Source organism: Musca autumnalis, unplaced genomic scaffold, assembly GCF_047663935.1.
Source record: "Musca autumnalis isolate F117 unplaced genomic scaffold, ASM4766393v1 scaffold_3, whole genome shotgun sequence".
NCBI classification, from domain to species: Eukaryota; Metazoa; Arthropoda; class Insecta; order Diptera; family Muscidae; genus Musca; species Musca autumnalis.
Genome location: NW_027411866.1, coordinates 94,930,371 through 95,002,459, shown reverse-complemented (window position 1 = coordinate 95,002,459; position 72,089 = coordinate 94,930,371). Strand labels below are relative to the sequence as shown.

The window sequence follows — 72,089 nt, the reverse complement described above, 5'->3', positions numbered from 1 at the left end:
ATAATCTGTGCGGGGTTTATTGTAATTTTTAAAAAAGTTCAATTTTGTTGTACAGTGTTATCGATAGCAATTATCGTTGAGTGGAATTATCAGTTGTCAAAATTACTTTATGTATGGCAACCTTCAACTGAAGTTGCGAATCTCAGTTGACGAACCGGCTATTTTCAGCAATCAGTTATTTTCAGTTGCAGTGAATATTTTCGAAGAAACAAGAAGTAAAATTGAAAGGAAAAAATATTTCCTTAACAATTGTTGATTATTTGCATGATTAATTATTTTTTTGTATCAAAAAATATGGTGAATATAACAATAAAACAACAGTTTGAAATATTAATTGATAAATTGAGTGCAAATCCAATGTGCACCAGGGAATTTCGTTTTTGAATAAAAATGATTTCAGAGGACTTTTAGAAACTTTCCTCCGCAAAAAATTTCAACGCAGCGCACACTTTTAAAATATGGGGTATTGCTGTTGATCTGTAACTTACTTTGAAGTCATCCTTTCCACAATGTAAACTACGGCATCCTTTTCAATCAATGATGAACACGAAGAGAGCATTTGTATGGTGAATCGTACGAACACGTAAAGGCGAGTGCTCAATTTGTTCATCTATGTATGTTTTCAATCGAAAATACGCCTTAAACCTAAAATAATTTACTACTGATTATGCAGATCTTTCCAACATGAGCTTCAACTTACAATGCAGATGACAATTCCAATGGATTCGACTTGTCCCTCAAATTTCTTTTAATAGATGTCATGTCCTGTACATTTTCTTTATCATCAAAAAATAATTCCACTGAACTTATCATTTTAAAATAGTTTTTTTTTTGTGTATTGTGCCTTTTGTATTAATACTAGCTGAACCCAGTGCGCTTCGCTACCCCGACTAAGGTATAATATAGTTTGACACATTTGTTTGACACAATTTTCTTCCAAATTTCATTAAAATCGGGTATACATAGCGTGTTTGGTGCATCAAATACATGAAATCGGACGAAAATATATATGGGAGCTATATCCAAATCTAAACCAATTTGGATATAATTTGGCACACTAATTTCTATATCGAATTCCGTCACACACTCCAAATTTCATTGAAATCGAAGATATATAGAGTGTTTCGTGGACCAAATACCTACAATCGGACGAAAATTTATATGGAAGCTATATCCAAATCTGAGCCGATTTCAATATAACTTGGAAAATTTATTTCTAGACCAAATTCATTTACACATCCAAAATTTGGAGATGGCAAAAGATACCATTATATAGATATTTGCATACAAAATCTAAATTTTTGGAGGTATCTCCGATTCTGTTGCTATATCTCCGGATCAACGCGGAATTTCAAAACTTTTTATAGCCTATGTAACTTTCAGACCATGTAGTAATATACTCTGAAAATTTGAGGAAAATCGGTTCAGCGGTTTTTGAGTCCATAAACTTCAAACAAACAAATAAACAAACAAACAAACAAACAAACGTACAAACATTTTTCTACTTTATATATATACATAGATAAAGTTTGAAAAAACACTGATTGTTCAACTCTGTTTCACAAATTGTCTAAGAAAATGAATTCTTTATATGAATTATAAATATTTGAATTTCCGTTAGAATTAGGTTCCAAACATAAATCACTTTCAATCTGGTAACGTTTTACTTATGAATTAAAAAGCTTTCACTCATTCCTTTAAATGCTACCATTTGTATCTAATTCCATTTGTTCCATGTATTACCATTTAAACAAAATGTCTTCGACACCAAACCATAATGTATGATAGCCATTTCACTAGGATAAAAACAGTAGTTGCGTTAAGAACACAAATAAAACCTTATTTTGCTCAACCGCATACACTTAACCTTAAAGAAAAACCTGCCTTTATTTACTTCAATTACATCCATGGGAGTTGCCACCGTTGTCAGAAGAAACTATACAGTCCACTCCACTCTTGGCCAACGTCCACGAATGTTCACTGATCGATAACACGTTTATCGACAACCCAGCTGAGTTGACATCAATAATACAACATTTCATCTCAGTTGTGCTGACAATTGACAACGCAACTCAAGTTTAGTGGCAATGCATAATCGACCCCTAAATTTTTTAAGTTTTGCCTTTTTAGGGCGAAGGCCATTATTTGAAATGTCACATACCAAATAATTGTGCATCATAAAAGTAGAAAATTATAAATATATTGTTTAAATAAATTAGTTGGCGCCATGGCAGAAACACCAGGTAGTGGTATCACACCAGCGGATCGAACATGAAAAGTCAAATCCCTTTATAAAAAAATATTTTTGTTGTAATTTCCCCAACAACATAAAGAAAGTTTTGACATAACATATTCAAAATTTTACGATGCCACTACCTGGGTAATTGTGCCATGGTTGCCGCTATAGTCGGCAACTATTACCCAATTTCCGGCAGGCCACAAATGTACGCACTTCAAACCATGCCTAACATTGCCTAAAAACACTAAAACTCATTATTTTAATCAAGCTATTTTTATTAATTAGACTTTAAAATGTTTATTTAACATTTCTGTACAATTTTGAGCTAAAAATGAGGGACAAATCGCGTGTTTTTCACCCCATGCCGACTTCTGACAAACTTTACATTTTGTTGTCCCTAAAGTCGGCATCGGCAAAAATGCTAGAATTAAAATAATTTTTTAATAATTTATTTTTCTAAAGTGTTCTTTAGAAGCTCAATGAAATTTTACACAGTGTTAGTCTTATGCCAGACTATGAAAATTTTCATGTACGTGAAAATGAGTTTATAGGCAAGAGGTGTGAAGGGGGTGAAACTCTGTACACAAGGTTCTGTAATCTGAAATTATTCTTTGTGTTTAAATTCGTAACTCTCAAACCAATGTAAAGCAAGGGAAATATCAAAATTTTCATTTGATTTCATATACGTGTGTGGATGTCAATGAAACTTTTGAAGAAAATGACAGAGTTTTCAATGAAAATTCAAAATTTCAACAAAAACAATATTGTTGAAACATTTTTAATATCATTTCCATATTTTGTTATAATTATAAGTTATTTGAATTCCAATACGAAAGGTGCCGACTACTGGTACATGCCGAAGTTAGGAGCACTTACCCTAGTAGGATTAAAGAACGCGCGATTACGCACAATTCGTTGTGTATATTGACTATGTAGTCTATACAGCATAATAGTAATCTACTGTCAAACGCCAAACATTTGTGCGATATTTTTTCCAAAAAAAACCTATCTTTTTGGGTACAGTTTATACAGTATCCTTTTGATTGTACTGGGACCCCAAGGTATTTTATTATACCCTCCACCATAGTATGGAGGGTATGTTAAGTTTGTCATTCTGTTTGTAACACATCGAACTAATCATTTGCGACCCTATAAAGTATATATATTCTTGATCAGGATAAAATTCTAAGACGATCTAGCCATGTCCGTCTGTCCGTCTGTCCGTCTGTTGTAATCACTCTAGCGTCCGCAATAATTGAGATAGAGTGCTGAAATTTTGCACCCGAGGGTCTTTTTTCCATAGGCAGGTCAAGTTCGAAGATGGGCTATATCGGTCCACTTTTTGGTATAGCCCCCATATAACGGTACCTCCGGATTTGAGGTATTTTGACGTTCTTCGCCACATTTGCAGACCGAATTAGCTATAATTTGGCACTTAGGGTTCCTAGTGATCAACAAACTTATATCCCAAAGGATATGGGCATAGGTCCATGTTTTGGTATAGTCCCCATATAACGGTACCTCCCGATTTTCGGTATTTTGAGAATTTTAGCCACAATTTTTAACCGAACTATCTGCAATTTGACATTTGAGGTACTCAGTGGTTATGAAACATCTCCACGAAACATCGTCAACATAGGTCTATGTTTTGGTATAGCCCCCATATAACGGTACCTCCCGATTTTCGGTATTTTGAGAATTTTAGCTAAAATTTTTAACCGAACTAGCTGTAATTTGCCATTTGAGGTTCTCAGTGGTCATGAAATATCTCCACCAAGCATCGTCAACATAGGTCCATGTTTTGGTATAGCTCCCATATAACGGTACCTCCCGATTTTCGGTATTTGGAGATTTTTAGCCACAATTTGTAACCGAAATATCTGCAATTTGACATTTGAGGTTCTCAGTGGTCATGAAACATCTCCACCAAACATCGTCAACATAGGTCCATGGTTTGGTATAGCCCCCATATAACGGTATCTCCCGATTTTCGGTATTTTGAGAATTTTAGCTGCAATTTTGGACCGAACTAGCTGTAATGATCGGTATTTTGAGAATTTTAGCTACAACTTTGTCTATTCAAAAATAATCGTCAATATAGGTCCATGTTTTGGTATAGCTCCCATATAACGGTACCTCCCGATTTTCGGTATTTTGAGAATTTTAGCCACAATTTTTAACCGAACTATCTGCAATTTGACATTTGAGGTACTCAGTGGTTATGAAACATCTCCACGAAACATCGTCAACATAGGTCTATGTTTTGGTATAGCCCCCATATAACGGTACCTCCCGATTTTCGGTATTTTGAGAATTTTAGCCACAATTTGTAACCGAAATATCTGCAATTTGACATTTGAGTTTCTCAGTGGTCATGAAACATCTCCACCAAACATCGTCAACATAGGTCCATGTTTTGGTATAGCCCCCATATAACGGTACCTCCCGATTTTCGATATTTTGAGAATTTTAGCTAAAAATTTTAACCGAACTTGCTGTAATTTGCCATTTGAGGTTCTCAGTTGTCATGAAATATCTCCGCAAAGCATCGTCAACATAGGTCCATGTTTTGGTATAGCTCCCATATAACGGTACCTCCCGATTTTCGGTATTTTGAGAATTTTAGCCACAATTTGTAACCGAAATATCTGCAATTTGACATTTGAGGTTCTCAGTGGTCATGAAACATCTCCACCAAACATCGTCAACATAGGTCCATGGTTTGGTATAGCCCCCATATAACGGTATCTCCCGATTTTCGGTATTTTGAGAATTTTAGCTGCAATTTTGGACCGAACTAGCTGTAATGATCGGTATTTTGAGAATTTTAGCTACAACTTTGTCTATTCAAAAATAATCGTCAATATAGGTCCATGTTTTGGTATATCCCCCCATATAACTGTACCTCCCTTTCTTCACTAAAATTCGTCAACATGGGTCTATTTGTGAGGGTCTACATGGTTTTGATGAAACTACCCCCGATTTGACTCTTGATGTTCCCTGCAGCTATAAAACTTTTCCGCCAAAAAATTTAATGATAGGTTGACTCTTTGATATAGCCCCGTAGGTGGTACCTATCACCTAGCTGAACACATTTTTTTAGAGTAGATCAGATAACACTGTGCAACAAAATGGAGGTGAAAGCCTGGGGCACGGAAAATTCCTCTTGGGGAAGAAAGGCCTTGGTGAGTATATTATGAACCCCGAAGGACAGATCCGCCGTGAGTCGAACTTCCGCCTTATGGCTTGATGAAATTTTTGTTCGAGACCCTGTGGGCCATCAGGAATTAGCGTTATATCTTTGTTTACTCTTGCTTAAGTGCTCTACAAAAACAACAAACAAAGATATAATGCTAATTCATGATGGCTTACAGGGTCTCTTGCAATAACTTCATCACGCCATAACGCGGAAGTTCGAATCACGGCGCATCTGTCCTTCGGGGTTTTTAATATACACACACCAAGGGCTTTCATCTCCAAAAGGAATTATCTCTGTCCCAACATTTGTGTTTACAGTGTAATTTAAGCAATAGCGGGAGGCAGTAGAAGTCTAACCATTATCGAAAAGTTGTTCCACCTAAAATTGTAAAAGGACCCTAATTATTCCATTTTAATTAAGACTATTTTATGGTGGAGGGTATAAAAAGTTCGGCCCGGCCGAACTTAACGACTTTTTACTTGTTATCTCTGTTACGATAGAGACAATTTGTGGTATGAGAGGAAACAGTGGTTCTCTACTCAAAACCCATTATACATATATTAGGCAGTAAGTCTGTCATCTAGCAGACAATTTATTGAAATTTGCATCAGGGGAAAGGTCAGTAGTTCTATTTCCATATGTAGGCTACTTTGACGGTATATGCCCTCCAGAAATTAAAATATTGACTAAAAATAAAATGTTTATATTTTTCATACAAAATTAATGGTCCATTTCACCCGCTGAATAATATCAGATTACCATCCATTTTGTAGGCATATTCTTTGACCTAAACTCTTTCCTTGTGCAAAATTTTGTGAATACATATTGAGCTATAAGTGCGACCTCTAACGTGGTTGTGACTACACCGCGACTACATGGGTAATGAAAGAACAGATGAATTAGCTAGACGTGGATCGCAGTCTACAGATCTAGCAATCTCTGACTCCATCAAACCACCCATTTGTCACTTTTTCCAAAGAATTGAAACGTTCTCTGACGAAAGAGCCAGTGAATTATAGCAAAATGAATGAATGGAATTATATTTATACCCTATACCACAATGTGGAAAAGGGTATTATAAGTTTGTTTTGGTAAAAATTCATGTAACACCGCGAAATATGTGGTATACCATTCTTCATATCTCGACGAGATAAAGCGATTTTGAGATGTGTGTCCGTCCGTCCGTCCGTCTGTCCATTATAAATTGTAAACACGCTCCAGGCCGCAATTATGGACCGATCGTCACGAAATTTTGTATGGAGGTCGGGTTCAGATCAGAATAGATCCCTATTCTTATTGGTGATGATCGTATAAATATTAAGCGGGTGAAATGGACCAAAAACATAATATTTATCCAATTTCTAGCAGCTCTGTAGGTCTCAGTAATAGTCCGATCAACGCGTAATTTTAAACAAGGTAAGAGTATATCACAAAGGAGAAGCTTGCAAATTGAGATGGCGATCGGATAATATTTAGAGGTTTAAATGGACCAAAACTTTTGTGTGAAAATTGTGAAAATTTTTAATAAACAGCTTATATCTTAATTCCTGGAAAAGACATTCCGGACAGGTGAGATATACTTGAAAGTGGAACGCTTGACCTTTCAATTGATGAAAATTATGTTGGTGTGCATGATCAGATAACAGAGTTACAGCCTAATATATCCCGTTATTTGTTTGTAGTGTAATAATAAACTCGCTAGAAGTCGCAATTATACATCAATAGTCACGAGTAAGTGTATAGGTCGAAAAATATGCCTACAATTTTGAATGATGATCTGATATTCTTTAGCGGGTGAAATGGACCATTACTTTTGTATGAAAAATATAAAAATTTTATTTTTGGTCGATATTTTAATTCCTTGAGGACATATATATTTCGCAAAGTAGCCTTCATATGGAAAAAAACAACTGACCTTTCCTCTGATGTAAATTGCAATAAAGTGTTTGCTAGATAACGGGCCTACTGCCTGATATATAATGGGTTCTGTGTAGAGAACCACATTTTTATCCCATGCTACATATTGCCTCTCCAAAAGTTTATGTAACACCACGAAATATTCGTCCTAGACCCCTTATTTGGTATGCCTAAATTCATATCTCGACGAGATAAAGCGATTTAGCGATGTGTGTCCGTCCATTAAAAATTGTAAACAGGCTTAAGGCCGCAATTACGGACCGATTGTAACAAATTTTTTAAGGAGGTTGGGTTCGGGCCATATTAGAAATGATTAGTTTTTGGAGATGATCGTGAAATGTTCAGGGGATGAAATGGACCAAAAACAAAATTTTAACCAATTTTGTAGCGGCTCTGTAGGTCAAAATAATAACCCGCAAAACTTTAAACAAAGTTTGAGTTTATGATGAAGAAGAAGCGTACAAACCAACGTGAAGATCAGATAATACTTAGCGGGTTAAATGGACTGAATTTTTGTGTGAAATTGGTAAAAATTTCAATAACGTAGCGGTTGAACAACGGAAGTAGTAGTAGTACTACATAAGTGTGAACTAAATTTTCCTTTCCTGCTACAAAAATGTCTTTGCCATGCTAGATAACTTTTTGGTTTTGGTCATAAGTATTATATATTACATCTCTGATATTTGATAATTTAATTTTCACAATTATTGAAAAGAAGTTCCGTGGAGAGCGATTGTCCAGGGATAGTGGTATAGGGTATCCCATGGTCGGCTCCTTCCGACTATAGACTTTTCGTACTTGTTTTATTTTGTTTATGACTCATTTAATTTAACACAACAACATTTAACACAATCTCTGATTTTATTAACGTTTGACATAAATTGAGTTATGCTTATGAACTGATATTTTTTCATTCTTTCTATTTGAGAGTAGCTGAATTTTTTTTCATAAATTATCATTGTAAATGAATTAATTAAATTATATTTCTAATTATAAATTTTAAAACCAGAGTAGATGTCATTCAAATCAATTTATTTGTATACCCTCATCATTTATGCTAACGAGGGTATATACACTTTCATACGGGCAAAATGTGTCTCATCGAAATAATGGTTTTAGACCCCAAGTATATTTGGACGAAATGTGTTTCCGACTATTTGGAGTCGATTGAGCAATGTCCGTCCGTCTGTCTGGCTGGCTGGGGCGCACGATAACTCTCGAAGGGATAAACCGATTCTGTTTAAATTTTGGCTTTCGTAATATTTTACCCAAACTTTGTTTAAGTTCGAAGATGGGTTATATCGGTCCACTCCTTCCAGTACCTCCTCCACAATAGTTCGAAAATGTTCGGAAAATTTGTGCGCACGATAACTCTTGAAGGGAGTAACCGATTTGGTCCATACTTTGTCCATCGTGAAATGTGTACCAGACTTACATAAGGTTTTAATATTGACCCAATCGCTCCACTCCTTCGGGTACCTCCCACACAAAATTTCGGAAAGGTTCAGTTTAGGGCCATCTCTCGAATCGCTTTGATTTTTGTTTTAGCAACTTGTATTCACTGCCCTCCATACGACGGTACAAGTTTCATCAGGGGCTAGTCCATACTTCCTGAGAAAATAGCCTAATAGTTTCAAAAACCCCCTATGACACCGTGTGAGGTGGTTGGAGCGCAAGATAACTCTCAAACGGATCAGCCGATTCGGTGCAAAATTTGGTTTACTAACACTGTGCAACACTAAAAATGCAAACAACTTCTAGTATGCATTTTTTTAAAGTACATATTTAGACTACAAAAACCCTAGTAGGGTTTTGTCCTGTCAGATCCAGTTCGGATTTTATGGCCTCATCTAAACCGGGCTAAATCTACACTTTTTGCATTTACCAGACCTTTATCTCAGAAACGAATAGGAATTTGGCCTTGGTGTCTTTAGCAATATTATAGCCCTATACTAGTAGAACTTATCTTTTGAAAAAACCACATAAGAAAAACTCCATCTAGGGCATCAATCTATAAAACGTAGAAAATTTTACATAATTGCTGAAATTCTGGTCAGTATCGGCTAAACTATTGAGAGTTGTATCAAGTAAACTTTTTCTTCCAAATAAAGTTCTCAACAATTCTTTAGAATATTCCGAAACTCTAAAATGCTTACTTCATGTTGTTTCAGCGGTATTTTGCATCATATCTTTTACAACACGTATTTCAAACACAGTTCACACGAACAGATTATTCTCGAATTTCGGATTTCAGTACATTATTGACATTTTTATTAAATCGTCGTTGAAAAATGTACTGAAAACAACGGCATAGAGGCATTTAACAACAATGACATGAAGAGTAGTGTATTACATTCCAGGAAATATTTTTCCAAGAGAAAATGTTCAGAAAAAATTAACGGTTTTGGAGATACGGTGCGAAATGTATAAAAATTGTAGAATTTTTGCATATATTTTGAAATTTGAGGCAATAAATGTAGTTTTTGAGTTCATTATTTCTCCAAATATTTTATTCTTGTCCTTATCTACAAATTTGCATCAGAGGCATGGGCGTAGCCAGCCATAGGCGCGGGGGGGCAACTGCCCCCCCCCCCCCCTAGAGCCTTCAAAATTTTTTGAAAAATTATAAAAAACTGCAGTTGTTCTGATATACATTTTTTTATTTTATAAGGGCAAATGGACGACTAATATCTTTGGAATAAGCTATATTTTTTTTAAAGCGGTTAACAAATGGTTGTGTTATAGTCATAGAAGTGTAGAAACTCATTAAAAATAGGAAAATGCTTTTCCTCGTGCTCTAGGCTGCTTAGAAGATACCATACATAATTTATTATTTGTAAGTAAACTTTGAATTCGGTTAAAAAATACATGAGATATGCAATTTTTATACCCTCCACCATAGAATGGAGGGTATATTAAGCTGGTTTTTCCGTTTGTAACGCATTGAAATACTTATTTACAACCCTATAAAGTATACATACAGTGGCACAGAAATGTATACTAACCCCCCACAAAAACGTGGTTTAGGCTAAATCTAAGCTAAATCGTGTTTTTATAGCAATCATTATGAACGGTTTTATTCAAGAAGGCATAGATACAATTCTTTAAAGTATGTTTGGACGATCTATGTCGCGTAGAAATATTACGATGAACGAAATAATTATTAAAGAATAGTATTGAGTCTTCTTTGGGCTTACAAAACTTTCCCCCGGAAATGTGTCAGTGCTGGTTCACGTTTTGTATTACCCATCATATAACGGTACCGCCCAATTTTTCAGGGTTTTCGCTACATTATCATATAGAAACAGAAGTAATTTAATACATATTTAGTCCTCTTTGGGCCTACTAAACTTCTATCTGTCAGTACTGGTCCATGTTTTATGTAGCCAAAATAGAACGGTACCTCCCGATTTTAGGGGTTTTCAGGATTATAGTCGTACTATCCTACAGAAATGGCTGAAATTTAATAATTAGGCTTCTATGGGGCTATAATAACTCTTCCTCCAAATTTGTCCATACATTTCCACGTTTTGATATAGCCACTGACATTTATGACAATTTCGAACAGTCAACTTTGCACATATGTAAAGTCCTGCTTCTGCATCTAAATCATCTTCTTTATATTTTGAGAAACGGTTTTATGTTTTGGCAATAATTCACCATGACTCCTCTTAAAATTTCATGTTTTTTTTAAATTTTTTAAAATTAATTTAAAAAAGTATCCAAAAATATAGACTTATAAAATGCACCCCTACCATTGAGGAGGAGAGGAAGTTTTCAAGGGACGAATTTTTTTTAAATTTGTTTAAAATTTTACCTTTTTCATCCATAATTTTTTTTACTATTCGAAAAATCGAACACCAAGTACGACGAAATGGGTAAAACAGATAAACAGAGACATCACGCATTCTTAGGGTATTCCGATTCAAATCGTCTTTTGGATAACGACATTACGTTATAAACAATGTCGTCTTAAGCGATTTCGTGTGTACGTTAAATTACATATTACTAACATAATCTAGGTATTCTATATGTATCTGTTAAGAAATTACTATGCTCGAACCGCAAGCGGATGTGCATCCAATGTCATGTGAACGAAAACTCTCGAAGGGAGCAATCGATTTGGTCCAAAATGTGCACATCGTATTACAATATTTCATCAAGTCGGATATAGTCCATATAAATCCAGCCCTTCATAATATTTATCCAATTTTCTAGCGGCTCTGTAGGTCTCAATAATAGTCCGATCAACGCGTAATTTTAAATAAGGTAAGAGTATACCACAAAGGAGAAACTTGCAATTTGAGATGGCGATCGGATAATATTTAGAGGGTTAAATGGACCAAAACTTTTGTGTGAAAATTTTTAATATAAAGCTTTATCTTAATTCCTGGAATTGACATTCCGAACAAGTGAGATATACTTGAAAGTGGAACGCTTGACCTTTCAATTGATGCCGGGGAAGAGTATAGGTCGAAAAAGATGCCTACAATTTTGAATGATGATCTGATATTCTTTAGCGGATGAAATGGACCATTACTTTTGTATGAAAAATATAAAAATTTTATTTTTGGTCGATATTTTAATTCCTTGAAGACATATATATTTCGCAAAGTAGCCTACATATGAGTGTTGCTAGATAACGGGCCTACTGCCTAATATATAATGGGTTCTGTGTAGAGAACCACATTTTTATCCCATGCTACATATTGTCTCTCCAAAAGTTTATGTAACACCACGAAATATTCGACCTAGGCTCTTTATTTGGTATGCCAAAATTCATATCTAGACGAGATAAAGCGATTTATGGATGTGTGTCCGTCGATTAAAAATTGTAAACAAGCTTAAGTCCGCAATTATGGACCGATTGTAACGAATTTTTTAAGGAGTTTGGGTTCGGGCCAGAATAGAAATGATTAGTTTTTACTGATGGTCGTGAAATGTTCAGGGAATGAAATGGACCAAAAACAAAATTTTAACCAATTTTGTAGCGGCTCAGTAGGTCAAAATAATAAGCCGCTAAATTTTAAACAAAGTTTGAGTTTATGATGAAGAAGAAGCGTACAAACCAACGTGAAGATTAGATAATACTTAGCGGGTTAAATGGACTGAAACTTTTGTGTGAAATTGGTAAAAATTTCAATAACGTAGCGGTTAAACAACGGAAATAGTAGTACTACATAAGTGGGTTTCATTACATTTTAGTTTGTGTGAACTAAATTTTCCTTTCCTGCTACAAAAATGTCTTTGTCATGCTAGATACCTTCTTGGTTTTGGGCATAATTATTATACATTACATCTCTGATATTTGATAATTAAATTATCACAATCATTGAAAAGAAGTTCCGTGGAGAGCGATTGTCCAGGGATAGAGGTATAGGGTATTCCATGGTCGGCTCCGTCCGACTATAGACTTTTCTTACTTGTTTTTATCATTATTTTCTATCTAAAATTAGCGAAATTCGGGCGGTACCTTTCTATGGGGGCCATATAAAAACGTGAACCTGTGCAGACAATTCTGCGTCGGAATATTTTATACTCCCAGCGTAGACTAAATGCCAAGTTTCAACTATCTGTCATTGTTCTGTTCGGACGTGTTTGAAACTCGCTCTGAAAAGTTCCTAAATAATTCGCTTTTTAAGCAATAATAAAATCAGTAATTGACTCTACAATAATCGCAGCAACCCGTGAAATCGAATAACCATTCGTTTTGTACACATATTGACGGCAAACGCAGTGAATTTGTGAAATTACCTACGACAATTGGCTGTAAATTTGCATTATATTTGTTTTTGTGAGTAAACAAAGCAAACAAAACAAAGTAAGCAAAACTACTCCTATACACATACACGAATAAACGTCACTCTGTCATCTGTTGTTGCTGTGTTATCATCACCGTCATTACTCGATCTGCTTCTTTCACCTGGTTGTTGAATTAGATAAACACTTCTCACCACAACACGACAATAATTACCATCCATTTGTTCACCACAATTTACGGTGGGCAAAAAAAATAATAATAATAAAATAAAACAAAAATAAAAAAAAAATAAAAAAATAAAATAAATAATATAATACATTTTCAACAATTCGAATAATTTTTACCAAGACAAAAAAATACAAATATGTCTTGTTCAAAGCCTAACTGTAAAATTGATCCTGCCAATTTTAAAGAGCCGATGTTGACATGTTGGATCTGCTTTTCCTGCTATCATGCTAGTTGTGTTGAACTTGCTGCTCGAACAGTGGACAACCTAAGAGAAGATAAAGGGCTTCATTGGTGCTGTAGACAATGTAAAATTTATGATGTGGAATTTTATTCATTCTTTAGGAAAACACGTACTGAATTTACTACATTACAAAATGATCTAATATCCATTACTGAAAAGTTTTCCAAGTATAAGGAGTTTTTTGATAAATCATCATGTTTAGAACAATTTCTTCAATCTCCTTCGGATACTCGTAAGAGAAAAAAAACATCTGATGTTTCTATGATTGATCCTGTCTCAACCCCTCAAATTATTATTCAAACTCCTTCAAAAACGCAATTACCAAATGGCACTGAAACCGCAATATCTGAAAAAAATGTATCTCAAACTCCATCGAGACCAAGTGATGCTATACCTTCTGGGTCAAATCAAATACCTGAACCAACTGCAACAAAAACGCCATTGAAACAAAAGCAACACCTCCCGCCATCAACTACTCCATATTTTACTCCCTCAAAATCGTTGAATAACACATTAAAAGTCGTACCTAATATGAAAACTATTTTTGCCGCCCGTTTTGCTTCTGAAACTACTCCTGAGCAAGTAACTGAATATGTTAAGTCCAAATTTAATCATGATATCGACATCCAAGTTTTCAAATTCAATTATGCAACGAAGAGAAGAAAAGTATCATTTAGGGTAATTGTCCCTGAAGAAATATTTGATACCGTTGTGAAGCCTGAATTCTGGCCATCGAAAGCAATAATTCTAGAGTATATCTACAAAGATCGCCCTACTGCTAAGTGGGTTTCATTACATTTTAGTTTGTGTGAACTAAATTTTCCTTTCCTGCTACAAAAATGTCTTTGTCATGCTAGATACCTTCTTGGTTTTGGTCATAATTATTATACATTACATCTCTGATATTTGATAATTAAATTATCACAATCATTGAAAAGAAGTTCCGTGGAGAGCGATTGTCCAGGGATAGTGGAATAGGGTATCCCATGGTCGGCTCCGTCCGACTATAGACTTTTCTTACTTATTTTACATGGTAGAACAAATACAAGGTAAAGTTAATACTACAACAAATACAACTCGAACAACAACCACAAAGGAATTTGTTTTTGTTTGTAAACCTTAGTGTCAACGTAAATGTAAACAAAACAAGGAAATGTCTATAAATTATTGGAATTTAAAAAACTAATATTTTTTCACATTTGATTGAATATTTTGGAAAACATGAATGAAAACTCGTTAGATTTTCAATTTGAATGTTTCCATATCATTCCACTAAATGCATAATTTCTCGCAGAAAGTAGAATACTTGCAAAAATGTTTCGGGTCGCTGGTAATTCATTGAAAAAAGAGAAGATGTTTCAATCATTTGCTTTTGAAAACAAAAAAGCACATGTTTATTAGGGCTTTATTCTTTTCAAGTTTAACAAAATACCACACATATTAACAAATATTGTACCGCCTCTATAAGCGATGTTTTAGTGTGCGGCATGTCGTTCGTACCTGGGGGAGGTTACATGTCAATGATATGAAGCCGTCTTTATGGGAAATAGTTTTTTTTTCTGATGAATAAATTTGTTCTTCAAAAATATATATCCCTAATATACATCGAACATAGAAATAAATACATAAAATGTCGAATGGAATTTGACACTAACACTACAACCCAGTTCAGTCAGCTGGGTATTGCTGCTACCTTTTCTTGTTCTACCATGAGCCCTACTATACACATCACCAAAAAAAAAAAAAAAAAACAAGTTGCCCCCCCCCCCCCCTAGATTTGATCCTGGCTACGCCCTTGATCAGAGGTCAGAAGAAGATTCGCATTGGTTTCAGAGATATAGCCCCGAATTTCTTTAAAAACTCAATATTTAACCATGTTTAGATGGGACCATCAAATCCGAGCTGGATCTTACACAACAAAACCCAACTAGGGTTTCTTGTCGTTTGGGTCTGTACTTTCAAAAAATCCTCAGTTCGAATTGTTTGCACAAGATCACCTTAAAAATGTTGCACAGTGTAATATTTTGTCCAAACATAGTTCAAGTTTGGAGATAAGCCATATCGGTCCACTCCTTTAGGTACCTCCCCCACAAAACTTCAACAATGTTCGAAAAAATTGTTCGTACGGTAACTCTTGAAGAGAGTGGCCGAATTGGTCTATACTTTACACTTCCTAATATACCTACAAGATATAAATCAGGTTCAAATATGGACTATATTTGTCCACTCCATCCGGTACCCCCCACACAAAATTTCGGATAACTTCACTTTAAGACCTTATATCGAATCACTTTGATTTTTGTTGAAGCAACTTGCATTCGCTGCCTCAATTGCGACGGTAAAAGTTTTTTAGGGGCAAGTCCATACTTCTTGAGCATTCAGCCCGAAGAGTTTGAAACCCCCTATGGCTCCATATGTTGTGGCTGGAGATCCACTTCCATAACGGTCAATGTCGATCCATTCCTTTTAGTATCTCCTCCGCAAAACTTTTGATCTTTAATCCTAATCATTTTTGTCGGTTCAAACGCCCAAAAATTTTAAACCCCCTAAATACATGCGTATTTTGGGAAAAAAATTGTTTCAATATACACAGGCTGAGAGTATATCTCTGTCGGCAAAGCCGACTTTTAGTTTTTTACTTGTTAATTTAAAATTATTTTTTAATTGTTAGCATTTAAGAAATGTACATTGTATTTATTGTAGTATACTAGCCACATATGGCCATTTGGCTTGGCTTTGAAATGAATAAATAATAGTAATAAAATTAACCTAGGTGCATTGTGGCAAGATCCATATGGACGTCTCTGTCAGTCAAAAGAACGAACTCTCTGCTGAACCTGAGTAAAGCTGAAGTTAGAGTAACGACGGGAGTCATTACTGGACACTGCTACATCAGGGCCCATACCAACAAATGGGATGAGGATGTTACTACTGCAGACTCTGCGAGGATGAGGAGGAGATGGAGACGATCGAGCACCTCCTGTGTCGATGTCCAACCCTGCTCGTAGGCGGCATAGATTAGTGGGTGTTCACTTTCCACCGTGTCTAACCTTCTATTCAACTGTGGAACCTGCTGTAATCTACAACATCATCAGAAATCTGAAGTGGCTGGGACAGCGCAACCTGAACCGTATTTCAAATATTCTACCAACCATCACCACCCAAACTTTTTCCCCATTAAAACTATTTTTCACTTCTAAAATTTTCTACTCAATTAACTTCATTTACACTTTTTTATTTTGTGCCTCTTTTCTCTATAATTTCTTTCTTTACAGTACATTCCTCGTTTTTCCCCCGGTTGATCACAATGGACCGGAAGGTCTCCGAGTGACGCAGTCACAAATTAGTGGCTGCACAGGTTATAACCACCTCTATCGGTCGTTCCTCCTCTTCAACGTCAGCGGACTATGACTTGTGCATTGCAGGTCACTACCAACATATACACGCGGAAATAATATCGTAATTTCTCTTAATACTACACCGCTTGGTTTTCTTGACTTCACACTTACACTTAAATAAAACAATTAAATAAATTAAGATCTAACAAATAATGGCCTTCAACCTAAATAGGCAAAACTTACAAATAAAACAACTATACGTTTAATTTTTCTAACATATGCAGCACTTGCTTGTTTTATTATTTCGTGAAATGTTTATATTATAATGAAACAATGAATTTTCTTTTCATAGTTCATTAATGTTTGTATTTTTATTTTTCATTATTTAATAAATTTAGTGTGTAAGGAGAGCTTATAAACTAATTTGTAGTTTTGTTTATGTTTTATATTTATATTAGTTATAAATAATTGAATGTATATATGTATGTATTTTGTGACTATAGATTATAATCTGTCGATTTGTAGAAGTAATTTAAAAACACTTTTATTTAGAAGTTACAACAAATATAAATCAAACCAAAACTGACACTTGAAAATAAAACGTGGATGGAGATTGTGATCACTACACGCTTTAAAAAAATAAAATGTATTGATAACAAAATACATCCAATGTGTTGTAAATTCCGGAAAGTGTAAGTTTTGTATTGATATGTATTTGTTATTGTCCAAAGTTAAGCATAAACTACCATATAGGTATACAACATTCAAATTATCCTGTGTGTTGGTGTTTCTACTGACTAAATTATATATAGCTACGTTTATAAAATATACAGAAATTATAGAAAGATACTAATTTTAATAAATTACAAAAGAAAAAAACTATATTCTATAGATATAAGAAAACCAAGTTTTTTTGTTAAACGTTGTTAAAAGGAAAATAAAAGAAAATAGTTTTTCAACAGTTCAACTTGTCAAAGGGAAAAGAACGGATTAAGGTGAAGAAATATAAGCGCATAAACCAACAATATAAAAAAACATAACAAACACATAAATTTGTTTTAAACTAACACAATAAAACCTGGAATTCTTCAATTGAGGATGGACCTACTCATAAAAAATGTATTTATGGCAAAATCATTTAAAACTATTAAAAAAGGTAAATATGTCTTTAATTAACAAAACAGGGATAAATTCAAATTTTATATTTAATGGATATTCGCGTTTCGCATTCCATTTTTAATACATTGCTCAAATTTGCATTTTGCCCCTTTCTTTTAAATACAAATTTTGAATTTCATTCAAAGAAGGTCCCAAACTTCAGTAGATCTTTTGGAATAAACATTTTGAAATTCATCATATCAAATTTTATTATTGGCAAAATTCAATAACATATTCATAATTTGGAATTTTCAAAATTCCTGTGTAATTTCATTGAAATTCATTTGTAAACTTTGTTGACAAAATAGCAATTTAGTAAGTCACGAGAAGCGGATTATCTTTGCATTCTTCTTCTCTTTTTGTTTTGTTATTGTGGCACACATTCAATTAACAAAAAAATAATAATGATAATTCTAAATATTTATATTCTAAATTTACTTAAACATAGCTGTTGTTGTACGATGACGGCGACTCGTATGCTCTATGATGAGGAAACGGCTAAAACATCACTACTACTGCTGCGACTCTTGTTCGAGGAGGAGGATGAAGACTTGGAGGTTTTAATGCCGGTCAACGTCACGGAACCGGGGCCATTGAGAAAATGCATTTTAACATGTTTCTGCAGTTCAGGCTGAGTATCAAAATACACTTGGCAGAGATCACAGGAGTAGCGGGATTTAACAACGGTATTGGCAGCAACATTGTTGGGTTTGCGATTTTCCGTTGATGATGCATCATCATCATCATCGAATTCATCGCTATCATTATCATCGTCATCATCATCGTCGTCCTCATCATCATCTTCATCAACCTCAGAATAATTTGCATTGGTGGGAGGACGTGATAGTTGTGTTTTAGATTGCTGTTGTGATGATTGTTGTCTACTTGGTGGTCCGGATTTTCGTCTTAGCGCTGCATGATCATCCTCATCCACCTCTTCATCGTCCACATCATCATCATCTTCGTCATCATCATCGTCGTCGTCATCATCATCATCCTCATCGTCGTCATCATCATCCTCACCATCGTCTCCATCGACTTCTTCATCTTCTTCACCGCCCACTGTCTGTTGAGCACCCACAGCTAAATCATCAAATTCTCCCTCCAATATTTCTTCTTCTAACTCTTCCTCTTCTTCGTCGTCGTCATCTTCATCATCATCTGCATATACATGTTGTTGGGAATTTTGTTGTGTTTCCGTATTGTTATTTGCCTCTTGATGCTGCTCATTGTCCGCACCCTCATCATCTTCATATTGCTGGTGTTTGGTACTATCACGGGAATCATCTTCCACCATTGGTTTCTGTTGCAGACCAGGTAATTTAATCTTTTTAAATTCATGAATTTCTTGGGCGGATTGTTTATGCTGCGGTTCCGTATGCTGTTCATTGTTTTGCTGATGCTGCTGCTGGGGTTTCTGTTGTCCCGCTTCATTATACTCTACTGGAACTATCACCTGCTCCTTCATATGATTATGCAAATGATTAATAAGTTTCTCTTTGCGTGATACATAGGCACCACATAAATCACAACCCCATTGGAATGGCCCGAATGGTTTCATTACCCTCGCCTCACCCACTTTGTGTTCAATCCATTCGGCTTTCGATTCAAATTTAACATTACATTTACGACACATATTCGGTGGATCACATTCAATTCTCGGTGGTTCGGGTAAATTGCCAATTTCATTTTTGTGCAATTCGAATAGATGGCGCCGCAAATTATTATTACTAATGAAGGTGGACGGACAATACTGGCATTTAAGTTCGCGTTTGCGTTTCTGGGATCGGTTCAGGACATGCGGCGCTGAAGAATTCATCGAGTGACGCGGCATTAAACCCACCGCTTGTAATCCCAGTAGATGTTGATGGTTGCTCGATTTCTGTATGTAGCTCTGGTGGTGTGATTTGCTGTGCGGCAGGCTGTTGTTGTTGTTGTGGACTTGATTCGCTGATAGATGATCGGCATCGTTCTGTTTTTACGAGAATAGAGACAAGGGAAGAAAAGAAGGAAAACTAATATATGAAAACAAGTTCTTATGGGAATGGCTGCAACCACCGTAGTGTTGCATCGAAGATTTCATAATTTTTGTGACTGGTGTGGAGGCAAAACTCTTATCCAGAAAAGTATACTTGTTTGGTTTTTTTTTTCTTTGGCTAGAAAATGTCCATTTAGTTGATGCGTAGAATTCTTTTTGTTTCGGAAGCACAATTTAGACGAATGAAAAACAATAATAAAACAGTATTTATTCTTATCGTTAATAATTTGATTTTGTATCATATTTTCTAAAATTTTGAACAAGCGATTTTTTCAATGATTTATGAGAGTAATTAAAAGATATGTTGGATTTAATTTTGGAGAAAGTGAAAACCTAACTGTTAGGGTTCTACTGTAAACAATCAGAAACTAGGCATCATTGTTATTATACATACACACACACACTTGCTACCCTCATGCTATACTCTTTCTCACTCAGTCAGTCTCTTTCAGTCATTCAGACAACACAGTCATTGTATTACACCACAAGTAGTAACACGCACATCAATTGTAACGTATTTTCAGTTTCCAGAATTAAACAGAATAAATCTTGCTTAAGTTTGTTAATTTATCAATAAGTCTTTTATTTACAACATAAAAGCACAACTAAATCTTTTACTCAAACGTAAGAGTACAACAACTGGCGACGAGGACGGTGAATAAGGAAATAAATTCTTTAATTTCAATTCATCTACGCAAAAATCAACTGCACATAAAATGTCAAGCGAGAACATTGTGAAATTACTAGCTGAACAGCAAGCGGCTATGAATCTTCAAACGCAGTTACTGCAACAATTAACAAATCTACTTCAAGCACAGAGTACTGGAAACACCAAAGATGCTACGAGTCCCAGCACTTCAAAAGCAGCATTGATGGAATCTCTTTCACATTCCATGACAGACTTCGTTTATGAACCGGAAAGCGGATTAATTTTTCAAGCGTGGTACAATCGCTACCAACATGTCTTCGAAAAAGAAGCCCAATCTCTGGACGATCATGACAAAGTTGCGTTACTCTGGAGAAAGATGTCAAACAGTGTTCACGAAAGATTCAGGAACTACGTTCTTCCAAAGAATCCAACAGAAATGAGTCTCAAAGACACCCTGGAGAAACTTAACAAACTATTTGGTAAGGTAGAAACTCAAGTGTCTCAACGCTACAAGTGTTTGCAAATGAAAAAACTTGAAGGAGAAGACTATAAGGAATACGCCGGTAGAGTTAACTTACAGTGCGAACTCTTCAAGCTAAATGAAATGCAAGTGGATCAATTCAAGTGTCTAATCTATGTCTTGGGTTTACAATCAAGCAAAGACAACGACATTCGCTTACGTTTACTCAAATTGCTAGACGAAGCAAAGGACTCCACAACTCTAGACACTCTTGTAGATGAAACTCAACGACTCATGGATTTGAAAACAGACAATACATTGATCGAGCATCAATCGCAATCAATATGCGCAGTCAAGAAATTCGCCAAGAACAACAACAAGCATTCCCATAAAATTCCTAAAACGCCCTGCTGGTTATGCGGAGACATGCATTACTCAAAATACTGTCCATTTAAAAATCATAAATGTTCAAAGTGTCAGCAGACAGGTCACAAGGATAACTTTTGCAAAAGCGCAAAACGAGGCAAGTCCACTACAGACAAAACTGGACAAAACAAAATACAACGCCAACGCTGTATTCTCTTCAAAGCAACTCCAATTTCAACAATTGCGAAAATATACCACCGTGGAAATAAACAAGAAACAAGTCAAATTACAAATCGACACAGCATCCGATATTTCAATCATATCACGATCAACATGGGAATACATAGGTAAGCCTCACGTACACAAAACAAATGATACTGCAACAGACGTTAATTCCAACAGCATCAGCCTAATCGGAAAGTGTCAATGCAACATAACGGTATCAGACAAAACGCTAACTCTACAATGTTACGTCACGGAAATCGATAACTTAAACATAATGGGTATCGACTGGATACAAAGTTTTAACCTTTGGGACAAACCAATTTCAGCTTGGTGTCGCCAAATATCAAACGATGAATACATATCAAACCCGAGAAGCAAGTTCAAACCTGTTTTCGACAACAGTAGTCTTGGCCTTTGTACAAAAACCAAAGTGCATATTAAACTTCTTCCATACGCAAAAGAAACATTCATTGCAAAACGCCCAGTACCATATGCCGTGAGAACAGAAATAGAAACAGAGCTAGATAGACTTGAAAAAGCAAATATCATCACACCAGTCAATTCTTCAAAATTTGCAGCGCCAATAGTCGTGAGTAGAAGGAACGGAAAAAATAGAATTTGTGCAGACTATTCCACGGGTCTCAACAATTCAATTGAACCAAATCAGTATCCTCTGCCCACTCCTGAAGAAATTCTCTCAGATTGTCACGATTGTATGATATTTAGTCATTTGAATCTCTCTGACGCATATCTACATGTAGAAGTCGACGATCAAAGCAAAGACTTGCTAACTATTAATACTCACAAAGGGTTATACAGATTTAATCGCCTCACTCCAGGTATAAAATCAGCACCAGGATCCTTCCAGCGAATCATGGATGAGCTATGCACAGGCATCCAAGGAGCACGAGCGTACATAGACGACATAGTCTTGGCAAGTAGATCTCTTCACGATCACAAAACTAATCTTAATTTGTTATTACAGAAAATTCAAGATTACGGGTTCAAACTCAAATTCGAAAAATGTCAATTTTTCAAACCATCAATAAAGTATCTAGGTCAAATCATAGATAAAAATGGCATACGACCTGATCCAGATAAAATTCTTGCAATACAGAACCTGAAGGTCCCTGAAAACATTTCAGAAGTACGATCTTTACTAGGCTCCATAAACCACTATGGAAAGTATGTCTACAACATGAGAAACATCCGAAAACCACTAGATGATCTCTTAAAAAAAGATCACAAATTCATTTGGACCAAAGAATGTCAACAATCTCTCAACGAATTCAAACGCATTCTAACATCGGATTTACTACTAACTCATTACAATCCAGCATTGCCAATTCACATTGCAGCGGACGCATCATCACATGGCATCGGAGCGGTAATATACCATACTTACCCAGACAACAGTGTCAAAGCCATTCATCACGTCTCCAGATCACTTACTCCAACGGAGCGAAATTACAGTCAAATCGAAAAAGAAGGACTAGCACTAGTTTTCGCCGTACAACGTTTCCACAAAATGATTTTCGGAAGAAAATTCACCCTACATACCGACCATAAGCCATTGCTCACCATATTTGGTTCCAAAAAAGGTATTCCGGTCTACACCGCGAACAGGTTACAACGTTGGGCTCTCATCCTTCTCACCTACGATTTCGATATAAAGTATACCAATACAAAGGATTTTGGACATGCAGACGTTCTGTCAAGATTGATAAGCGCACATGAAAAACCATCAGACGAGTACATCATAGCTTCAATCAACCTAGAAAATGACATAAGATATGACATCACAGACGCCGTATCAACACTGCCAGTTAGCTTCAAAATGATACAGGATGCAACCAAAAAGGATTCAACCTTACAAACAGTTTCAAACTACGTATACAACGGCTGGCCAGAAAACAAAAACAGCATAGATTCTTCAATTCTTCCATATTTCAACAGGCAAGATTCAATATCAATAACAGATGATTGTCTTATGTTCAATACGCGCATAATAGTACCCGAATGCTACAGAAAACAAATTCTCAAATAACTGCATCGCGGACACATAGGAACAGAAAGAAGCAAATCTATCGCACGCAGCTACGTATATTGGCCAAACATAGACAAGGACATAGAGACTTACGTCAAGAAATGCAACAATTGCCAACTCGCAGCAAAAAGTCCCATCAAAACCAACCTTTGTCCTTGGCCCACAACAACACGCGTTCTCGAACGTGTTCACATAGATTACGCAGGTCCTGTAAAAAGCATTTACTACCTCGTAATAGTGGATTCATATTCCAAATATCCCGTCATATATGAAACTTCATCAACCACGACCGCAGCAACATTAAGGTTACTAACAACTTATTGTTCACAGTTTGGAAATCCTGAACAAATCGTATCCGACAATGGAACACAATTTTCCTCAGCGGATTTTGAAAATTGGTGTTCTCAACGAGGAATCAAACATACACGAACAGTTCGATATCACCCAAGTTCCAATGGTTAAGCAGAAAGATTCGTCGATACTCTCAAACGATCTTTAAAAAAATCAGAGGGAAAGGAGACGGCGTCTAATGCACTACAAACATTCTTAGAAGTGTATCGTTCAACACCGAACAAAAACTCACCTAATGAACTCTCTCCAGCGGAATCATTCCTAGGTCGAAAAATGAGAACAGTTTTCGATTTAATAACAAAGCCTCCACCAGCGAGCAGAGAGAGAAACATTCAAATGGAGAAACTATACAACCGGAAACATGGTACAAAACAACGAAATTTCATCACTGGAGATCTTGTCTACGCTAAACACTTCAAAGGTAATAAAAGCTACTGGGTTCCAGGTGAAATTATCAACAAAGTGGGAAATGTTACCTACAACACTCTCATTCAAGTGGATAAGAGACAAATTCTTGTGAGATCTCACGCAGATCAACTCCGAGCAAGAGAAACCGATCAAAATGTACCTGCAGAGCAAAATGATAATCTTCCTCTTCAAATCCTACTAGAAGACTTCAACATTAGTCCACCAATGGAAGAAGATTTCACAACTCCACCATCATCACCGGTTATGCACCCACAACGCATCACTTCTCGAAGAAACCCTGTACAGCCAGTATCCCGGACCCCCGAGAAGTCTCAAAAAGGGAGATGTTAGGGTTCTACTGTAAACAATCAGAAACTAGGCATCATTGTTATTATACATACACACACACACTTGCTACCCTCATGCTATACTCTTTCTCACTCAGTCAGTCTCTTTCAGTCATTCAGACAACACAGTCATTGTATTACACCACAAGTAGTAACACGCACATCAATTGTAACGTATTTTCAGTTTCCAGAATTAAACAGAATAAATCTTGCTTAAGTTTGTTAATTTATCAATAAGTCTTTTATTTACAACATAAAAGCACAACTAAATCTTTTACTCAAACGTAAGAGTACAACACTAACCTTACCCGCTTGGGCGATGGGCTAGTTCGGCATCGGAAACTCGTCGATTCTCAGCGTTACAGTAACTAGTTCCACTTCTGACCCCTCACAGTGCAATCAGCTGTAAACTTTAACATGGGGATGTCATAGGAGGTAACCAATTGACACTCTATGCATTACCTGTAGGTGGTATTGTACTAGTTCCAGGTTTACAGTCATATACCTGTTTATTTATAAAAAAGTGGTGGGAAATAGTCACAACTGACGTTTCGTCGTTTACTTGGGGCTATATAGGTGTCAATTGGTTCCCTTCGCATTACTTATGGGTCAATTGTGAACTAGTACCACTTACCTCTAGTTTAGGACTATTTAAATTGCGACAATTGGAATTGCTAGCGGGTAGAGAGAAGAAGATGGCGATTTGCATATTTCCGTCGTATTCCTTTTTTATACCAGAACAATATGAATAATATGAACGAAGATATTCATTCCATCAACACTAGCTTCTGTTATTGGATGCTTCATTTATATTAAAGTTATGAAGAAAATGTAAATGTGAATTATTTATACAACTCGTCGTTTAACTTAAGTTAATTAAGTCGCAACTGACGCCTCCTCGTTTACTTGGGGATAAAAAGGTGACAATTGGTTCCCTTCGCATTACTTAGGGGCCAATATTTGTACTAGTACTGATTAGAACTAGTTCTGGACTACTTAAATTGCGACAATTGGAATTTTCGTCCCCACAGGGTAATACTCTTTGATGATTATATCTAAACTTTTTTGTACTTTTGAAAATTCAAGTTCTCTAATACCTATCCGCGAAGTATTTGTTCGTCGGTAACACTGGAATGTAACTCGCATTCACTTCATAACAACAGCCCTTTAAGTGTTTTCACATGCCTCTGATAGCGATGACCGCTAGAAAGTTTCAATTTAGAAACTCTAGATCTGCCAAAAGCATTCCAATTGATATTTGACCTTTGATAATAAAAATGAGCTTTATGTGTTCACTTTTTGGTATAGCCCCCCATTTTAAAGATGTTAGTCCTGTTTGCCCTCCAAATTGTTTGTAATTTGGGCTTTTGTGTTTCCAAAGGTTAAAAAACATTTCTACCAAAACTTGTTTAAATAGGTCCACCTTTTGATATAGGTCCCATATAGCGGTACCGCCCTTTTTTAGATACATACTTTGAAATAATGTTTTCGGCCAAATTGGATGTAATTTGGCATTTAAAGAAATTCTCCAGCAAAGAACTTCTCCACCAAAATTTGGGAATAACCGATTTGGGAATAACCGATACTTTGTACATCGTGATATTTCTTCCAAACACAGATAAGATTCTAATATGGACTATATCGGTTCATTACTTTGGGTACCTCTCACACAAAATTTCGGAATTCTGTAACGCATTTTTTGAGTTAGCGACAAAAATCGTTAAAATTAAAACGCAAAATTAGGAATGAAAAGTGCCAATAAAAGTTGACAACACTGTTTCTATCGGCAGAACTAAGCGACAACATTCTTTTGGTTGTTAACTTACCGACAAACCGACAAAATAATTACCGAAATTATAAGCATTTTAATTTTAATGATTTTTGTCGATAACTAGAAAAATAAGTTACAGAATTCCACTATTGCTTTAAAATCATTTTGATTTTTTTTTTTTTGTTGAACAGGTTGTTCTCAGGACCTCTTTTACGACGTTCCGCTATATGCTGTAAATCACTCGAATTGCTGCTAGTCACCAAACTAAATCCAACGTTTTTACACGCAAATTAATGGCAGTCCAAAAAATGGGCCCAAAGCAAATAAATTTATATCGAACATTGTTAATCCAAAACTGTTGCATTCCAAACATTGTGTGGGTGTAAAGGACAGGACATTTCTCTTACGCGTGCGTAACACTTTCACTTTTTGTTTCACTTCAAAGCCTCACTGCACAAGTCCAAAAGCTCACCTGTTTGTTATCACCTCTGAAATGCCATTTCCTATGTACTTTAAATGCTGTCATTTGTGTAAAGGTCTTGGAACACAAATCACAAGCATACTCGCCATTATCATTAACGCGATCCATATAGAATTGATTGGGATCAGCTGGACCAGTATCGAACATAGCCGCCAGTGGATTATCGGTGTACAATTCTTGTTCATGCATTTGTATATGTTTGGCAAAGAGTTCCTGGTCGGTGAAACGTGCCCCGCATATTGTACATGCCACTTCGGGTAATTTAATTTTCATATTGCCAGCGGCGGCTTGTAAATTGCTTGAAATTGAATCCGGATCAGGAGCATCACGTGAATGTTCATCGTCGTCATCTTCATCATCACCAGTTTTATGTTTGTATATAGCAGCCGCTGCAGCAGCAGCAGATTGTGCTCCAACACCGCCGCCACTATCGTTGTTACCCGAAGTAATTGGTTTACGATTACATGTTGGCACATGATGATCCAACATTTGACTATCGAAGAAGACTTTTTTACATAAAACACACTCTGATGGTTCGGGAATTTGGGGATGTTTTTTATAACGATGTACCTGTGGAAGAAAATTAAGATTTATTAAAATACATGTAAAAAGGTTATTGGTAACAAAGTGTGGATCAATTGATTAGCGTATGAAAATTAACAAAACCAAGTGTTTGTAATTTTTTACAAAATTCTTAACTTACCCAAAGACTTTTCCTTCCACTATATACATTGCCACAATCCTTGCAGGAATAATCATTGGAATCGAATTCATCGTGCGAATTAATGTGGATGGCCAATTTTTTGTTTGTATTGAAATTGGAGGGACAATATTTACATTGATACCAGTATAGGGGGCCAAGACTGCTGCCATCACCTCCACCGCCTGTAACACTAACAGGTGTTGATATACCAGACAAATCTGCTGCCGAAGCATCTACCCCTCCACCGCCGCCAACCGATTCATCTATATTATAATCATCACCATCATTTGAGACTGTACGTTCTGCCCCACCATGTTTCTTGTGGACATTGGCCAAATGATGTTGCAATTCAACATCGGTACGATAAACAATTGAGCATATTTCACATTCATATTGCTTTATAATCATATCATCCTTCAGCAAAGTGTTATGGATTTTAAACATATGCACCTTTAGACCCTTTTCATACGCAAATTCAGCGTCACACAATTTACACTTGATAAATTGGACATTACGTATTTGATGATCATTTAACATATGATAACGATAAGATTTCTTGGAGGAGAAACGTCGTTGGCATATACGACAGCGCATGCGTCGGAATCTACGATCAGCTGCTTGTTCTAGGGATTTCTTTAGAATTGTCTGTGATCCACTCGATGATAGGGATGAATGCAATAAACTGTTACCACCCGTTGGTTTGGAACTAGAGCTGAAACTATTATTGGCTGCACTCTGATGGGAACGCATATGATTCGATAGGCCAATGTTATTGGCAAATACAGCATTACAAATTGGACATTCTCGGGGATTAGTATTTGTTGGTGTGCCGCCATTTGAACCTGGGCCATCGAAACGCATTTTCTTTGAGGAATTTTCATATTCACCATCGTCATCAGCTAAAAAGAAAAACAAAATAGTGCAATATATGAGAATGTTGACAGCATTATAAATATAATAAATATATACATATATCTCCCACAAACATCCCCTAAGGGACAAGGGAGAGACTTTTTAGTCAAAAGTTGGAAATTCTAGCTAATTGCAATAAAATTTCCAACTTTATATAAATCGGTGCAAATCTATTGTTGTTTCTTATTATCAATGCCCACCCTTACCCAGTGTCCCACCATTTGTTATCGACATTAAATCCTTCATAACATAATCATAACGTCCGGTATATTGGCTTTGTGAATTTCCACCCGTTGAACTGCCGCCATCCGTTGCCGCTTTTACAGCATCAGCATTAACAATATACTCAAATCCTGTGTGCCTTGCCTTATCCGCACCATGAGCACTAACCATATGTTCTCGAAGATTTGATAACCGGGGATAACCTTGGCCACATTTAACACATTTATATGTTTGTGGCAATTGATCAGGATGTTTCGATTCCATGTGCCGCAATACATTATTATAATTATTATATTGTTGACCACAGATAGGACATGCCTGAGGCATACGTGAAAAGTATTGAGCTCTCGGTTGGCTTGTATTTACAAGATTAACATGAAAACTGTTGCGTGATTCATCGGTCGATGAGGCACCTAAAAGAGAAATAAAGAAAAGGAAATTTTTAATAACAAAATTTAAAGAACTATTAAAATTGCGTTAATTTCGGCGGAGCCATACTTTTTATATCCTCCATCATAAAATTTCGAAGTAATAATTTTATTGTTGGATTTGGAACCGTTTTGGCTCTGTGGGCTAGGTAGTGTGTTTTTAATAAAATTAAATTAAACTATTCTGAACATAGGGGGTTATTCTGAATGAAAAGTCCCCGTGAATTGTCTCACTCTGTCTGTTAAGTTGAAAGGACTGAGAGGTAAATAAAGCTCACTGTGAGTTTTCATACAGAATAACCCCATAATAATTAGTTCTCTTTATGTTACGAACGTCTTGTGTCCGTGAATTTTGGTGTGGGAATTTTCTGAACACTGGGAACCGTAAATGTCAAATTACAGTCATTTTAAAACGATATTATAGATATATGGTGGCCATACTAAAATGTGGACCTATGTGCGCAATTTTTGGAGGAGAAGTTTTTAGTCTACACCTTTTCCAGATGTAATTTGATTTATTTTACTTGTAATTCGAGAATTTTATTTGTAATTCGTAACATTTCATTTGTAATTCGAATTATTCCACTTGTAGTTCGAATTATTCCATTTGTAAATCGAATTATTCTATTTGTAATTCGAATTATTCTATTTGTAATTCGAATTATTCCATTTGTAAATCGAATTATTCTATGTGTAATTCGAATTATTCTATTTGTAATTCGAATTATTTTATTTGAAATTCGAATTATTCCATTTGTAATTCGAATTATGTTATTTGTAATTTTAACTAAAAAAATTCGAATTACAAATGGAATAATTCGAATTACAAGTGGAATAATTCGAATTACAAATAGAATAGTTCGAATTACAAATGGAATTCACGAATTACAAAAGAATGTTACGAACTACAACTAAAATGTTTCGAATTACATCGGAAAAGGGTGTATCGGAATCCTAAATGCCATATTATTACATCTAATTTGAGCCGAAAATATGTTGATAAAAACAACTTAAAAAATCCGAAATCGAGTAATACCGTGATAGGAGGGCTTTTCTAAAAAGTCCACAATTTTTTGTGGAGATGTTTTTTGACCAATTTGAAACAAACCTAAATTCCAAATTATATCCAATTTGAGCCGAATATATCGATAAAAAATTAAAAATGCCTTAAATCGGGCGGTGCCGTTACATAGATGCCATACCAAAACGTAGACCTATGTCCGCAATTTTTAGTGGAGAATGTGATTAATCACTGGAAACCTCCCTAAATGCCAAATTACATCCAATTTGGCCCGAAAATGTCAATAAAAATGTCAAAATATCTAAAATCGGGAGGTACTATTATATTAGGGCTAAACCAAAACATGGACCCATGTCTACAAGAACCTTATGGCACCAAATCCGGAAAAATTAATTAAAAAAAAGAAAAGCTTGGCTTTTTATACGGATGGATGCAAAATGGAAGAGGGCACTGGACCAGATTTTTTTGCGAGGAACTCGATATTAGACGATCCTATAAGTTGAATCACGTCTGTACCGTTTTCCAAGCGGAAATGCTAGCCATATTAAAGGCCCTAGAGCTGATGAAAGTCAACTTAAGAGGTTTTGAGTTGTCGGTAGTGATGTTTTTCAACAACCAGTTGGCACTCAAACCCTGCTTCATAAAATCCAATGTTGTTAACATGTGTAGGCATGTGCTAGGAAGGCTACAGAATGAAATAACTTTCTGTTGGGTACCGGTACTCTGTTATATTGACGGGAATGGGATTGCCGATGAGTTAGAACGTGAGGGGTCAGAGTCTCCGAATACTACAATTGTAGAATCTGTACACCCACCAATATGGCATTTCATTAACAAACTCGAACATTTCTATAAAGATCTAACTGTTCGTGAACCCGGCTGCAGGGTCTCGAGACTTATCTGACCAGTTATATCGAGTCGTAGAACTTCTTCCTTACTTCAACTCAACAAGGAAGAGATGAGCATCTACTATGCCAGTGTCCAATGTTAAAAAACACTAGATACAGACTCTCCGGTTCTTACCTATCTCCCCGCAGTCATTGTCCTTTTCTCAAAAAGCCTCAGATGGCTATGGGAAAAGGGTTATGGGTCTCTTCAGTTAGTTAGCGACTATATCGCACCAGACCTAAGTTTAACACGACTTCAAAACGGAAGAGGGCACATGATCAGGAATATATTGTGAAGAGCTCAACATCCGACAATCATATAAACTGAGTAGGAAATCTAGTGTTTTCGATGAGAAGATATTTCCTATACTGAATGAAGGCTCTAGAGCAGTGATGGCCAGACTTTGAAAAAACGCAATTGCTATGTGTGTAAAACAACAACAAAATACCCATGAGTTTGTGCACGGGAAATAATACCTTTTCAAAGTCAGACACTCAATGCTCTAGAGTTAATAGTGAGAAGTGTAGTAAGTGCAGAGCGGAAAATTGTCAGTTTGTTATCAGTCAGACTGCCTTTAAGACGCTTAAGTTCTGTTACATTAATTGTGAGGTAGCCAGGAGATATAGATATCAACTAGAGTTTTGCTGAATTCAGTCGTACATTGTAAATTCGTTGAAATCCAATGTATTATTTCTTACTACTCACCATCTAACTTTATTTATCTATTTTATACCACTCTTCTTCTCTATATTTTTTCTGCTGTTTACAAGATGAACACAATGGACCTTTGGTCTCCGAGTGTAGAGGCTGTATTTATTACAGTCGCGCGTCCCTTAATCTAAACCTGAGACAGCTGGTTGAGATGAGTCAAGTGGTATTGTAGAAGTGAAATATCTAATTCTACATTTTACAAATTAAGTGCCAATTCAAATATATTCCACAATAAAGTATTTCTAATAAAATAAATTCTAATTAATAAACAAATATCATAATCTGAAAAATGCATTTGAACAACAATGTAATTTTATCGTAGGATTTCTAATAAAAAAAAACTCATGAAGAAGTTAGAAAAAGGCCAAAGATACGTTGAGTTAAATATGAAATAAATTAGTTTTATTTATTCCATAAAAACATCTGACCGAATCAGCCGGGTGGAAGCACTTTATATTAAATAAAAATATAATATACGGTCATAACTCTCATAAAAAATATACAATTTAAGTTCAATACATTTATCGTTTCAAAACTAACAACAACAACTTACCACCAACTCCTCCCACATTTGATGATTTTCCTGGTGAATTATCCACATTCGTCATACCAAACTGTGTTGATTCACCAAAATTTGCCATATGCTTCTCTTGAACATGTTCCATAAATTTCTGTTGCGTCTCATGTTTCGTGTCACATGTAACACAACGTAACACAACAATACAATCCATATTATTATAATGACGTTTACGTTCCGCCGGATCTTCAATATCGATGCCACAGAAACTACACTGTGTATTTGCAATATCTTTACGTTGCGCGTCAGCATGTTCATCATAGACATGTGTACGAAATTCCAATTTCAGACGGAATGTTTTCGGACATAGTCGACATTCATACATTTTATTGACCAATAATTCTTTGGCTCTCAGCTTTTCAGGTGCTGCTGCCACTGTGGCACTTACTGCCGCAGCAAAGTTGGCATTTTTCGACATAAGACTGTGCAATACCTTGTGAAGATTTATGCAATTGCGTTTCTTTAAATGCGATATAAACAGGGCCTTGGAATCATTCAATTTTAAACAATTGAAACAACAATTACGCGGTAATGTAAGGTACTTTTTACGCATATGAGCCATAAAGTTCTTGTATGTTGTATAGAAACGATTACAACAACGACAAGTCATTGCCTGATATTGTCGTAAGAACTCATCGTTTTGTTGGAGGAAAACAATTTTTTCGTCCGTTAGTAAATGTTGGTATTTTTCTGGATTATCATAATCATAACCAACTTCACAGGAATTATTGAAAGCCGTAACAACTTCATGACGATATTTTTGTGGTGTTATAACACCACTTCCTGTCAATTTACAGGCATCTGCAGCAACGGCCGCCGCTACTGCCCTTTGCAATTCCAATGAGGCATTTAATGCTGCTGTTTGTTTATTCAGTGTTGTGTCATTCTCTTCCAGTGTATCAAAGAGATGTGGATGTAAATTTTTCTCATGCCTTCTGGCATTGGCTCGGGTAGAAAATTTTAAATTGCAAGCACGACAAGCGGCTTCTTTGGTACTCATGCGAATAACAGTGCCAGCTGGTAAAGGTGCAATATCAACAGGTGGTCTTATATTATCATAATCATAAGCTGAAGAAGAATCCTGCGGTAAAAATGGCATGAAACAAAAGAGAGAGTGTTAAAAAGAAAAAGATTCGATTGTCATTGTTTAAATACCATAATAGGTTCTTCTCCCTCATCGGCTGTACGTTCTAAAAACATGGTTGGATCAACCATTTCATCTGATTCATCATTTTGTTTTGTATTATTGTATTCATCTTCTGCATCCATTGGTTCATCTTTGATTTGTACCGCGGGTAGAGGCTGAAATGATAAACAAAACACACCATTGAAATATTAAAGTAAAGTTAAATGGATGATTGTTTGAAAATACTTATTCTAATGTTTAAATATGCACTAAGAAGGTTCTATACACGAAATTTTCACTAAACTGCACCAAAAAGTATGCTATGTAATTTATTTTGAAGCACATTTTACAAAGTATTGAGAACAAAACTTGGTGCCAGGAAGAGACAAACAGAATCTTCAAAGATTGATAAAGGAAATCATCAGAAAATATTGGGAAGAAGAAGAAGAAATTTTAATCGCCTGGGAAATTTTCTAATCATATATGTGTACTGAAAATCTTTTTCAAGTTCATGCGATGGTGTTGTAAAGTCATGAATACCATAACCATGAATATTTTTTTAGTTAGCGACTATATCGCACCAGTCCTTATATTTAATACGACTTCAAAACGGAAGAGACCACATCACCTGGAATAAATTGTTAAGGGTTCAGCATCTGGCAGTCGCAGTCGTAAGAACTGAATAGGAACTGTTGTGCTTTTCAGGATAATGCCTTTACCAAGTCAGGCTAGAGTCAATACTGAACAGTGCAATGCAGAACGGAAAATTGTGCAGTTTGTTGAGTCATACAGCTGTCAAGGCGCTTAAGTTCTATTGCATTAAATAATGGATAATGTCATATTAAGGAAAACGAAGTTGCAAATGAATTCAGACTCACAAGTATTCTGAGGGACGGCTTTGTGAAATTCCTCTTGAGGCCACGGCCGAGTCGTACGTATTGTATTTACTATAAATGGCTAAAAGGCTAATCGCATCCAAAGATGTTCTTATTGTCGAGGTTTGAGCCACCCCGATACCAAAATAGGATATCGATATTAAATGTTATCAAACTCGACAATCGATAATTTACCACCACTACTTATCAACCAAATTGGGAATAAGCAAGATCGTCTTGATCGTCAACACAAAACCAAAAATAAAAGTTTTAATTACTGACCGCCTGCGTCCATATTTTGAAACGTTTGTTTTTATTTTTTATTCTTGTGTGTCAATTTTCAATTGCATTTGAATTACACAACGTAGGTATATTTGAAATACTTGTGGTGTCCTTTCTATGCATTTGCTGTTTTGTTTAGTTGTTGCATTTCCCGCCAACAATGATTTACTTGACCTTAATTTACGCCGTAATTTAAGTCAAAATTGCAGATTCCTCGTCCTTTTAGGGGAAATCTGTACTCTTATAACAATAATTAGTGACTAATAAAGAATTGATTGCTTAGTGTTTCAGACTTTGTACGCAATTTTAAAGCAAGTCAAATTACGTTCCAATTTGAAAGCAAGTCCAATTACGTTCCATTTCTTAAGAAGATGGATAACAACAGTTTGTTCCCAAAGTGAAAAATGTGCTTCAAAGAAAATCACAGAACGAAATTTCAAAGAAAAAATAAAACAATTATTTTAAATTTTGAATTTCATCTTTGGCATATTAGAATACCAACAACAACATCCATCCAAAACATAGAGCCAAACATCGTTTTTTTGTTTTCAATTTATCACAGTACATTGCAATCCTAGACATGAGCTAAAAATTTAAAGGAAAAAAAACATAACGAAATAATAATGAATATTCGAATTATTATGTTTTTTAGACCATGATACGCTATGTACGATACTTTTACATTATATGAGTATCGTCTAAACAAACGTAATTGTTGGACAGCGCTTGAACAAGCGGCAGATGCAGATGCCGACGAAGATGTTGCCGCCGAAGTCCCCCCACCAGCAATCAAACAATCAACATCCAAACCAAGACCAACAGCAGATGTTATGGATGTAACGTCACTAGCGATCGAAGCAAGAGGGCTTGTACTGGTGGAACAAGTAGTAGCAGAAGTAGCCGATATAATGGATGCCGAACATGAAGTTACGGTAGCAGTTACAGCGGCAGCAACAGCTGCGATTGATGAAGACAACGACGAAGAAGAAGGTGCTGCCGGCATAACAAACGATTGTTGCTGTTGCTGCCGTCCATGCTTCTTGCCATATTTGGATTGTTTAATTTTGCTGCTATTGCCACTGCTACAACGCGACGGAACAATTAGGGGATTAATAGTAGGTGAATGAATTTGTTTGGGTGTTAATTGTGAACGATGCAAATTTGTTGCTTCAACTTTTCGCTGAGAAGATGAATGTTTATGCCTAGTATAACGACGTTTTGTTAGCAGTGGCTTAATTGTAGACGCTGCTGCTGTAGCGGTAGCAGTGGTTACAGCAGCAACAGCACATTCTGCTGAATGATCTGGAGGATGTTTGATATTTGGAGACGTGGTGGTTAATAGTGGCAATGGTAATGGTGATTGAGCTTGTAGCGAATGCTTAGCTTGAGTAGTGGTAGTTGGATCTTTTTGTGACACCTGTTGTTGGTGTTTTTGACTCACATAGACTGTTAATGATTTTCGTTTTTTCAATGTTGATATTCCCTCCAATATGGAGGAGGCCAATGATTGTTCATCCTTTTGTTGCTGATGATCTTCGCTGTGATTATCTGCTGCTGATGATGATGTTGTATGGCATTGTTCAACATTTGATTTTGTCTTCTGCGGCGACGTGGATCCATCTAGCCAGGAGCGTTGTTTATTTTGTGCTGATAAACAACGATTTTTAAATGATTGCCAGGAATTTAGGTAGCTTATGCAGGCGTGGCAGATGCGTAATGATAAATTATCCGTAGAAGATATCTGCAAAGAGAGTAAAGAAAGAAAAACTATTAATATAACTTAATATGGGTTGGGTTAGATTAGGTCTAAAAAATAGAGTGACCGAAAGTGATTTTGGGATTCAAGTTGGCTTATATTGTTCTAATTTTGAATAGACTGAGAATGGACAGGCCTTGACGGAAAGAATCTCAAAACATTCCGAATGCTATATTCGACTGTGGTGTAAATGCCTCCCAATAATTTTCTTTGTAAAGATAACACAAAAGACAATCTTATATCAATTACACAAACAATAACTCCGCTGTGTGTCACCTAATAAAAGCATATAGTTTTCATAAACAAACAAGATGCAGTGAACCATTCTTCCACTGAACTATCAACAACAATATTATTCCTGTTGGTTTTATATTGTTTTCTTTAGATCACATTTAATATGCACTTCCCACTCTATGTTTTGATATCTCCATCCCTAAACAACCTAAATACATTCTTCTGAAATATAATTATGTACAAAATTATTCCAAGATAATTTTGCCAGTTACTACTCTTAAACGTCTTTCAATAATTAGCTAAGCATATACAGCATCTTAGTCCTGTTTGTAATTACAAATGTGAATGCCATTGACCTCTTGTCATGTCCGTTTGTATATGTGGACTTTATTTCATTGCGGATATACGTCGTGCATATGTATGTATGTATGTAAGGAGAATAATATTAAATAAAATTTGCACATGAGATGCATACACAAAACATGTACCTTTTAACTGTCCACATTGGCCATGTGGAAAATTAGATGTGTACAAACGTTGCTACTTATCGAGGAAGATGTAAGTACAACACAATTTATTTCAATCGACAGGACTAGTGACTATATATCTTTATTCAGACTGCCCTCAAGTCTTTGAATATTTTAGGTTTGGCTTTCGTCCGAAATTGCATCTCACTTTGTTTAATCTGTTGATTATGTATTTTTCTTCACGACAGTCCGTTGCTACAGTTCTTCCTAGATAGCAGAAGATATCGGTATATTTAATTACTTGGCCTTCTATAGCATGATGTTTTCTGTACTGGTGTTAATTCTCATGACCTTAGTTTTCTTGTTGTTAATCTCAAGTCCAACATAGCGACCCAGTCTCTCTAGATTATATAATTTTGACTGCATGTTGGATATCTTGTGAAAGAGAAGATAATAATCTAAGTCTTGGAGTTGGCCTAAAATATTCCATGTTATACCCTCAGCCTTTAAGCTAAATACGGTATATAAACTTTCATGCGACCGAAATGTGCCTCATCGAAATAGCTTTAGATCCTAAGTATGTTTGTAGGATATCCGTTAATGACGATTTGGTGTCGAATTAGCAATGTCCACCCGTCTGTCTGGCTGGCAGAAGCGCAAGATAACAGTCAAACGGATCAACCGATTCGGATCAAAATTTGGCACTCATAATATTTTGTACATATTGAAATCAAGTTCGAAAATGGTCCATATCGGTCTATTCCCTCGGGTACCTCCCCCACAAAAGTTTAAAATTTTCAGCACTATTTGTCATTTTTTGCACTTTCTGCTATTTCTAACTGACAAAGATCAGGTTCGAATATTGGACACTCCTTCTTCAGGTGCCTCCCACATGAAATTTCGGAAAAGTGCAGTTTAAGGTCTGCTTGCGAATCGCATGGATTTTTTTTTGCAACTACTTTTTTATCCAATTTCATATTTCCGCAAGTTCATAACGTCCAAAAAGGTCCACACAATTTCTAACCCCCCAAAATACATAATATTGTTGTGTAGCCGGTACTCGTTCTGTCCATAGATGAAAGTTTCAATTTACACAGCCTGAGGGTTTATCTCTGTTGGCAAAGCCGACCGATACTTTTTTACTTGTTATTTCATTATTTATTTTATTTTATTATTTATTTATTTATTTATTTATTTATTTATTTATTTATTTATTTATTTATTTATTTATTTATTTATTTATTTATTTATTTATTTATTTATTTATTTATTTATTTATTTATTTATTTATTTATTTATTTATTTATTTATTTATTTATTTATTGATTTATTTATTTATTTATTTATTTATTTATTTATTTATTTATTTATTTATTTATTTATTTATTTATTTATTTATTTATTTATTTATTTATTTATTTATTTATTTATTTATTTATTTATTTATTTATTTATTTATTTATTTATTTATTTATTTATTTATTTATTTATTTGAAGTCTTGTTCATTAGTGTCTACCATTAAAGTTTACTGCTTGGAATTGTGTGACTATTTAATGTCCGGTGTGTGTGACTTTCCCATGTCATTCTGTCTAGCTCGCCTGTTTTTGCAAGATCTTCTAGGAACTTTCTTTTATTTTTACTTGCAGCTTTATCGACTTGTTTTGCAGATCGTTGATACTGCTGTCTCTTGTGATATTGTTGCTGATCAACTGCATCTAAAGTTCACACCTTTGAGAAATTGGGTTCCAAGTGGGTTGGTGTTGGTTTAATGGTAACTTTTTGAGTATTGTCATGGCTAGTGCATTTCTGGATGTGCTTGTGTGTCCTTCTTGGCATTTCAATTTATAATGAGCTCGTGTGGTCACTGCCAATATCAGCACCTCTTTCGTTTCTGACGTCTGACGGAGAGCTTCCCCATCATATACTCACACATTTGTGATCTATCTTGTTGCGATTATTGTCTCGCAACACGCCGAGAAGAATTTGGGACAGGAACCTTTATAAGCCTCAGAGCAACCTGTATAAGCCATGTGTAATGATGAATTCCATAACAAAATCTAGTATAGGACTCCTCTCTGGGCTATAATTGTTGTCACAGTACATTTATGGCTTCTAATATTCTGACCAAAGCAATAAATATTGATATTATTGCTTTTCTTTCTAAATAAAATCCTCACAATAACTTATATTATCTGTGATTAGAATAACCGTTTACACATATACATATGTATTTAGTGCATACACAATGTAAATAACTACACATTGCCTACCCTTTTACCAATATTCGTAAAATCCTAAATGCATTTTATTGGTAAAATGCAATTGGAAAATTATAATTAAAGTTGGTACTTTAAAGTACATATATCATAAATATATATGTGTATGCGTGTGTCTAAAAGTGTTTGCACATTTCTTGCACTCATACACAAAGAAACTGGCTACTGGCATCTCATTATCTTAGGGCTTTGCATTGTATTTGTACCATAAATAAGTGGGCAAGTGTGTGCGTGTTCTTTACTGTACATATATATATGGGTTTAATTTATGGGGGCTATTGCAGTATGGAGTAATATGAATACATCTTACAAATCACCCCACCCATTTGAATTATCCTTAATTATTATACATCCTGAAAGATGTACTTATGTACGTCCGTATTATAATGCTGATTGTAACAAGCACCTAAGGTGACTACTTAAAATGCTACATACATACGTATATATCAACAAATACATATTTCGGTATTGACAACTATTCAAATAAAATCAAATTTAAAAAGTGCTATCAAATTATAGCAGTAGATTTCTGAATTAAAACTATCGACAATAAAGAAATCGCTTATTTCCTTCTCGCATCTATTTTACTTACTCTAGGATATATGAAATAACTCCAAATTCAAGCAAAAGTTGTCATGCTTGAATACAAAGCAACTGACGTTTCAGAAGTCAGCCGGTTTTTACATCTGTCTTGCCAATTTCTCAGAAAGTATGGAGTTGCCCCTGAAAAAACTCGAACCGCGGTAAAAGGAGCCTCGAGAATAACCTGTTTGCTGGTAGAAATATTACGATGTGCAAAGTATAGACCAAATCGATTAGTACCTTCGAACTTTGAACTTTTGTGGGGATGGTACCCGAGGGAGTGGACCGATATGGCCCATCTTCAAATTTTTTTGTTCATATCCAAAGTATATATGGGGAAATCTGAGTGAAATCGGGCACTTTTGCAAAAAGTGGTTTTTGATTTCCTTTATTTTTGTTGCGTTGATGCTGCTCCTCAGCAAATCATTTCAGTATATTTTTAGAAATCTTGACTAACGATTCCAGAGATATAGCGCCTTGAAAAAGACGAATTCTATAAAAACTATATGCAAGGAAAATCTCGTAACTTCTTTAATATTGGTCCAAAAAGGAAAAAAATGTGTTTTTTGTTTTTTTTTTATCAGCTATCTAATAAAAAATATTTTTTTTTGCACAGTGGGCTTGGGTGGAGTTTTGGCGATTTAATATTTAAAATCAATTTTAATCAATGATTGATTGATCACTGATTGTTCCACTACCAAATAGGGCTTAAAATTTTTGTAACTAATCGTAGTTTAATACAAAAAAAAAAATCAAGAAAAGCGAAGACAAAAATATGATTTTAAATATTAAACCCAAGCCCACTGTGCAATTTTTTGTCTATATTTTATTAGATAGCTGAGAAAAAAGAATATAAAAATTAAGCCTGACTATTTTGTAAAACTGAATACAAAAAAGATTTTTTCTATTTGGACCTATATTAAAGAAGTTACGAGTATTTATTGGCATATAGTTTTTACAGAATTAATCTTTTCCAAGACGCGATATCTCTGGAACGATTAGTCAAAAATCTGAAAATAAACCGAAATGTTTTGCTGAAGAGCAGCATCAACACAGTAAAAAATAAAGGAAATCAAAAACCAATTTTTGCAAAAAAAAAAAAAACATAGAGGCTGAGGATATAACTATTGTGTTGACAACTTTCGGTGGCTTATTTGATTATTCATTTTTCAATTTTCATTTTCTGGCATATTTTCCCCCTGTGAAAAATATGAGCTTATCCGGATAACTTGACATTTTCATTATTTATGTGTATGTTTCCATAATCAAATTAATTTAAAAACAAAATGAATTCAAAAGCCACATAAGATGTCCATCCGCCCTTGCTTGTATCCTTATACATACTTCTTAAAATCATATAAGATAAAAATTGCAATGCAAATATACACACATCATTATATATAAATTTACGTCTAAAATTTTAATACAAAACTTCTAAAATTAAAATTGATATTAAATATTTAATTTATATAAATGGTCCCCACTCGTTCCAAGATAAAATATCTAATTATTTTCCGTTCGAGCTTTGGAGAGTAAATGATTATATGACTGTTATGTACAATAACTACATACTTACATATGTATGTACGCAAATCGTCCTTTGTTGTGCATCTACATAATGGCGTGTGTGCGTTCAAATGTAGATATTTATGAAGTCAAACAGATGTACATACGTACTACAGTAAACATGGAGGTAGGCACAACAATCAAATGCCTTCAAAGCCTGGGCATTTATTTGTCATTACTCCAAGTGACACAAACATTTCGCAAAATAATTTTTAGATATGTGTGGACATAGATGGTATGGGTTGCAAAATGAGAACAAATATGTACTTAGTGCCAATTCTACTGTTCCCTTGTAAACTCTAACTTCCTCACTTCCCGATACCCGTATTGAATGGAGAGGCGTATCTGGAAGGCCTGCTCTGGATTATTTTGGTCCGCGCCGGTTGTAAGAGACGGACTATGTTCCTGCGTGAGCAAAGCCCCCAGGAGTCGTCGTCATCTGAATACGAGACTCCCCCAGACCACCCAACAACAGCAGCCGCAAATGCAGCACTTAACACCAGCTTTTGCTGTTCCAATCAATGAAAACACATCCTTTTTGCAATACAATTCGAAGGTCATAACCCCCGCCTCTCTGGCCTTGGGGGTCTTTAATGCTCATCATGAGTTACGGTATTCGGAACTCGGAAGCGACCAAAGGTGTCGGAAGCACTAGTTGAGCAGATTGATAGCTCTACATTTTGCACGGTCAATGAGGACGCCCCTACAGGATCAGCGGAGAGTGTCACAGTTCGCCAGATTAACCATCGTGCACCTGGTCTGGCAAATGGCATCAGCTGGCAACCCGTCGCACAGTATCAAGACCGAATTTATTGATAAGAATTGATAGTAAACATTTCAATTTGAAGGAATTTGAAATGTTGATTTGTCAAGTAGTTTTGTCCATATGAAGGTTCAAACCCGATAATTGTTGGAAATATGCATTTTTGTTCTTATTTTATTAAATATGAGCCTGGCTTAAAACCACCAGGCGAAACGATCGTAGCGTAATGGTTGAGTGTGTGGTATTTCGCTAGAATTCATTTTTCAATACAAAACTCCTTAGGCCATATTAGCTCGATTAATCCAATTAATTAATTAAAAACTTTCATAAATAATGGCCTTCGTCCTAAAAAGACAATAATAAATAAAAATCTTCACAGCAGAGCCCGGCTGCCACGGCTGAGGTTTGAACCTGGGTCCTCTCCAACAAACAGACAATGTTGTCGAGATCTCAGCGTTCTAAGCCACTGCCAATGTATCATATCAACAAACTAGTCGACATGATGCCAATGTATCATATCAACAAAACTAGTCGACATGATATCCAAAACTTCAAAAAAACTGAAGGCATTACAATTCATGAAGGAAACCCCCCTTCGATTGTATATGTGTATGTATTGAGAAAATGATTCCTAGACAAGACACTAGGGTGACTTGATAAAGAAAAAGACTTCCATAAATACTTCATAATTACAAAATTGTAAAAATGTTTGTATAAATAGAAGTTATCAAAATCAGCCTTTGTCTTCCAGCCATTAGCATTCAAATACGCCTGATGAGCCTGGCTTAAAACCACCAGGCGAAACGATCGTAGCGTAATGGTTGAGTGTGTGGTATTTCGCTAGAATTCATTTTTCAATACAAAACTCCTTAGGCCATATTAGCTCGATTAATCCAATTAATTAATTAAAAACTTTCATAAATAATGGCCTTCGTCCTAAAAAGACAATAATAAATAAAATCACTTTTATAATGCTTAAATATTTTCATATTTAACGTAATTTATCGTTCTAAAATAAATTTGTACAGTTTCTTTGGATGTAATAAACGTGGATTTACTTTTGTTTAGAAGTAAATAGTAATCATATGGTGTTTACAGGTACCCAAGTCTGTAGTACTTAGTACATCGATTTTGCGAATTAGTGGAGTGGGAAAAAATTTGTATAAAAGTGTATATCGATATTATTTGCTGTTTGAGTTGTGAAAAGTGAGTACTTCAAATGTATAAAGGTGAGCATAAGCGGAACAAGTAGTTAAATCATCTGAAGAGTTGCAATTTTAGAGGCGGAATAAGTGAATTGTTGGCAACGGTTAAGTCACTCTCGAAGATAGGACCTCAGTCACGTTTGGGGACGTTACGTTGACTGACCCGAAGAGGTGCGCAAGTTATTTCAATCAACCTTCGTCGAGCACCCCGGGAGTTACAGGGCAAAGAGAAAAAGTACTACGTCGCATCAGATCTTTTCCTGCCGAAGATGAACAACGACAGTTTACAATGGATGATGTTGCGAATGCCATCAGGAACGCTGAATCATCCAAAGTGTTGGGCCCTGATGGAATCTCCATGGTAATGCTAAAACAGCTGGATGTGCCGGGAGTGGAGTATCTCACTAAAGGTTGAGAACTGTCGCTAGCCATTGTTCCCGAAGTCTGGAAGGAGGCCTTAGTCCTCTCCAACGTCAGAAATAGCTATCTAGTTGCCGATCATCAGCATGGATTCCGTAAGCGCTGCACGCCATCTCCACACACATTTGTCGAGGACTCAACCAGAGCAAGCCGACGCTTAACTTATCAAAAGCTTATAATATTGTCAAGCTCCTAAAGGTGTTCGAGAACATCGAGCAGACAACCCCCTGGCCAAGTCGTACGTAGAATTCAGGAACAAGAAGTCCAAGCCCCGTAGAGTGAAACAGGGAGTTCCCCAAGGTGGGGTGATATGTATGGAACTGTTTATATTCTACCTTTTTCTAGACGGCATTGAGATCGTAACGTATCTTGGCATCAAGTACCTTCCCTGATGCCATTTGTGAAGGCTAAACTCCTATTTGACTGATCTTACCAACTTTTTCACATGCACGCAGAGTTGAGTGTCATGGTCGATGGTAGCTGAATTCCGACCACCAACTACTAGGGGTCACAATCGACAGCATGTTCACCTTGTCCGCGCATGCCACAGCTATCTGCTACAAGCCGACATGTAGGAACAGGGTCCTCAAGTCACTAGCCGGCAGCACTTGGGGTGCGGATAAAGAAACCTTGTTGACAATATATAACGCAATAGGTCGCTCTGTGATGAATAGACAGCGGAATTTTATGCAACACCTATTTTTGGTCCGATTCATGTCACATTTTGGGATTGGGCATATTTTTGGCTTCTGATTACATTGCAATCGAAACATATGACATATGCAAAATTATACAAAATGCATAAATTTTTGCATATGCAAAATTTATGCATTTTACATATTTTCTTATGCAACAAATATTTCAATAATAGGTAAAAAAATTTTTGTGTGTACAATTTTTCTGTTTAAAATTCTCTTCAGACAAGTCAATAAAATAGAGAAATGTATAACCACAGCCACAACCTTCAAAATACCGACAATATAGAGCTATCGTTCTATAGGGGCTATATGAAGGTCTGAACCTAAACCTACAAATTTTAGGTGGAAAGTTTTTTACCCCCAAGGAAGACTTAATAACAAATTTCAGCCATTTCGGAGGGATATTAAGGGCACAACCTTCAAAATACAAGAAATCCGGAGGTCCCGTCTATGGGGGCTTAATGAAGACGTGGACCTATACCGACAAATTTCAGGTGGAAAGTTTTATACCCACAGCGAAGACAAAATGTCAAATTTCAGTCATTTCGGTGGGATATTGAGGCCACAACCTTCAAAATACCAGAAACCCGGAGGTACCGTTCTATGGGGGCTATATGAAGACCTGAACCTATACCGAGAAATTTCAGTTGCGAAGTTTTATACCACCAATGAAAACTAAATACTAAATTTCAGTCACTTCGGTGGGATATTGAGGCCACAACCTTCAAAATTTGGGAATTTGCGAGGTACTGTTCTATGGGGGCTATATGAAGACGTGGATCTATGCCGACAAATTTCAGGTGGAGTGTTTTATAACCCCAACGAAGACTAAATACCAATTTTCAGTCATTTCGGTGGGATATTGAGGCTACAACTTTCAAAATACCGAATATCGGTAGGTACCGTTCTATGGGGGCTATATGAAGACGTGGACCTATGCGGATAGATTTCAGTTGTAAAGTTGTATACCCCTAACGAAGACTTAATACCAAATTTCAGCCTTTTCGGTGGGGTATTTAGACCACAAATCCTTGAATATATTTTTGCATATGGTTTTGCATATGGTCATTTTATGCAGATATGTACAAATATGTCAAAATATGCACGATATGCAGAATATGCAAAATATGCAAAAATTTCTGGGCCTAATTCGTTTTATTTTGTAATAAAACTAGTTTCTGTCTAATCAGATTTTCTCTACGACCATCCTAACCATATATGCATTTGCATAGGATTCCGCTGTCTAGTGATGAGCTATGCGGCACCAGTTTGGTCCGCGAATGTAAGAGCAACGCTATGGAGAGACATTAAAACCTGTCAGAATACCGCCCTGAGAACTGCAAACAAGATGCCAAGGTGTCTACAAAGAACCATCTGCATGAGGAGACAAAGGATCTTTCAGTACAGCAAAGCAATGGCATGCTTTCGTTCCAGTAAATGCTAGGGTGTTACCGTGAGAGCCATCCTTATCACTATATGGCAGATAGGACCCCCACCCAGGTATGCCAGGGGGATCTTCATGATCTAGAAAGAGACGCACAACGTTACAAGAGGGAACTCTCTAGATCAACAAGCCTATTAAGGAAGTTTAAATAACATCCACACAGACCTAGTCGCAGATGCTATAAACAACTATCTTGTGAATGCGGTCCACGGAGAACAGCAGCAGAGAAGCGTCATCTGCCACGACAAAACCAGAGTAGATTTGGCTCAACTACTCTCGGTGGGCAGTCGTCAAAATTCCTTTTGGGGAAAGGATTGGAGACACCTTGCGACTCATCTAAGACCAGTAGCTTTGTGGTTACAACCCATCGCAGAAGCACATTCCTACAACTGGAAATAAATAATACTCCTACCCCCATTATTATAAGTCTTCTTTTGTTATAGTTTGGATTTACCAAACAGATTTATTATAAATTATATTTTTAATTCCTCCAAACTGGTTTATTTTGCGTTTTAAAATCCATCCAATAGTAAAAGAACACATATAATAATGGCCCCTAGTTATATAAAACTTCCCATTACTATGTTCGACACACCGTTCGGACTTACCGATTAAAAGGAAATTCTATTTCATTACCATAACTCATATTGGCAATGAATTGGAGATCATTGTCGTCAAGTCAAACGATAAGCCAACTCTTATGCTTTACCAAACCTATTCCATATTCACTGTAAGTCTATGCCTAACTTTTTCGAGACACACATTGCTAATTTTCAATAGTGTATTCTTCTGCAGAGTATTTTTAGTCCGGTGTTCTGATTTGTGGTCTGACGATAAAACTATATAAAACTAAAACTATTTTCCAATCAACCAAAGTTCACGAAAATAAATAGAAACTTGTTTGATAAATTTTATGATAAGAAAAAACTTATATCACCCAAATGGAGTAACCATTTTATGATCGAGGTAATTTCCTCATACAATGTTTAACTCCTCAAATTCTTTAAGGATTCGGAATTCTTTTGAAAATAAAATAATAATAATGGGAGGCAATTTAAGTGTAGGAGGGATGAGGGGAGGTGGATGACTGGATAGGCAGCAAACAACAATACACAACAACACATTGAAATGCATTGAGGCATTCAGACAGAGAAGTGGCGTTGTTGTTGTTGTGGTACATGTTGGTCATGTATTAAATGAAGCATTATTGATGTATGTTTGATTGTACACAAGGGGCTATATGAGGATGCTGCACACAATTTTACAGGATAAGACAGGATATACATAAACATGAACATATACTGTACACCTAACAACAACAACACCAACAATCCATGTTGTACATAAAGCAATTGTGCCTAAATGTTTGTATGTGGGTATGTACCTTTGTGCAAAAGTGTGTGCATAAATATGCGTATATACTTTGTGTTGTTGTTGTTGCTACAGTTCAATTTTGATGGTTACCAACAACAAACGGTTTATTCACCTTACCCCAAACCCTAAAACCCGACGACATCTTCCTTCTCTCATCATTGGCCAAAAGAGGAAGATATTTCATAATGATACCCTGTTGTCGTCGGCGGGTTGCCAGTGTCCAAAGGGAAAATTATGCTTAAGAAAGTGCTGATTTTACTTGCTGCTGACGGACGTTAATATGGCTACTGCTGCTGCTGTTGTTGCAGATATTAAAGTTACAGCTGCAACATAAGGTGTGAGGAAATTTTACAAAAGGTTTCTTTATTGTTTTCCACATTGAAATCTGTAGTTATTAATGGCGATTATTTTTCTAGGACCATTATGTGTGCAGGATTCAGTGGGTGGCGGTGGTCATTGTGGAAATGATAAATTTTGATAGGTTTGAGAAAGAGTCAATAACTTAAGAAGTTTTATTATAATTGATTTTAATGTATTTGAGCCAAAAACAAAAACTCAATGTAATTGTTCACAAAAATTGTATTCCCAAAACAATTAGTGGCGTTGCTGCTGCTAGGAAAAGTATGTTAGCCGCGAACAATGCATAATTGAGTTGTAATATTATTTTAATTAAATCATTATAGGCTGTGTGACGTTTGTTACAGCTTCCTTATAATTATCTTAAATGGTACGTAACAATTGAACGGTAAATCAATCAATGAAGGATTGTATTTACAGAGCATATAAGAAGGGAGGGGAAATTCGGTAGCATAAATAATTTAAAAGTTACATAAAAGTGTGTGGAATTTCTTAAACTTTCTTAAATATTACCGAGCTGCTTAAAGAGAAAAGATACGTGTTCCTTGAGTCATAAATTCCCAGTATTTGTTATAGGTTAATAAAATGAAACAATTGTCATTAGCTCAAAAATATGAGTCATGTTTCATAAACAAACAAAAAACAAACGTGGGCGTGAGAAACTCGAGATTTACACGAGCCGGAATGAATTTCGATTTTTTTTACAATAAAACAACAACATTTATGAGCAGGTACATTGTCCGGGATAGTGATAGAGGAATGATGATTGGAAGAGCGCATTCTGGTATGATTTTGGTATTACAAAGTCTCCAGTAAAAAATCGCTAGATCCAATTACAAATGCCGGTTTTGAGAGTTCATAACATGACCAAAGTGGGGCAGGACTGCTGTTAACCTACTGAAAGTAGCCAAGAAGTAGTGGATGAGGTACTCACCGACCGACTTCAATTACCTCGGTAACGCCATAAATAAAATACCGACATCAAAATACTTGAACGTATGGTGTTACAACCAGGGCTGCGGCCCCTTGTTTGCCAAACTCCAACACTGGATTCGGCTGTTTTTGCAGTTTTATTTTTTGTTCTTTTCTACCACACTGCTATGTTTTCATCCATGACATGGTTTCACACTTCTTCACCTAAACAAGACCAACATACAATATACCAAACACTTTTCCACACATTTCCAAACACTCCTCATTCAAACATTCACTGTTAAGAATTGTGATATTAAGGGGAGAACCAAAAAATCGAAATTTTTCATTGTTTTTTTTTTTTTTTTAAGTATAAATAGCATAGAATAGAAGAATCAGCCGATCGGAAAAAATGTTGTTGTAATAATATATGATATGTTTGTAAGTTCGTTTTTCTACTCTTTCTACTTTTCTTTCTACTTAATCTGGGTCTGTCTCCAGCTCTAAGAATGTGGCTGCTTTAATGATTTGTTACTACTGAAGTTGGTTGAGTAGGCTTGGCTGGGCAGTTGCCATGCGGACCTGTGTCGCGCATGCTGGGCAGATGTTTTGCACTATGTCATCGATCCTTGCCCTAAAGGAATTTGTTTATGACATCTGCGACTTTATCTGTGTGAATATCATTTAAACCTTCTTGATAGGATTATTGTTCTATGGATCCTCCTTTGTAACGTTGGATCTCCCTTTCTAGGTCATGAAGATCATTCCGGACATGTCTGGGTGGGTGGGTCTTATCCACCATATGGTGATTAGGCTCTCACGGTAACACCCGAGCAGGTACTGCAACCCGAGCATGTCATTGTATTGCTGTACTGGAAGAATATTTGTCTGCTCATGTAGATGGTCCACTGAAAATATGGAAGGCACCCGGTTGCAATTCCCAGGTTGGCGTTTTGACAGGTATGAATATTTTTCCATTGCGTTGCACTTGTATTCGCGGACCATACTAGCGCCACATAGCATACCACAGACCGACCTACCGTATTATATGTGGTCAACAAGGTTTCTTTATCTGCACCCCAAGTGCTTTTTGAGAACCTTGTTCTTACATCTCCCCTTGTCGCAGATATCTGTAGCATGCGCGGACGACGTGAACATGCTGTCGAATGTGACCACTAAAATCTTGGGGTCGGAATTCCGCAACTATCGACCATGACATTCAACTCAGTGCTCACCGCATGTGAACATGGTTACCGTCGATTGTGGCGGATATTTGCCTATTCCTCGCGTGGAAAATGGTGGTGAGATCATCAAATGGGAGTTCAACCTTTAAATTAAATTGTTCGCATACGTCACGATCTCAATGTCGCCTGCAGGCGGTGGAATACAGGAGAGGTAGAGCTTAAACAGTTACGGCGATATCGCCCCGTCTTGCGGACCTCCCTGTTTCATTCTACGGGGCTTGGACTTATTGTTCCTTAATTCCACGTAAGCCTGCCAACCACACATATAATTGATTATCCAACGTTTCAAATTCGGCCGAAGGATGGTCTGCCCAATGTCCACTAACAGCGTGGAGTGCTTGACAGTGTCAAAGCCTTCGATTCAAGTGCCACCCACCATCACTGTTCTATCACCTGCTCTGGTTGAGTCCTCGTCTAATATGTGTGAATATGGCGTGCAGCGCTGTTGTTGTACTGCAACCCATGCAACTGGATACCTGGGGAGGACTAAAGCCTCAAGGGTCTTTGCTATGGGCGACAAAAGCGAAATCGGTCTGTACGATTCACATTTGCTGGTATCTTTGCTGGCTTCAATAGCGGGACCACCCTGCCTACAATTTTCCTGCTGTTTCAGCATTATCATGGAGATTCCATCAGGGCCCAACGCTTTAGAGGATTTGGAGTTCCTGATGATATTCGCAATATCATCCATTGTAGATTGTGGTTATTCATCCTTGGCAGGAAGAGATCTAATGATACGTAGTACTCTTCTCTTCGCCCTGTCACTCCCGGATCCTCGTAACGTAGCCAAACGTGAATGAGGTCCTACCTTCCCATCTTTTCAGAGTTCGAGAGTGACTTAACAGTTGTCCACAATTCACTTATTCCGAATTCAATGTTGCAACTCTTCAGATGATATAACCACTTGTTCCGCTTATGCTCACCAACCAACCTGTTAACTTCCAGTGTCAGCTCCCTGTCTGTGGGGGTCACGGGGGTTTGCACGACAAAGCTCGTCACGCTCTTTTGCTAATCAGCTTGGAAGTTTGGTCTCACTTCGTGTATTCGACCAGCACGTATATGGCGAGCGTCTTTAGCAGTGATTATGTATCGAAACGTTCATTATGCTAACCGTACATCAGAAGGGTTGGGCAGATCTCCAAAGCGGTAATTAGTAAACCCTCTGAAACTAGGCCAATTAGCGTTCCCAAGACTGATGAAAGTGCAGCGTTCAGAGGTGATGAAATTGGGCGGTCTGCTGATGGAGACAATTATGGGGAGATGGTCTGATCCAGATGTTTACCAAGGTGACAGGCCAAAACACGGCTGTTGTGTGATTCCGGGTCAATCCGTTATCGAAGACCTCTCCTATAATCCCGTGGGCTGTGCCACTAAAACAACAGCAACACAGAAAATAGAAAAGATGTAATCCTAAAATAACCTGTTCCCATTAGTATTAGCAAGGCCCAGACCGCCTATAAGGGCATATTAAGTACTCAAAGTTTTATGTTTGTTTGGATATACTTATTATTATTATTATCAAGTTCCCAAGACGAATTTGACTTGATAAGTGGTAAACCAAACAAGAGCTCGTTTTTTGGTAGAACGAATTAAAAGAAACTGGATAAAGGATAAACAACAAAACCAAATGCTGCAAAGACAACATCTGGCAGTGGCAGCCAACAGGCCAATGTGCACTAAGGTATGTGACACCAAAGGGCAAAGTTACAAACAGAAACTGCCGAAAGAACGTGGGGAAGAAACAGCTAAAAAACTAGATGCACAGAGATGAAAGCTACACATTGTGACGCTGGCATCTGCATCAACCAAGGAAGAAAAGATGCATGTAACATCTGTCACCCAAGTTTTTATCATACATACATAGATGTCAAATTCAAACAGCTTAACACATGGTTTAAGTCCACATGCAGAGTACATTACTTTTCAAAAGAGGTACAAAATCTTAAAAAATATATTCTGGTGATATGTAGGCAATATTTTGCGTACGCTATTCCATGAAAGACACACTTGACTGAATGACTTTCCTGCACATAGAATGTATTTAAATATTATTTCCTAATTCAACATGTCAGTAGGTTTTATTCCTATAATATATTTTAAAAATATCGCTGAAACATTTCACCACACTATCAATTTTATTCCTCGACGAGTTTATGTGATAGCAAGATTAATTCATCAACATAACCTCAAACGAACCACCTGCATATGGAAGCCATAACACTTGTAACCACACCTTGGAACTTGTAATCGAAGGCATGTGGTCATAGATAGCAACAGTAGAATAGTTAAAACATATCCAAAATCTGATAGTTACAGCCTTTTGAGCATACAATATAAGACACAGCAATTGGACGTTATAGTCATTTTATGGAACATATATTCTTGTCCAAATAATTTGAGCGCCACCAAAAAAAAATTATTTCACGATTATAGTGCGGTACCACTAACATGTCACATCAGCAGCTTCACGTTACCTCTTTAAACGAATGGAAAAATCAAAACAAAAGAAACGATAATTAAGTAAGTGAAAATAAAATGGAAGAAAATTAGAGCATTAAAGGGCATCTGACGACGAAGTATGAAAACAAACAAAATAACAAACAACCAAGCAACCAACCAGAGCCAAAGCAAAGAATAGTAATATCTACATTGAGGTTCAGTTCACCATGAGATAACATGGACGTGGAATACTAGCAGTCAAGCAGTTGCTCGAAACAACCATACGAAAACCAACAACAAAAGTCCAACACAAAACGTAAACGTGCTTAGGTAAGAAGCAGTTCGTCACTCGTTTCCGAGCTGTTTTGCTTGCTGTGCTAATAACAACCACAACCACCACCAATACAATGATACACAACCACTTCGCAATTGAAGCTATAGCTCTGCCAGCTACTGCGTATATATTCTCCACTGGTTTGGTGCTTTGGCAAAAGGCAAAGCTACACCAATGTGACTAAGGTGATGTCGACAGAAATTATGATGATGACAACAACGACCACACCACTTTGGTAAACGCATGGATTCCAGGTCCAATGAATACATAACGCGTGTTTGTGTTCCTATGGAATGAGAAGAGATAGCAAGGGCAAACGCACACATATATGATACTGTGGAATCGATTCTTTCCATAGGCATACACAGAAATGAGGCACAGAGTTGCTTTTGTCCAAATAGGAATGTGTGTTCACAATAACAGTTGGTGGTGGTTGTGGTGGTGGTCTCATGAACCCAAGAGTACCAAGAAAATGTTGTGTAATCACAATGAATTGGTAACACAATGTATATCCAAGGATTTCCAAATGATTCGTCTAGTAATGCAGGGAGACCATGAAACAATGGCCAAGTGAACTTTTCCAAGACAATCGATGTCTAGCTTGTGAATGACAAGTCTGTCAATCGGCCACATCTAGCCACCGATAAAATTAACGAATGGACTGGTTATTTGCTTGACTCAAGAGTAGTGGTGATGACGACTGATTGCCTGTCGACTACTATTGATTACCACTACACAGGCACCATCACCGTTCAATGGCGATGGCAATGAGACAAAATGTGGCGAATGATGCACACGTCAAACGAGGGCAAAATAATGTGGGTCTGGCAATTATATGAGCCAACAACGACGACAACGGCGGAGGCAGATGGTGATGATGACTACATGCAAAATCCAACCTAACCTCACTTTGGAGTATAATTATCATAAACGTTTGCCCAGTCACTCGGCACACTCGTGTCTGGTTTTGGTATTCGGCAGCAGTAGCAGCAGCAATGTACCCAGTCCACGTGAAAATTGGACGGGTGTGGTCGTATACTATTCCAACTTACCTTAATGGATACACAGCTATGGATTTTGCTTGCCAAAGGCTCCTTGTCGGCTGCATAACTGTTTAAAATCGATATACATTCGTTGTCTGGAGCTAAACATAACCGACAGCAGTTGTGTCTCCTCTGTTGGTTCTGCTGCTGTTGCTGCGGACGTTCATCCGACATTTTGAATTTGTCCTATGTCGTTCCACACTTCCACACACAAAAGAAATGACTCTTTATATGAATCTTAATGGCTGTGGAGGTGGTAGAACTGCTCTTTCCACACAATCAAGAAAAAAATGATGATTGTTCCTTATTCCAAGTATTATGTATTCGTCGTTTTGTCTGTTTGATATTTAATCTTTTTTATTTTGTTTTCACTTTCTCTTTCAATTATTGCAAAATGTTTTTGTTTTTTCTCTTCGTCTGCTTTTTGCAAACACCTTAGTTTTTTTTATTCACTAATTTGTGTTAAACTTTGTTCTCAAATTTTTTTCTTGCAAAAATTTTGTGCATTTTTTTCTTCTACATTTTTGATGTGTGTATTCCACTTGTCCTCGATAGCTACACGGAGGAACAATCCACGACTGCTCGCAACGGGATTTCAAGAAACTGTGCGTCTGGTTTTTGCCGGAATGGATTGTGCATATTTTCTCAGTTTCCACTCTCCTTCATCTCATCAACACAAATTCAGTGTTGTAATCTGTGTTAGTAAAAACAAAACAACTCTACTCAAAAAGTACAAAAAGTTGCAACTGTTTCTACGAGTTGTCATCCGTTACATTCTGCGTTTTTAAACAAGGTCTATTTATATTTATAAATATACCTCGGTTTTAAATATAAAAAATTCGAACGTTCCTTTTAGTAAGATAGAAGAAGGACAAATGCAGTTAAATATTTTGTAAATTACTATCACTAATAAATATGTTATTATAAGGATTACAAAGAATAATTATAGAAAATATACAGAATTTCTCAATTGGTTCACGTCGATGAATAAGGAGTTCAACGAGCGAAACGAATGAGTAATGCCTTGGTCATACTAATGTTTGGTTTACATTCGGCGTCGTTTCGTGATTTAGAAGGCGTTTCGTGATTTCGCGCAAAATCAAGCAAAATTTAACAAAAATTAAATCATCTCATTTCGTGATTTCAGCGAAATCAACATCGAAATCACAGTACACGTGTCAGAATAAAAAAAGTATATGGTTAATTGCTGCAACAAAAAATTTTAATATCAAAATTTGTAAACAATGTGAAAAAATATTAAATTACTTTGTTACAATGCTATTTGTCATTGTGTTCCCGTACTTTTTTAATGGTAATGTTAGAAAGAAATGCGAATTGTCAAAAATTGCTTCCCCATACAAATTTCTTAAAAAATACGGGAACGAAAAATTGCGGAAATTGCAAAAACTTCAGCGGAAATATCAAAATTAACGTATCAGCTATCACATGGTACAATAATTCATAGGTAGGCCAGGTATGAGAATCGCCAAAAAAAAATACAACCCTGTCGCTATGGCTTAAAACGTCAAAATTGTTTTGATGAATGATAACGGATGAGTATACAAAGAAGAAGAACGAAATGTTGAAATGAAAACAAAACAGAGTTGAATTTTTTGATTAATAATAAATATCAACTCTGAATGTCAACACGGTTTTGACAGATTAAGCCATAACAAAAAAAAAATTGTAATCAGCTGTTAGCTGTGGCCTACCTAAGAATTATTGTACCATGAGCTATCGTATTTAAATGCCAATGAACATGCTGCAAGTTTCTACTAGGCCAAAATTGTATGGCAAAAAACAGGAGAAGAGGGTGTTATTCGGCGCTATTTTTGTTTAAAGAGAAGCACAAGACTTGCTAGATTTCGGAGTACGGGAACGCATTTTGAGCACTAAACGGGAAAACTGCTGCAAGTAGTAATATTTTGCAAGTTCTGAACACATATTTTATCTATCAAAATTTATTATTATTATGTCTTAACGATAAAATAATTGCTCTGTTCCAGAACCTGCAAGAAGCTACTATTTTTTACTACGATAACATTTTTTCCTTTATGTTATCGGAAAAAATAGTAAAAATTAGTAGATTCTTGCAGTTCTGGAACAGAGCAAATTTTTCATTTTTCCATTTGTTAGTACTATACAAAATTAGTACGATATATAGATAATTTTCGAAATAAAGTTGTAAAGTTTATATTGTCGTATATTTTTTATGACTAATTCAATTTTCAACAACTAGTTTTGAAAATTCATCTTCGATCAGCTGCGCATATGCATCCACCTTGATTATTGTGATTTGTTAGAAATCAACAAAAAATAAGTGTAAACACCGGGGTGTATTTCAGGATTTCGTAAAATCCAGTGGATTTTATACTTATGTTTGGTTTACATTCGGCGTCTTTTCGTGATTTCGAAGGCGTTTCGTGATTTCGCGCGAAATCAAGCAAAAATTATCATGATTTCGCATACAAAAATGAAATCATCTCATTTCGTGATTTCAGCGAAATCAACATCGAAATCACAGTACACATGATATACAACCCTGCTTTTGCCTGAAAAAGTACCAAAAGTTGCAACACTTTTCACGTATCACAATAAACAAGGTAGATGGTCAGTTGCTGCAACAAAAAATTGTATTATCAAAATTTGTAAGCAATGTGAAAAAATATGAAATTACTTTGTTTTTCATTGTGTTCCCGTACTTTTTAGTGGTTATGTTAGAAAAAATAGCGAATTTTCATAAATTGCTTCCCCATACAAATTTCTTAAAAAAGACGGGAACGGAAAAATTACGGAAATTGCAAAAACTCCAGCAGAAATGTCAAAATCAACTTATCAGCTATCGTAGTTAGATGCCAGCGAACATGCTGCTAGTTTCTAATACCCTAGACAGACAGGCCAAAATTGTATGGCAGAAAATAGGAGAAGAGAGTGTTATTCGGCGCTGTTATTGTTTAAAGAGAAGTGCAAGTCTTGCTAGATTTCGGAGTACGGGAAATCATTTTTAGCACTGAACGGGCAAACTACTTCAAGTAATAATATTTTGCAGGTTCTGAGCGCAAATGTTATCTATCAAAATTTATTATTATTATGTCTCAACGATAAAATATTTTTTTATTTGTTAGTACTATACACAATTAATACGATATATAGCTAATTTTACGGAAATTTTCGAAATAAAGTTGTAAAGTTCTATATTGTCGAATATTTTTGATGACTAATTAAATATACAACAACTTGTTTTGAAAATTCATGTTCGATCAGCTGCGCATATGCATCTACCTAGATAATTGTGATATGTTTGAAATCAACAAAAAAATAAGTATAAACACCGGGGTGTATTTCAGGATTTCGTAAAATCCAGTGGATTTTGGAGCGCAAGTGTAAACTTGGCATTAGTTTACATTTGCAACTTTTTCGTGATTTCGCTGGCTTTTCGTGATTTCGCGCGAAATCCAGCAAAATTTTTCATGATTTGGCATACAAAAATGAAATCATCTCAATTCGTGATTTCAGCGAAATCAACATCGAAATCACAGTACACATGATATACAACCTTGCTTTTGTCTAGAAAAGTACCAAAAGTTGCAACACATTTTACGTATCACAATAAACAAGGTAGATGTGCGAATTGCTGCAACAAAAAATGTTAGTATCAAAATTTGTAAACAAAGTGAAAAAATACTAAATTACTTTGTTACAATGCTATTTTTCATTGTGTTCCCGTACTTTTTTAATGGTAATATTAGAAAAAAGAGCGAATTGTCAAAAATTGCTTCCCCATACAAATTTCTTAAAAAATACGGGAACGGGAAAATAACGGAAATTGCAAAAACTCCAGCAGAAATGTCAAAATCAATGTATCAGCTATAATATAATGCCATGTTTATACTATAGCCTTTTGCAGGGTTAACCTTCTTTATGAGGATTTATTTGAAATTTAGGCAATGGAATTGACATTTGAAACCCAGTGGGTTTGTTAAATCCGGTTATATATAAACGTACTTTTAGATACCAATGAACATATGAACATGCTTGCTGCTAGTTTCTACTAGGCCAAAATTGTATGGCAGAAAACATGAGAAGAGGGTGTTATTCGGCGCTATTTTTGTTTAAAGAGAAGTGCAAGTCTTGCTAGATTTCGGAGTACGGGAACGCATTTTAAGTACTAAACGGGAAAACTACTGCAAGTACTAATATTTTGCAGTTTCTGAGCTATCAAAATTTATTATTATGATGTCTCAACGATCAAATAATTTTTTATTTTTTCATTTGTTAGTACTATACATAATTAATACGATATATAATTTTACGATAATGTTCGAAATAAAGTTGTAAAGTTCTATATTGTCGTATATTGTTGATAATTAATTAAATTTACAATAACTTGTTTTGAAAATTCATGTCCGATCAGCTGCGCATATGCATCTACCTTGATAAGTGTGATATGTTTGAAATCAACAAAAAATAAGTGTAAACACCGGGGTGTATTTCAGGATTTCGTGAAATCCAGTTGATTTTGGAGCGCAAGTGTAAACTTGGCATTAGAGCGCAAGTATAAACTTGACATAAGGCTAATTCGTTCTCTATTCCTTGTTTGAACCCAAATTACGATATAATTACTTCATTTCCCATACAATATTTTGAGAACGAACAACGATTTTTGTACATTGTTCAATTTAAATTACTCTCAGAATTACAATTGGTCTGTTCCTTTACTTTTAAAAATGGTAACAGTGGCAAAAAATGGTAAAAGTGGTGAACTGTAGTGGGATTCTGTAACTCATTTTTGCTGTTATCGATAATTGTCGGTAAAATTAAAATGCTTATAATTTCGATAATTAACGAAAATTTTCGGTATGTTAACGATGAATAAAAAGTAGTCGCTAGCCTCTACCGACACAACAATAGTCTGGATGATCACAATGGACCTCAAGGTCTCCGAGTGGAGTGGCTGCCGGCATGGCAGTCACGCATCCTAAACCTAACCTAACCTATATGAACTAAAGGAACTATATAAACGCAAGAGCTGGATATAGTTCCAATAGTACCTTGTCCGGAATAGTTCCTTGGAACTAGTTCGTTCCGGAACTACACAACTCTACATTTAAGTAAGTTTCGGTCGCGGATTTTGTGTTTTAAATGTGATTTTGGATCAACGTATTTGGGTAATACGGACGCTCAGAGAGCGCTGTTGTGGTAGGTTGGTGAATAATTTTTGTACGTCGCGCTGAGAGCTAGGTATAGCTGACAGATAAAAAAAAAATCTACTTTTAACATGTTTGTTTTTTTCCAAATTCATGGCACAATAATACAGGTACAGTGGCGAAAACAGCTGATCTTCATACCAGTTGTCAAAATGCATTATTGTGAATAAAATCACATACAAAATGTAAACTAGCAAATGTAAACATACAAATGTAAACACAATAATACAGGTAAAAAACAAAAAAACATTGTTCCACAACATCCCATACGGGACAAGGGAGACTTCTCTCATATCAATGAGTGCACCCCGAATCATATTTTGCCAAATGACATGGGACCTACTGTTTATCGCCGAGTCCGAACGGCGTGTCATAAGACACCTTTTGTGGAGAAGTTTTTCAAGGCTGAAATACTCAGGAAATGTCGCCAACATTACTGAGGGGTATTTTGCCACCGTTGAAAAATGTTTGATGTTGCCTGGCCGGGGAATCGAACCACCGACCTTCTGCGTGCAAGGCGGGTGTGCATACCATTGCACCACGGTGGCACCCCAGGCACAATAATACAGGTACAGTGGCGAAAACAGCTGATCTTCATACCAGTTGTCAAAATGCATTATTGTGAATAAAATCACATACAAAATGTAAACTAGCAATTCACAGTAATGCATTATTGTGACCAAATTTGACGTTTGGTATGATTTGATCATGGTGGAATAAGGTGTTCCATCAAATCATACCAAACGTCAAATTTGGATTTGACAATTTTGTTTTTGCCAAGAAGACCGCCAGAAAACATTCGAATTTAAATCAGCTGATCAAACTTGCAAGTTCCTACAATAAAAATTTTCCATGCAAAAACTTGTAAACAAAACTCTCCAAAATTCTCTCACTATTGTCTCCAAATTCGCTCTCTTTTACTTTACAAGTTTGTTATCGAACAGCATTTTGTAAAAGTTTGTGCAAATTTGTAAAAACTTTTGGGTTATCGTACAGACATAATGTATTTGACAGCAAACTAAATAGTCAGGGCTAACTAGTTTGGGCTGAGTGTCCGACTGTATAGACTGTGGTGTATACTTTTCAACGAATTTGTTATAAAATAGACAAATAACAACTTAAGTTGTGAACATTTTTGCTGTAATTCACGAGACGGAAATTTTTAATGGAGTGGAGTTGGAGTCCATGTTGAAAGCTGAACTAGTGATTTTTTGATTTGTGTTTATATAATAAAGTTCTTTGTGTTCTTGTTTTACACAAATAATAAATGCATTTTTTCCTATGAATTCACTTAAGCGAGGTACACACGATCAGTTTTGACTGTCGATTTTTCGGAAATATCGATAAATGTCAAACTGTCCAGCAACCACAAAATATTTTTAGTTGTTTTTCTTTTGTTTTCATTTTCGTTCGACATAGACATCCTTTCTGTAGTTAAATTTTGGCCGGTATCGGACAGATAACCCGTTTTTTGTTCTTACATGTCTCCTCTAATAATAAGTGTCAGATAAATTAAAAGGAACTTTGTGTTCCTTTTAAAATTTAAACTGCCCCCGAGATTATGCTGCACCAAAAGCAAGAAAAAAATTTCAGCAAATTCAAATCAACCAATCAGATTTGAGTAAATTTTATGTATACAGACTTTTTTGCTTGATGTTGCCATATTTTTACAAAATTTTACATTTGTATTAAATGGAAGATGTAATAACAAATCCCTGGTAAAACGAACTTTATTCTTTAATTTTCTTAAAGTAAGAGCTGTGTTCCTTTACTTACATGAGGTTACCATTTTAACCATTTGTTACCATTTTTCCCTGCAAAGCGTTCCTTAATCCCGAAAAGTGGCAAAACTGGAAGTAATTTTTAAGAGAGTGAGAGGGGAGAGAGAGAGCGAAAATGGCTTTCTCTTCTACCCAGCCATGCACGCGTCTTTACGAAAAAGTTAACTACAACTCTCTTTCCCATACAAAAACCAAAATAGCATTCTCTTCTTGTGCATCATTGCTTCTACCACAGGCTACCAGCAAAATTTCTGCAGGTAGAAAATGGCAGAACTGATTTTTCGACTTTTGTTTGACGATTATTTCACCAAATGGACGAAAAACCGAAGAAAAAGTCGAACACTGACAACACTAAATTAAAAACTGTGAAATAAAAGACGAAAATTGATTTTTTTATGTTTCTTTTTGACATTGCTGCCAGATCTACAATTTTTCCGTTCCTTTACTTTTCTGGTAAAAATGTTCATGAGAGAGCAATTTTGAACAATTTTGACACTTTTCTCTTTTACCACTCTTACCATTAAAAAAGTAAAGGAACAAAGCTAAGGTATAACTAATACCCCGGTTACACTATTGAAGGTTAACCCACTGGGTTTAATAGATCCAGTGGGTTAATCTTTGCTGGTTACACTTAGCTTTTCGAGGATATAAACTGTCAGCTGATGTTTGTTTACGTATACATACAAAATAACTAATAAAGTCGTGTTTAACACTTTTACAATTTCTCGCATGAGATATCGTCCCCTCTTTGCGCATATTGGTATATTTTACACAAAGGGATACATTTTTGTATCAAGGTATCAAGCGTACTTTTTTTTAAAAAAGTGTCTAATGTAAAAAAATAAATAATTTTATGATTTTCAAATAACTTTAGATTTGTTAACTCCATAAAATCTCATGCGACCAATCGTAAACGTGTAAAACACGACAAACTCTGTTACAAAAACAGTTGCAACTTTTGGTACTTTTTGAGTAGAGTTAGATTTTTTTGCACAAATACCGAATACAACACTGTATATTTGGTGGATTTATGCCGGATTTAAAATAAACCCAGTCGTGAGAGGATTTAATTTTTGTATGGCAAATCTGGTCAGATTTGACCAGATTAAACAATAAATCCTCATAAAGTGGGTTAACCCGGCAAAAAACTGTAGTGTAACCGCACTATAAAATGGACTTTAAAGACAAGATGTAAGAACGAGCCATAGTGAAACATGCTGTTATACTAAGAGCTCATTTACACGAGGAAACAATGTTTCCTCTAAAACGTGTGTTTCGTTTTGATTCTCATTCGTAATTGCATTTTCAGGGTTGCACTGTTTAACAAGCGTACCTTTTGAACGGTAGACGTAAATTTTTAAAATAATGTTACCAAAAATGATTATCTACCTATTGTACATAAATACACAAAAAACATTTCTTTTGAAAACTACAAAAACAGGTAAAATGAATGGGTTAATAATATAAATAACCATTCATGAAAAATTCCGTCAAAAGTATAGACACATGTGGGTAAAATATACCTGTATTACCTGCCTTTTGTACGTTTTTGTACAATCACTTCTACATTTGTTCCCAACACTGACCAATTTTGCGAATGAGAATCAAAACGGAACACACGTTTTAGAGGAAACAAGGAAACATTGTTTCCTCGTGTAAATGAGCTCTTAATGTTACTACCCAAGCAAAAACTATCGCGGAAGTAACTTAGGCGTGTCGCCCAGGGCGATGAAAACAGTCGCGGCGATAGTCGCAGAAGTCACCCTGAAGTGACCTCCGTTGTGAAGAAATGAACCTCACCGGCGTGTCGTCTTGGAAGTCACTCCAGCGACACTTCTAGAAGATCATTTCCGCAATAGTTCTGGAAATTAAAAAAATATTTTTTCTATTTATTTTTATTCAATTTTTTTATTTTTATTTATTTTTTATTCTTCTTCTCCTTTAGAGAAATTATTCTTTGCAATTTCCGTCTACATTAATTTTGTCATTTTAAAATGTGATGCTTTGTTGCCTGACTTGGGAAGCGAACCCGGACCTTCAGAGTGCAAAGCGAGTGTGCTCACCACTGCACCATCGCCTCATATAATCATCAGATAGAAAATGTTCTATATTTGTTCAAATGTGTTGAATCATTAAATAAATGTAAACAATCGCCTTGGAAGTCACTCAGAAGTCACTCCGAAGTGTCGGCATACGCGATAAAACGTAATCACAATAGGTGTGTTCGTTTACTTTTCCCGTAACATTTCCTCAGCAAGAAGTGACTGAGAAAAAAAGAGCAATTTGACTCTCACAAGAGAAAAAAATACAAAAAGTAAACGAACAGCACATTACAAAACATTTGTAAGATAACAGCTGATCAATAAAAACAAGAGATTGGCGCAAATAAACAAAATCGTAATTTCGAGCGCTGAAAAATAATAAAAAGAATTGAACAATAAAAAAATGAATAATAAAAGGAAACTGCTATATCCAAATTTTAACCGATTTCTATATAATTCGGCACACTTATTTCTGGAGTAAATACAGTCGCACATTCCAAATTTAATTGAAATAGGACATATATAGCGTGGTTCCTGCACCATATGCCTTAAATCGGGCTCAAATATATATGGGGGCTATATCCAAATCTGAACCGATTTCTACCAAAATAAATAGCGTTCGTCCTTTGGCCAAAAAAACTATCTTCCCCAATTTTCATGCGAATCGGACAATAAATGCCACCTGTACTTTGTTTAGAAAAAATACATGGACAGACGGACACGCGTAAATCGACTCAGAAAGTGATTCTATGTATATCCCTAAAAGGAACTATGGGTCTATCTCGTTTCCTTTTACATGTTACAAACTAATGCACAAAGACATAGTACTCCTTACCACAAGGTGGTGTAGGGTATAAAAATTTTAAGCTGATTTAAGTGTGAAACAAATATTACGGTGCGCAAAAGTTTGGATTAAGAAAGCATGGACTTGTCCACGAAACACATTACATCACTGTAAACAGGACAGATGTTTCCAATGAAAACACTCTTGGAAGTCGATGTACGTTTGGAAGAAATTTTATTATTCCAAAGTTCCTTACTTGATTCAACAGGACATTCAGTGTGCAAGACGGATGTGCTACCTTCTATTCTAAACAAAGCCAAGAATGTTTGAAGACTCTTGGGTGCCTCGATTAAATCCAATCCCTCTTGCACCTTCCAATTTTTGTGTGGGAGATAACCTTAAGATGTTCAAAAATACTTGGGGTCCAAAGCCGTTATTTCGATGTAGCCTCAGGGGGCATTAAGTACGACCACAGCCTGTCCTAAAATGTAAACATTACAAATCAATTACCATTAATTTGCAACAAATACCTGTTCCTTCAGAATCTTCAAATGACAAAGGCATGGTAGAACAAGAAAAGGTAGCAGCAATACCCAGCTGACTGAACTGGGTTGTAGTGTTAGTGTCAAATTCCATTCGACATTTTATGTATTTATTTCTATGTTCGATGTATATTAGGGATATATATTTTTGAAGAACAAATTTATTCATCAGAAAAAAAAAAACTATTTCCCATTAAGACGGCTTCATATCATTGACATGTAACCTCCCCCAGGTCCGAACGACATGCCGCACACTAAAACACCGCTTATAGAGGCGGTACAATATTTGTTAATATGTGTGGTATTTTGTTAAACTTGAAAAGAATAAAGCCCTAATAAACATGTGCTTTTTTGTTTTCAAAAGCAAATGATTGAAACATCTTCTCTTTTTTCAATGAATTACCAGCGACCCGAAACATTTTTGCAAGTATTCTACTTTCTGCGAGAAATTATGCATTTAGTGGAATGATATGGAAACATTCAAATTGAAAATCTAACGAGTTTTCATTCATGTTTTCCAAAATATTCAATCAAATGTGAAAAATTATTAGTTTTTTAAATTCCAATAATTTATAGACATTTCCTTGTTTTGTTTACATTTACGTCACTGATGGGCAGAAATGCTCTGCCTCACACACAAAAGTGTAAAAAATACATGAGTCTCTCGCAATTTGCACATCAGTGATTTACGTTGACACTAAGGTTTACAAACAAAAACAAATTCCTTTGTGGTTGTTGTTCGAGTTGTATTTCTTGTAGTATTAACTTTACCTTGTATTTGTTCTACCATGTGACAAAGGGTTGGACATATTCAAAGATGTTCCAGTCATTCCACTTGTTTTGTTACCTAAAATAAAAGTTCAGCGAAAGTCTTAAGTTATTTATTTTTACTTACTTTTTTCCGTCCATAAATTTTCCAATTGGCAAAAAAATCAAATGTAAATTTGTATTTTAACAACTCTTGTTTCTTTTTGTTTACAACAAAATAACTCAAATCAACTGATTATTCAACAGCTGATCGAACTTACGAATTCTTACTGGACAAATTTTCCCAGCAAGAATTTGTAAGTTCTCAGTCACACAACTGTCAAAAGTGCTCTCTCTATTCGCTCTCTTTTGCTGGATAATTGTGTAAACGAACAACATCTCGTAACAATTTGTGCAAATTCGTACAAATTATCACGTAAACGAACACACCTAATAATAGCTCATTTAGATTAGCCATAAAACCTCGACTGGATTTAATAAATCCAGTAAAAATCTCATTGCATTTAGATATACATATTGGAGGATTTAAATGGCAGTCAGCTGATTTTTCTTCATAGCACAATTACCATGGTAGATGCATTAGCCCATCTGAACGAATTTGAAAAGTAAAAAGAATTTTTTGTAAATAGAATTCGTCTCAAAAAACATACGTCAAATTACAAATTTATTGTTTAATACTGAAAATGTTAGCACGTTATGCTACTAATGCTAAGTAAAGAGCGAATAAAGAATTATTTTATCGCAGTTTGCCCATCTAAAATAAATAAACGAATTATTTTATCGTTTAGACATCATAAATATTAGTTTTGGTTGATTAAAATCAACTTTGTACATCAAAACAAATTTAATTTCTCCGCCTTGTTTACAAATTTTTACATTTTAAATTATTTTTAGTGTAGCAATTCACCGATGCATCTACCTTGTTTCTTGTGCCAGCTTGCAACTTTTTGTAGTTTCTAGCAACATGTTGCAAAAAACAGAGTGGTATACGAGTATTTATGCCAGATTTAAAACAAATCCACTAAATAAGAGGATTTATTTTTGTATGGGAAATCTGGTAGATTTTGGCTGGATTTAGCAAATAAATCCTGATAATGGGCTAAGGCCATGTTTATATTATAGCAGGGTTAAAGTTCATTTAGACTACGCTGGATTTAGCAATTATCTGGCTTTATTTGACATATGTTGTATGAAAATGACAACTTAAATCCACTAGATTTGCTAAATCCAGCATAGTCTAAATCAGGCATTAACCTTCTTTTTGAGGATTTATTTGAAATATAAGCAATGGAATTGACATTTAAAACCCAGTGGGTTTGTTAAATCCGGTTATATATAAACGTACTATAAATCCGGCTAATGGTGTCATATCTAAATGGCATATAAGGCTATAGAAATTGTTTGTGTAATTCACCAACGATCTTCCTTGGCGTGTCTCCGGAGTGACTTCTTGGGCGAGGGAGTGCGAAATTCACTTCCAATTGCTGGCAGGGTAGGCGTTTACACCAGACAGTTTGTCTTCAAATACAACTCTGATGTACTAACACATGCATACATTTGTCGTTTGTCTCTCAGCTGTCCATCAGTTTTTTACAGACAGCCGGAATGAACTCAAAATCGTTTTCGAAATAATTTTACCTTTGCTCATAGATCTTGCCTTTGCTTTTGCTTCAAAACAAAAAAACAAATTTGAAAAACACACCAGAGTTTGGACGTGTTTCTTTCTTTCGCAAACTTTCTTCTTTCAACATACCGAAACACATGGTACAATAATTCATAGGTAGGCCAGGTATGAGAATCGCCAAAAAATACAACCCTGTCGCTATGGCTTAAAACGTCAAAATTGTTTTGATGAATGATAACGGATGAGTAAACAAAGAAGAAGAAGAACGAAATGTTGAAATGAAAACAAAACAGAGTTGAATTTTTTGATCAATAATAAATATCAACTCTGCATGTCAACACGGTTTTGACAGATTAAGCCATAACAAAAAAAAAATTGTAATCAGCTGTTAGCTGTGGCCTACCTAAGAATTATTGTACCATGCCGAAACAGGCTGTATATAAGATTTTCGGAATTCACCAAATCGATCGAAATCTGAAGAAGCTAAAACAAAAACGATCGACATTTAATTTCGGAATTGAAACCATTCCGATCGGAATCTGTGACATGCCTGTATATGTTAGTAAATCAGAGTCTGGTGTATGCCTAGTAAAAAAATAAAAGGGCAACCTGGTTCGATATTAGCTCGGCTTTCTTTATTATTAATTGCTCTGTTCCGGAACCTGCAAGAAGCTACTATTTTTTACTACGATAACATTTTTTTCCTTTATATTATCGGAAAAAATAGTAAAAATTAGTAGATTCTTGCAGTTCTGGAACAGACCATTTATGTCAGAAATGAAGCAGACAAGCAAGGCCTGGGTACATGAGCTGCCTCGCCTGATCGCCTTGCTTTCTTGCTTCATTTCTGATATAAGGAAAATGTCAGAAATGAAACAGGAAAGGAAGGCAACCAGGCGAGACAGCTTATTTACCCAGGCCTAACTAGGCGTTTACACTAGACAGTCTGTCTTCAAATACAACTCTGATTTACTAACACATACATACATTTGTCGTTTGGCTACCAGCTGTCCATCATTCTTTCACAGACAGCCGGGTTAACAAAATTTTGACATTTTTTGTAAAAATGTGTGAGATAATAATTGAAATGTGTTGAAAACAAAAGAACAGGAACAAAAACAAAATATGTGAACGGAAAACAAAAGGAATTCGATGATTTTCATTCATAATTTTACAACTGTTTTTGCAGTTGTCTGGACGCCTACGTCACAAAGGCAAGTTTTGGGATTTTGACAACCAATACATGAAGTCAACTGTCCGGTCATTTGTAAACGCAGTGTTAAGGCTGACTTCCGTATCGTTAAGCTGGGTACACATTGTCAGTTTTAAATGACAGCTTTGTTGGTGATTGCTGGTGTGGCCGTTCATTTTTGTCATTCATCATGCAACCACAAAATATTTTGTGGTTGCTGGACGGTTGGACAGTTATCGATAATTGCAAAAAATCGTCATTCAAAACTGACAATGTGTACTGTACTTTAGTAGAGCTGGCAAACCATCGATATTCCCAACATTAGATATTTTCGATATAATGTTTTAAAATATCGATTGCTATCGATATTATCGTTAAGCTGTAATCACCATTAATTTGGATATGAAAATGGCGGAAATGTCAATGATTTTCTTGAAATTATGCAAAAGTAGTAAAGGACAATAAACAAATGCTTTCATTTTATAAAAAATGTAAAAAAATACATTTTATTTTACCGAAGAATGTGTACGTGTGACTACGGACTTACTTTCTTAAGTATAGTACACATTGACAAGCAAAACTGACAGTCATTGAGGTCTATTTCGTGAATATCAAAGTCTAACTGAAAAATTTCTTTTGTAATCTCTAAATAATACCGTTTATATTGTATTTCAAAAGTTTTTAGCTAAATAAAAGTTGTTATTTGCCCGAAAATTGTCCTAAAAGTACGTTGACTGTCAGTTTTGAATGATAGTGTGTACTCCCCTTTACACACACATAACCGAAAAGTAGGGAAATTTCTATTTATTTCAATGGATTTCAGGTTAGGGGTTTTTATTCCGATAATATCGATAGACAAAACTATCTATCGATATTGAATTTTTAAATAACAATCGATATTATCGATAGTGCCATCGATTTTTTGCCAGCTCTAATCGTTAGTTGCTTGGCAAATGACTACAAATGTGTGAAGTATTATGTTTCTTATGTATAGAACACATTGGCAAGCAAAACTGACAGTCATCGAGGTCTATTTCGTGAATATCAAAGCCTAACTGAAAAATTTCTTTTGTAATATCTAAATAAGACCGTATATATTGTATTTAATGCCAAGTTTACACTTGCGCTCTAAAATCCACTGGATTTCACAAAATCCTGAAATACATCCCGGTGTTTACACTTATTTTTTTGTTGATTTCAAACATATCACAATGATCAAGGTAGATGCATATGCGCAGCTGATCGAACATGAATTTTCAAAACAAGTTGTTGTAAATTGAATTAGTCATCAAAAATATACGACAATATAGAACTTTACAACTTTATTTCGAAAATTATCGTAAAATTATCTATATATCGTATTAATTGTGTATAGTAATAACAAATGAAAAAATAAAAAATGATTTTATCGTTGAGACATCTTAATAATAAATTTTGATAGATAAAAGTTGTTGTTCAGAACTTGCAGCAGTTTTCCCGTTTAGTGCTAAAAATGCGTTCCCGTACTCCGAAGTTTAGCAAGACTTGCACTTCTCTTTAAACAAAAACAGCGCCGAATAACACCCTATTCTCCTGTTTTTTGCCATACAATTTTGGCATAGTAGAAACTAGCAACATGTTTATTATCATCTAAATACGATAGCTAATACGTTGATTTGCTGCAGTTTTTGCAATTTCCGTAATTTTTTCTTTCCATTATTTTTTAAGAAATTTGTATGGGGAATCAATTTTTGACAATTCGCTCTTTTTTCTAACATTACCATTAAAAAAGTACAATAAAACACTGAAAAATAGCATTGTGACAAAGTAATTAAATATTTTTTTCACATTGTTTACAAATTTTGATACTAAAAATGTTTGTTGCATCAATTGACCATCTACCTTGTTTATTGTGATAAGTGAAAAGTGTTGCAACTTTTGGTACTTTTTCAGGCAATAACAGGGTTGTATATCATGTGTACTGCGATTTCGATGTTGATTTCGCTGAAATCACGAAATGAGATGATTTCATTTTTGTATGCGAAATCATGATAATTTTTGCTTGATTCCGCGCGAAATCACGAAACGCCTTCGAAATCACGAAAAGACGCCGAATGTAAACCAAACATAAAAGGGTTTTCGCTAAATGAAAGTTGTTATTTGCCGGAAAATTGTCCTAAGAGTACGTTGGCTGCATGGTACAATAAGAAAGGTAGATGCATCGGCGAATTGCTACAACAAAGCAACTTTTTTTGTAATGTAAACTGTCAAAATTTTCGCCAAATGGTCTCTTGTTGTCTCTTTTTATCACTTGTGTTTGTCTATATAAGTGTAGACATGCTATCTCTTTCTTACCGAATCATATGTTTTTTTGTTTTGATTTTTGATGGCGAATTCATAGTTTTTTGACGTTTTAGATTCGATCAGCTGGGCTGAGGCATCTACCTTTCTAATTGTACCATGGTTGGCTGTCATTTTTGATTGATAGTGTGTACTCCCCTTTAACGGCGTAATACTTAACAACTGCTAAGCTACGTGCTTCAAAATGTCCAAAATACGCATTTTTTTATCGCAGGTAAAAAGCAAAAATGTATCATTTTTATTTCTGATGCATTTAGTTGCTTTCATGGTATAAGTAAAGAGGTAGATTTAAATGAAAAAAATCTATAGAACCCTTGTTTTTCCTGAATTCATAAAACTTCAAAATTAGTTAACAAAAAGGCAACAAGAGGGTTTGTTTACAAAATTCCAATTTTGATCATTTTATAAAAAACGCGAAAAATGAATGAAGGGCCAAGGTTCCACATAATCGAGTTGTGGATATGATAAAATGTTTGTTTCAATAATAAGCTGAAGGATTTCTTCCATACAAATGTTCTGAAAACAATTTTGGAAATCATTGAATTCGATTGTTTTTAAAATTGTTGGCATATTATTCAAACATCACACAAACACATACAAAGATTGTGTATATTGTTTTGAAGTTTTAGGAACAGTCGAAAGAAAAAAATTTAAATTGACAGGGAGCTTTGGCTAACCTTTATTATTAAACCATGGTTGCTTTTTCGAAAAACTGAAATATTTTGACGAAGTTTAAACAACACAATATAAATGACGATACGGAAGTCAGCCTAATACCCCGGTTACACTTAACCGGATTAAAATGTCAATTCCATAGCGCAAACGTCAAATAAATCCTCTCGAAGTGGGTTAACCCGGCAAAAAACTCTAGTGTAACCGTACTATACAATAAAAACCCTTTGGCCGATAATGCCAAATCAGATGCGATGGTATGTGTGTTCGTTTACTCAAAATTTATACGAATTGTTACTGAATGTTGTTCGTTTACTCTACAGTACAATGCAAAAGACCTTAGCCGATTACAAGAAATTACTGAACTTGTACAAATTTGTACAAATTGTTGAGTAAACGAACACACCTGGTATAAAATGGAGTGTGGAGGAAGAAACGTCATTAGTGATTAAATTTAAAGGAGACTTTTTATAATTTGTGTTAAAGTAATGGTATAATAATAAAAATGTTCCACAAACATCACGGAAGGGATAAGGGGGACTTTTTTAAGTAATAAAGTTCTTAATAATCTTTTTCTATCCAAATAAACAAATGAATTTTTTTATTCTGAGAAATTTTGCAATGGTTGCATTATTATTGTATCTTTAGACTGATGAAAACATATTCCGAAGAATGCATCTAAATTAAATCCAAAACACAATATCAAAAGACGTGTTGTTAATATAAAATTAGGTGTGTTCGTTTACTCTATAATTTGTACAAGTCCAGTAACTTCTTGTAAACGACTAAAGGCCTGCGTACATAAGCTGCCTTGCCTGCTTACCTTGCTTACTTCTGATAAAAGAATAAAAAAGAAAAGGGCAACGCAGTTCGAAATTTTCTCGGCATTCTTTATTCTTTTATTTTTATTATGTCAAAAATGAAGCAGGAAAGCAAGGCAATCAGGCAGAGCAGCTTATATACGCAGGCCTTTAAGGCCTGGGTACATAAGCTCCCTCGCCTGTTTGCTTCTGATAAAAGAATAAAAAAGAAAAGGGCAGCCCAGGGATTCAA

General features: G+C 35.6%; 1 protein-coding gene across 1 annotated transcript; it reads right to left on the bottom strand.

Annotated features, from left to right (window-relative positions):
* Positions 1–17,184: 17,184 nt before the first annotated feature.
* hang (hangover) lies at positions 17,185–54,809 on the bottom strand. Its single transcript, XM_073972805.1, has 8 exons — positions 54,094–54,809; positions 36,411–36,710; positions 33,842–33,988; positions 32,663–33,767; positions 29,046–29,474; positions 27,928–28,826; positions 27,216–27,794; positions 17,185–20,053 (listed from the first exon to the last, which is right to left on the bottom strand). The coding sequence occupies exons 1-8, from the start codon at positions 54,256–54,258 to the stop codon at positions 18,563–18,565; spliced, it is 5,115 nt and encodes a 1,704-aa protein (XP_073828906.1). The 5' UTR covers positions 54,259–54,809; the 3' UTR covers positions 17,185–18,562.
* Between the last annotated feature and the right edge of the window lie 17,280 nt (positions 54,810–72,089).

Coding starts and splice junctions, on each gene's coding strand:
- hang (XM_073972805.1), bottom strand. CDS start 54,258: ATGTCGGATGAACGTCCGCAGCAACAGCAGCAGAACCAACAGAGGAGA. Junction 36,711..54,093: donor ATAGCTGTGTATCCATTAAG/GTAAGTTGGAAT, acceptor CTCTCTTTGCAG/ATATCTTCTACGGATAATTT. Junction 28,827..29,045: donor AACAAATGGTGGGACACTGG/GTAAGGGTGGGC, acceptor TTTTCTTTTTAG/CTGATGACGATGGTGAATAT.